This window comes from Harpia harpyja, chromosome 5 (genome assembly GCF_026419915.1).
Source record: "Harpia harpyja isolate bHarHar1 chromosome 5, bHarHar1 primary haplotype, whole genome shotgun sequence".
Classification (NCBI taxonomy): Eukaryota; Metazoa; Chordata; class Aves; order Accipitriformes; family Accipitridae; genus Harpia; species Harpia harpyja.
Window position 1 is genome coordinate 63,877,333 of NC_068944.1, and position 69,090 is coordinate 63,946,422.

General features: G+C 40.2%; 1 protein-coding gene across 2 annotated transcripts; it reads right to left on the reverse strand.

The window, feature by feature from the left end:
• Positions 1-201: 201 nt before the first annotated feature.
• On the reverse strand, positions 202-27,305 carry RAD21 (RAD21 cohesin complex component). Of its 2 annotated transcripts, XM_052787389.1 has the most exons (15): positions 27,102-27,296; positions 20,008-20,124; positions 19,117-19,290; positions 17,154-17,283; positions 14,791-14,890; positions 13,681-13,787; positions 12,586-12,789; positions 11,861-11,986; positions 11,540-11,662; positions 10,059-10,282; positions 9,572-9,734; positions 9,034-9,185; positions 7,311-7,460; positions 4,652-4,735; positions 202-2,026 (listed from the first exon to the last, which is right to left on the reverse strand). In XM_052787389.1, exons 3-15 carry the CDS (start codon positions 19,258-19,260, stop codon positions 1,835-1,837), a joined length of 1,899 nt encoding a protein of 632 aa, XP_052643349.1. In that variant the 5' UTR covers positions 19,261-19,290; positions 20,008-20,124; positions 27,102-27,296; the 3' UTR covers positions 202-1,834. The 2 variants fall into 2 exon arrangements, with proteins under 2 accessions (XP_052643349.1, XP_052643348.1); XM_052787388.1 differs by lacking the exon at positions 20,008-20,124 and having other exon boundaries at positions 27,102-27,305.
• Between the last annotated feature and the right edge of the window lie 41,785 nt (positions 27,306-69,090).

Consider the following 69,090-nt stretch of genomic DNA (forward strand, 5'->3'; position numbering starts at 1 on the left):
TGAACAAAACCACAGTATGGCCAGTAAAATAACTCTTCTTTCCTAATAGCAAGAAATCTGTTTACATATTCAAGCTTTAAATCTCTCAAAGAGCTAAATCGTTACACTTCCACTCCTAATACCAAAACAAGCAACCTGTAAATGCTGGGTCCCTACACTACATAAATGAAAGGTGTTCAAACAAGATACAGAGCTAATACGTAACAGCTTATAACACAACTTTTATTAGAAAAGTTATACATAACAGCATCAACTATTTTCAAGAATATTAACCTTGAAAAGCAACAAAAACAGACTAAAAATGTGTAACAAGAAACTAATGACCTTTTCTATAATTAAACATTCAAGTTATCTACAATGTCTCTTTTTACAAAGGGGAAAAATTATGGTTTTACAGGCACATCATGTTGAAAATAAAGCTGCAGTAACTTTATACAATTAACTTTTTCAAGGATTATTAAAACATGGTCATCATGTAGTCTCAGATTTTTTCAAACATTCACATAATTTTACAGTTGAGTACACACTGAAATTTCAGAGTCCCAAAATTATTTTGTAAAAGTGCCAACATTAAAACCAGAACCTTCAGTGTGAATAATTTTGCCCTAAAAAAAGTTAAGACAGGTTTCCATAATCAACATATTCACATAATTTCTGGTGCTACCTGGTCTAACAGTAAAGCTTCATTCTTTATAAGTAAAATCAAATGGGACTTCTTTTGCAAAACTGATAGAATGTTTTGAACACAGGAGTGTGCATTACTGGAAAAAATTGATACTAAAACCATAAATATATCCAAAGAGCCATTAATAGACTACACAATTAAGTGGAACCGTGCCCGTTTGTACTGTATATTCAAGTTTGTTGCCCTTTCGGTACAGGTGGTATCTGAATTTAGCATCTTTACAAAGGCAATCTGTTCAACTTCTCTTATCCTTATCTTCATATGCCTGCTTAATAAAAATCAGATAATTTACAATCTAGAAGTCTGTTTTAAAAAGTCTGGAGTTTATATACAGCTCTAACAAACCTAAAGCATTTGATATCTTAAAGGTTTAAATGAAATGACTAGAGTTTTTATTTGACGCTTATTAACAGTAATTAGCCATTATCAGTAGTGGACCATAACGAGGTGATAAGTGAAAAGGAATGTTTCGTCTAAAATGCTTAACACATGTTCTGTCCTTTCATGTATGCAATAGTATCACGTAGAGGAAGTGCTTTCCACAGACACCCGTTTCCCCTTAGCATCAAGGGCTACAAAAATCTGACTGCAAAAACGCAGTGACAAAGCAAGCTGACATATCAGGCACTACCTTTCATATTGGCAGCTTTATGAGACCCACGGTATGCACAAAGATCTAGGGAAAGGGAAAAAAACCACCACTATGAGAAGCAGACTGAACATTTTAGACGAGTTTGGCAAAGTTTTTAATCAGACAATAGGTTGGCCATTCAGGTTTACTTGTATAGGTTAAAAATATCACTATTGAATCAACTAGTCAAATTATCGTAAGACATTTCCATTGATACTCGACATTACATGCACCAATATTGCACACATCTGCTCTGAGTTGTTAAAACAATCTTCATCTGGGTCCTTGAGCTGTCTGGTTTCTGCAGTTGGAACTCAAGCCACCCAACCCAGCAGTTTCACTAAAAATTTAAGTGGTAAATTTAAAATACAAAACCCAAAATAACCCGAAAAGAAAACCAAGGACTTTATACAGACAATAAAATCTAAATTTTCTGCAATGGTCTTGTGGGCCCTACAGATGGGGCAATACATGTACGCACTAGTGAAATGAACACTAGCTCTGCTGTACCTAACCATTCAAATAATATGAAATCTTGGACCAGGTGTTGCAATGATGTCACTGTAAGGCTCCTCCTGTGTCAGCTCTATAGCTTGCTGTTTTTTAAGTACCAGGAAACTGTAGAATTTTGCAGCTGCTTGTTTTCTATTCGTATTTCTGCACAGCTCAAGCAAACTGATAGATTCCGCTCCAGTCTTAGCAAGAGCTCTCTGAAAAACACAAACATTGATACCATAAATTAAATAGAGAACTACATACAAACAAGAATGTCCGTTGGCAAGATTCTGTTTGTTGTCACTCCCAGGACACTGTGAGGGATTGGGAAGGACTCAATATCGGATGGGGGCATTACAGCATGTACATGAAAATTTCTATACAGATCTTATCTAAATGAAACCAAGTCGGATTCCCAGAGATGTGTGAGAAAAAATTCAATCTTGAATCCGTGCAACTTATACCAGAAACACTCCAGTATAGCACGTTTTCTTTCTGCACCAATAGCTAGCCAGTCTTTTTTGACTACAGGACAAATATTTTTTAAATAGGAATAAAAAAATTCTGTTTTGTTTCTCAAAAAAAAACTAAAAAAAAAATTATCTATTGTTTAAAACAAAATTTTAAGAGCTAAGGTTCTTTAAAAGATGCATAATTTTCCCAAGGTGGAAGCCTGTTTATTTCCAGAACTCCTCTGTTTGTCTGAAACTTTTTCAAAGTCTTAGCCAGAATATAAAAAAATGCAGGAAAATACATCTGTTTGCTGGCTAGAACAACAACTGACGTCTTCAGTTTAAAACAGAACCGTCTGCTCTGGAATATCTACTAGATGAAAAAATATTAGGCTGGCCAAACCAAATTACTTTATATTAAACACATCTTAACTTCGAATCTCATTACAGACTTAATGTTTCAGCCATCCAGTGTCATGCTCTTTTGGGCACATGGAAGAAAGAATCGGGAAAAAAAAGCTAGACACGGTCCAAAGAGAATTATGAAGCTCTTTTCAGAAATTGCGATGAAACATTCGGAGGAGAAAACATTACACAACATTACCAACTAAACAGCTGTATACTTTAAAAATTTCTTATAAGCAACAATTGTACTGGTTTGGGCTGGGACAGAGTTAATTTTCTTCACAGTAGCTCATATGGTGCTATGTTTTGCATGGGAGCAAATGTTCTTGTTTTTGAGCAAGTAGGCTGGGGGTGCACAAGAAGCTGAGAGGGGACACAGCTGGGACAGCTGACCCCAACTGACCAAAAGGATATTCGAGACCATAGGACGTCATGCTCAACAAATAAAGCTGGGGGAAGAAGGAGGAAGGGGGAGATGTTCAGAGTGATGGCGTTTGTCTTCCCAAGTAACCGTTACGCGTGATGGAGCCCTGCTTTCCTGGAGATGGCTGAACACCTGCCTGCCCATGGGAAGTGGTGAATAAATTCCTTGTTTTGCTTTGCTTGTGTGCATGGCTTTTGTCTTACCTATTAAACTGTCTTTATCTCAACCCATGAGTTCTCACTTTTACCCTTGTGATTCTCTTCTCCATCCCACTTGGGGGCAGGGAGCAAGCAAGCGGCTGTGTGGGGCTGAGCCGATTACCAAGGTTAAACCACAACCACCATTTAAAACAATCTTACTTAAACTAGTAGAATTCTTGCAGGTGTGCAAGAGAACTAAATTAAAATCACATTAGTTTACAGTGTAATCTGAACTAAATTTAAGTGTCATAAAGACTACTTAGGAGTTTAAAATTGTTTCATTGTTTAGAGATATAAGCAAGTAATTCTTATGATATAACTCTAGTAACATTTTCCAGAAATGTATAGCTTTTGCTTGATTAAATCATACTTTTGATAAACTTAACAGAATATGAAATACTACTAAATATCAGTTTACTGAAAATTCAGCAGTATTCCCCCCTGCCCTCCAAAATCCACTATACTGGAAATTCGGAGATACAATAATGACAGTGAACTTTTATCAGCAGAGATGGAGCCTATCAATTTCACAAAAAAGTGAGGATGACTTTGGAAAACAAAAACAGCTTAGGGAGACAGAACCGAAACACTTCAGTGACAGTAGAATCTCAGGAGTTGCCAAAATGTTTAAGGGAACAAAGGGGTAGGAACCGCAACCTAGACAGAAAGACAAAGGTAGTCCAAGAATATACGAAGTAGAGACCTAAATGCAAACAGACAGCAGTTTGTACTTAAGTTCAAGTGTATACTAGGGATGTTCAACTATCTTATCAGAAAAAAGCTCTTTAGTTCTAGCAAGCAAGAATCCATCCTACAAAGATTATCTGTCTGTGCAGACTGAAGCCACATGCTGAAAAGTAATGCTGTACCTCAGCCAAGGTCAGATTCCCACAGTTCTTAATAGATTCAGCTTATCATAGCATGGAAGTTTTCAAACTAGCCTAGCTGGGAGTAAAAATCGTATAAAATGGTTTTATCCCTAGACTTTGATGGGGTTTGCCTAGGGTCACAGAGCACAAAGTCAGAGGTGCTACAGTTTCATTGAAAACACAATCAAACCCAATTATTTTAAAATTCGAATTTCTGGGATTCTTACTTGCACACCAAGTGTGGACATAAAGGTTGAAAAACACTTCAGCAAAAAAAATTTATTTCAGATGCTCTTTGGAAAATAGTGACAATTATATTATCATTTAATCAATTACAAGCTTCCCCCCCCCGCCCAAGACAGAACTGATATTTTAAGTCTGTAACATCTACTGCAAAGAAAGCTCTTTCTTAACCTTTTAACTCAGGTCAAAAAGTGTCAGTGGGCACACTCAAAAGCTACTTTAAGAGAACGCAAATTATCATGTGTACCTGAAGTCCATGAAGCATTTGTTGAGTCCTCTTGTTCCATCTCCTTTCTTCTTGATCCTGATCACCACCTGTGCCATCTTCTTCCTGCAAGCAGCCAAAATTCACGTGTTTAGAAAACAATTATCTTTACATAAAAGTTCTAGATATCACTGCAGCTTTTTCTTTTCATCAAGCCAGAAGGTTTAGAAAACTTGAGTCACAAGATACATCTAGGGGAGGCAGGAAGCGGGATGGAATAAGACACACACATAAGTGATGTACCATAGTAAGGTTGCCTGCCACTATGATTATACCTCGAATTATTATTCTGACAATTAGTAAAACAAAGAAGTTCAGTCATGACAGCTGAATGAGAAGAGACACTTCAGTCTAATCTAGGATTGCTAGTACTGAACACTGTATCAACAATGCTTTTATTTTGCAAACATTAATAGACACAGACATTCTCATTTCACTGGGGAAGCAGAACCATTGAAAAGGAAAACAGGTTGCTGCTAAAAATTGTGAAGGCCAGCTGTAACGACTCAGCTCCCCATGTCCTATGAAGCACTCACCTACAGAGAACAGTACTTGTTTATGGAAGATGTGTTAGATATGGCTTTTAAAATAAGAACTTTATTTCAAATCAGCAATTAAAAAAAAATCACCACAAAAGCAACACATGCAAGCAGTATCTGCTTTGTTTCCAGTCTTAACCCAAGAACCTTAAACTGTGCAAAAAACTGTTTGGCCAATTTTTTTATTTCTCAAAATTAAGTCAGCATGTATTTCTTCCTTTTCATTGTACAACTTTTAAAGTAACATTTCTCTGCATTCGACAACATCCTGAAGTGGTCAGGCAGTTGGACTAGACGATCATTGTAGGTCCCTTCCAACTGAAAATATTCTATTCTATTCTAACAGCTTTTTACATTGCTAGGACAATCACCTTGACTAAAGTAATTGACTAAAACAATTCACATTTCTTTGTACATGTGACTTGTTACAGAAGGAAACTTCACATGTCCAGATACATTCTTTATCAACAAAACAGTTTTTAAAAAACTAATTTAATATTTGTATTGGCTTTGTGTGGCAAGGTTTTGGTAGCGGGGGGGGTTACAGCAGTGGCTTCTGTAAGAAGCTGCTGGAAGCTTCCCCCTGTGTTCGAGAGAGCCAATACCAGCCGGCTCTAAGACGGACCCGCCGCCGGCCAAGGCCGAGCCCATCAGCGATAGTGGTAATGCCTCTGTGATAACATTTTTAAGAAGGGAAAAAAAAGTTGGGACAGACGAAGAAACAGCAGCCGGAGAGAGGAGTGAGAACATGTAAAAGAAACAACCCTGCAGACACCAAGGTCAGTGAAGAAGGAGGGGGAGGAGATGCTCCAGGCACTGGAGCAGAGATTCCCCTGCAGCCCATGGTGAAGACCATGGTGAGGCAGGCTGTCCCCCTGCAGTCCATGGAGGTCCACAGTGGAGCAGATCTCCACCTGCAGCCCGTGGAGGACCCCACACCGGAGCAGGCGGGTGCCTGAAGGAGGCTGTGACCCCGTGGGAAGCCTGCGCTGGAGCAGGCTCCTGGCAGGACCTGCGGATCTGTGGAGAGGAGCGCACAGAGCAGGTTTTCTGGCAGGACTTGTGACCCCGTGGGGGACCCACGCTGGAGCAGTGTGCTCCTGAAGGACTGCACGCCATGGAAAGGACCCATGCTGGAGAAGTTTGTGAAGAACTGCAGCCCGTGGGAAGGACCCACATTGGAGAAGTTCGTGGAGGACCGTCTCCTGTGGGAGGGACCCCACGCTGGAGCAGGGGAAGAGTGTGATGAGTCCTCCCCCTGAGGAGGATGAAGTGGCAGAAAATAATGTGTGATGAACTGACCGTAAACCCCATTCCCCATCCCCCTGTGCCGCTGGGGGGGGTTGGTAGAGAATCCGGGAGTGAAGTTGTGCCCAAGAAGAAGGGAGGGGTGGAGGGAAGGTGTTCTGAGATTTGGTTTTATTTCTCATTACCCTACTCTGGTTGATTTGTAATAAATCAAGTTAATTTTCCCCAAGCTGAGTCTGTTTTGCCCATGACAGTAATTGGTGAGTGATCTCTCCTGTCCTTATCTCAACCCACAAGCTCTTTGTTATATTTTCTCTCCCTTGTCCAGCTGAGGAGGGGGAGTGATAGAACAGCTTTGGTGGGCACCTAGCATCCAGCCAGGGTCAACCCACCACAATATTATACATTTGGGGTGTAAAATAAAAAGAATCAATGAAGTTTGTTTTGATAGCCACAGAATATTAAATATTGTAGCTAAGAAACAACTGCAGTTATCACTTTTTAGGACATGGACCGTCTCTCACAAAAATCCACTTTTATCAAGTGGCACGAACTATTTAAAATGCAACCATAAAATTAAGTTCAAAACTGCTTGTATAAGGCAACATAAAGTGGTTTAAGCCAACCATGTGTGAGAACAGGAGAACCCTCTAATTCAAAGAAGAATGTATATGCAGTTTATAAAATGGAATAGTATAAAATAAAATGTTCATGGAATAAATTTTAAAATCTACATTTCCAAAGGTGGTAACTTCCCAAGTAAGGACTGAACATTTACTTCTTACGCCATGTAATGAATCCAAAGTCAAACAGTGCTGGGAAACACACAAACCCTTTCCACACAGAGTTCTTACCTCCTCTTCTTCCTCCTCCTCTTTCTCTTTTTCCTTCTCCTTCTCTTTTTCTGGCAGAAGTTCTAGCTCTGGTATTAGCTGGCAGATGTTTTGGGGCTCCTCTGGAGGCATTTCTACAGGTGGTATTTCCAGCTGTTGTGATGGTGGATGCTTTAAGAGTATGCAATACAGTTAAACCGATGGCATAGTTTTATCAGTGTTTTTACAATAGAATGCTGATGCTACAAACCAGTTTCACAAAATCCAAGTCTCTACATCTTAGCCATTTGTCAGAATTTTTCATTTTTGAAAAATGCAAAGCAATCTGTTTCGTTTTGCTGTCCATACATGTATTTTTAATCCTTTAGATTCTACCCAAACCAGAAATTATGACACCACTATAAGGAAAAAGGCTTTCCAATAACTTTACTTAGTCCACCATCCAAACTACTGATCTTGTTTCTCAGATCAGCACATGCAACTTTAAAATCCCACATAACCAGATGCAGTGCTACATGAACACACTAACACGCTGGAACAAGACATCTTCAAAATATCAAAACATCGCTCTTTGCAATACAAGCATGAAGGCATTAAAACGTAGGTACTTCGTAAAGTTTCCAAATATGTATGAGTGACTTTAGTGCTAAAGTATAATTCTCAAAAGATATTTGTATCAAGAGGAAGAATCCAGAAAAGCAGTTTAACAGGATTTACGTAGTTGGTTTTAATAAAATTAATATACCGTATTCTCCCCCTGAATCTATACACAGTTAAGTTTTTGCTAGTAAAGTTACCGTGACACCTGAAACTGTTTCTACACATATCCTAAAATAGCTCAAAATAACTTCTGTTTTAGAGTCACACAGCAGGTATCGCTACAGGTATGCTGCTAGAGGCCTGATCTGGTTGGCATGATAAAAGAATTCCCAACACATACCAACAGCATTGACTTCAACACAAGGTACAAACAGTCAATGCCAATTTCACCCAATGACATGGCCAAGAGGAGCAGCAGCTGCCACCCTTTTTAATAAGATAATGTAACATCTAACAACTCTCATTCTACGGTGAAAAACCTGTTAGCCATGAAACGTGCAGAGTGGGGTTAAAAAATGCACAAGTATGAGAAAGACAGCATAAACCAGGACTGTTCTCCTCAAGTAACCATTCAGAAAAAGAATACACCTTTCATTTTTCCCATTTCCTCTCCCCTTCACAAATATGGTTTCCTTTCACACTGCATCACAGCTTTTACAGAAGAGGTAGGTATGAGCTAGTTTCCAAGTCTACTCATAACTCAACTAGGAAATCTTTCCTGAAGATCAAAGTTTTTCTTTGAACCCTTAACCCTGGAACATTAGGATTGTCTTAAAAATAAAGTTTGTGCAGCTAGCACAATCCTTTCTTCATCAGTGAAAGCTGTTCATATACGCTTGCCAAGCAGAAGAACTTGATAGCTTTGTAAGCAATACACTTTACTCCTTGAAGACTTTTTCTGTAGGACACAGTGCCATTTCTTTATCCTACCTGCATTTTAAATGTTTCAGTAAGCTTTCATAACTCTGTGGATGAAAAACACCATAAAGACTACCCAGGGACAAAGATTCTGATACTAGTCCACCATATCTTACACCACCACAGAAAGCTAGTGCCTCAAATCTGTGTCACTTCCTGCTCAAAGACACTACTCACCTCTCATTCTAAAAAAAAAAAAAAATAATAAAAAAAAAATCTTACTCACAGGTAACACTGGCTCTGGTTCTACTTGCTGCAGTTTGCGTTTAACACCTGTCTGAGGTGGTGGGGGTGGCATAACAGATTCATCCAGGTTGGTTCTGCTGCCTTCCATCATCGATTCTTGTAAACGACTTGGTTCTTCCAGAATAGGTTCATCTATATTCCACAACAAACCCAGTTTTAGATACTTTGGTACAGTTTCAAATTACATTACTAAGTCCAATCTGCTATTAATTTAGAATTGAGCACTCTTAAACAGCCTGCATAGCTTTTGCAGTGACTTAAATAGAATTGGTACAAATGTGCATACAACCCAATCCAATATCTATTTAATCCACTGGATCAAACAGAATGTCTTAAGTGTCTTCTACTTCAAAAAAAAAAAAAAAAAAAAGCTATTTTAAGCCACAGACTGTATATCAAGCTAAACAACCATTACAAAGCTCTTTGCTTTATCCATAATCTTTGGTGTCTTAATATAAAGCAGAAAAGAGAAAAATAAGCTCCGAGGGAAAGCAGAGCATCTTTGACAAGACACAAACCAATGACATCTCGTTGCTGCTGTTGCTGTTGTTGCTGCTCCTCTCTGGGAACCTCTGGGTTTTCAAAGTCTTTAAGGAACTCGTCAAGGTTGTCAGCTTCTCCACCTTTCCTCCTCTTTCTTAGGTCTTCTGGTACCAGGGGTGTAAGACAACGAGTAAAGAGCTACAGGGGAAAGGTTACATTATTCACTACTGTAGTTCTCAGTGTCCTTAATTTAGTTTCAGATCACTTAATTATGGGCCATCTTCCTTTTCTGTTTTTTAAGCTCCTCTCCAGCAGTAGTAACATTAAAAAAAATTCATTTATTTCTGTAACTGATATACATTTTAAGCATTGGTGTTATCTTAGTTGTTTTAATGAGTTGGTTTTTTTTAAATTATGAATACTGTTATCACTACATCACTACTCATATGCTGATGTTTACTATATATGAGGCACAATCCTGAATATAGTCCATTTAGAAATGAACCTGCACAAAAACATTACCTTCAGTAGCCTGTTATTCCACAAAGGCTGTGCAGGCAGAGAGAAAAGCTTTTCAACTCCGCCAGTTTCTTTCCACATCATCAGTTTCTTAGTAGGAGGTGCCAAGTCCAAAGTAGTAACAATATCAGAGTAGTCACTTAATTGGGCTCGAATAGTCTTGCTATCCAGTTCTTTCACACTGTCCACAATCAACTTTCTCTTCCTCTTTGCTTTGGTTTCCTTGACTGTTGAGATTTTTAGCAAGTAATGAAGGTTAGTTCATACAGATACCACACTGTAGAAGAATCGTGCAGGTTCTCTATAGGTCTTATTTACCCATGTATAAAGCTGCCTCAAGAATCTAAGGCAATGTTAGCTTTCAGAGGAGGAATGAAAAGCTATAAGCACTATGAAAGGTCAAACACTAGCAATGCTGTCCCATAACCTACAAATTCTTCTGTGTATACTTGTAGTTCTACTGAATCTACTTAAGCCTCAATGCCCTCAGCTGCACATGCCTCCCTCCCTCATGGCTTGCTTGTCAGGCTGGTGTTCTTCAGGAGCAAACCCCTGAGATGTAAGGTCCCTCTGACCAAAGAGTCAAAATACCACACCAACTTTTTCCCCTACACACTAGCTGAGCTTTGGCAGTGTTAATGTGGGTGGTTATCTTACCTGTACCTCTCATCCTGCTCTAGAATGACTTTACTGTAAACTGCTTACAGCCTGGCACTCTGCAGCAGACCCTGAAGCTCTGGCAAACGCTGTCTTTGCTGGTCCCAGCTGATCAGCTAGGACCTCTGTTGCTAGCTTGCCACCAGAGGGCAGTGCTAGGGCTTTTTAATTGGCCAAGCAGTAAATCAGGGCCTGGAGTTCAGTCTGAAAACACAGGACAAACTACATTTTTTCCAGATCTTTTTTTTTTTTTTTAATAAAGCAGGGATCTGTTTATAATGAGCCAAATACAGTACCAGTTAAAATAAGGAAGTGTCTTGCATTAGAGAAAAAGACAAGGAATTTCACTATTTAGTAGAACTTCAAATACAAAGATGCATCTCCTGAATTCAGCAATTCATTAAAGCTATGAATCACTAGAAGAGCACTCATTCTCAGTGTAAACAGTCACTCCTGGCCATCAAACATAGCATATCAAGAATTGTGCTGCACTACAGGTACTGTATTAGAATTAAAGACACGATGAGTTCTATTCCAACTCATTGTATTTTAACTAGCATGTTTATCAAAGCTACAGTATCATGCCACTACACATACTGACTGCAGAAACTACAAACTAGTATCCTCCAAGACCATCAATGTAAGCTACCTACCTGGAAAGTACTGGAAGGCTACCATTAGAATAAAAGGAATTCAGCACTTGGTCCCTGGTTTCTCTTCCAACTGAGGAGTAGAGTTAGCAGCAGTGCTAGACATTCATTTCCACTCCATCGAGCTAAGGTGGTCTCTGATGACCCAAGTAAAATGTTCCTAAATAGCTTGCTTACCGGTTATGTCAATAGGCTCCAGAGCAAAAGCTTCCTCTTCATTGGGAACAAGCGTTGTCTGATCAGTCATAGTTGGTAACGGTTCAACTGGATCTACCGAGTCTGGGCTGTCTGGTCCACCCACTGCCAATTAGAACAAGTATCTTGCACTATGTCAAAACATTAACAAACTGTGCTACCCTTCCCATTCCCTCCTCCACACTTTAAAGTGGTTTACCACTTTTCATACTTTTGAGCTCAACATGCTTTTAAGGAATTAGAATCCCAATTAAATTAGTTGAAAAAAAGTAATTCTACATCTAAGCCCTAGATCATACTCACTTGATACATTATCATCATCATCCATATCGTCGTGGGGAGGTTGCTCTGGCATCATTACTCCACTTTCTGAGAGTGCAGGTGGGTCATCAAAAATACCACCATCATTATTACTGAGAAGTTTGTCATCTGAAACAACCACATGAAAGAATCAGTTTTGCATCCACAAATTTCATGAAACAAATATATACAGTACTGAAGTACAGACAAATTTATGACAACACAAAGATAGTGCAAAGGTTAGAGAAACCCATACTTTCAATGCTGACACAAAATCAATTAGGAGTGCTTTATCAAGGTGCATTTCAGCTCAAATTTTGAGCTAACAGATAACCTTTACTACAATACACTTGCCACATATTTGCATCTTACTAGGTTTTTAGTACTTCACAGAGCAGCACTCAATACAATTCTCAACATATTAATTAAGCCCTTGGAAGGAGTCAGAGAACAACAGTTGCATATTGATTTTTCTCTAAAGAACGTTACATATAGAATGGAAAAACTCTGGATGATTTAATTTTACTTCATTTGAAATATTCAAACACTTAACATGCTACACATCATCTGTATTGCTGTAGCACTCACAAACCAGAATTCCACTGCTGAAGGGATAAGCTAGAGAGGGAGCCTTGGCAACAAAGGAAACAACCTTCCCCCTATCCCCCCAAGAACTAATTATTGAGGCAGAAGGTAGGACAGCAGAAAAACAAATTTCTCAAACTTACCCAATATTCCACCATCATTTCCTTCTCCAAAATTATCATCTTTGTATTGGTCTTCATATTCCAGGTGATTAGATTTCTCATTGAGGTGACTGGTGCTCTGTTCAGGTTCCAGTAGGAGATTGGAAGCACTGGTGCTGACTAGCATGTCATCCTCAAATGCACTACCTTCTCTCATCATCTCACGATCATCCATCCCAAAGTCACCTGCAAGAATACGATTTCACTGCTATAAATGCTAAAGAACCAAGATGCAAGAGACCTAGCTAATCAATCAGCAAAGGCCCAAATGTAAGACCAAACTTCATTTCAAGTTATCTGAATTGCAGAGTTAATGACAAGATGTAAGGAATTATGACCAGCTATACCATAGCAAAAATACTGTTCAAACAATTATAAAAATAACCATCTCCTCTTCAAAGCATTTTATTACACTTATTTGAATTGATTTTAGCCAAATCTGACTACATTTCAGCTGCACCGAAACCAAAGAATTCCAAGAATTCAAAGAAGTTGTACCTTATGCCTCAAGGTTGGGCTTCATGTACAGGGAGCAAACCAATACAAAGTCAACACCACCATCAATACCTAGATTATACTTTCAAAAAGGTTACTATATTATGGATTACATTCTTGTACTCTGGAAACTAGATATTAAAATACAACTGTCTTCAGGCTTTGACTTAGATCTTAGAACACTGTCCTTGAAAAGATACTGAAAGAAGCTAGTCACCACCAACTGCTTCAGCTCTAGAAATCTCGTAAGTTTCTGACTGAAAACATGCTTACAATTAAAGCCAACAGCTGCCTTCATATTCACACCATGTTTTGAAAATTATAATTGACATAGTTCTTCACTAATTAACCTGACTGAATATTCTTCAGCTTTATATAGGCAGCTACAAGCTTGCTGAATATTAGAGGACAGGCTTTTTGGAAAAACTGACATGTACAAACTAAAAATTAAATGTTGGAAACACAGCATTTTTGATCAAATTTGTTTTGTACTTAGTGGGAATTCCGTAGTAATTGCAAAACCATAACTTTACAGTTACCAAAACTAGCTTAGTAACACATAATAATACACGAGATTTTTACCAAAGTCATTATCCTGGAGGATACTGATGTTGCCTACTTCTTCTCTCATTGTAATTTCTTCCACTCTACTCTGGTTCAAACTGAACTGCTGGGCCACATCAATATCACTTAAACAAACAGAAGGCAATTATTAAAAATCTCCATTTAAAGAAAAAATTATCAACAGATAAAGCCTGCTTAGATAAATGTGAAATTAGTTCCTAAAAAGTAAACTACACACTTAAGTCAATTAATGAAAAAGCTGATGGTAAATATAGAATAGAAAACACTACTTAAAAGAGTAAGACCATTCATGGTTAAAACCTATCATCCAAATTGCGTTAGCTTCTGGGTAACATATCAGTAACCTCTCTTACTGATTGCTGCGTAGGGGTCACTACCTTTAAAGGCCAAATTAGTAAGCAATAAAAGACTTCCCCCCCCCCCCCCCCACTTCAAAAGCTATTAATATAATTTATCAAAAGGTATATCTAGTAACACTACCAAGTGTGTTAAGGCACTTTTCTTAGAAGAACACAGAATTTTTATGTAGTTTCAATTAGCATATACTATATATAAACATACAAACTTTGCATATAAACTAAATAGAACACTGAGTAAAGCAAACTGTACCCTAGAAATTCCATTATGAGTAATACAGAAAGGTAACATCAATTTTTTACAGATCAAGCACTATTCAAGTTGTATACTTGTTATTATGTTTAGAAGTAACTCATTAGTATTAAAAAGTTTTAAGAATTAAAAGCGCCACTACAGAAGGTCAACAAGGACATTTCCATAAAACTAATCTTGTCTAACCTGAGAATGTATGTGTTGTAGAGTGCCTAGCATAGAAGAAAACCAAAAGTGATAATAGACAGCTGAGTTTTTCAAAAGCTTCTGTAAGGACAGCTTTAACTTCGGTTAAAATTACATGCTACTATGAACTTAAAATCAATACAAAGATGATTGTGTACTTGCTTGGTATATTAAAAGACTCAAGAATGCAAGTTACCTATAGAATTCTTTTTTTTTTTAATTCAGCAATGAGTTTGCTGTTTAAAACCAGCTTCTCCTCAACTAAAACCAGACATCATTTGCATGGAAATAAAAAAAATAAAGCAAGCTTACTCTAGATCAGGAAGCGGTTGGTCAAAATCATGAAATTCCTCAGGTAAGGTAATAGCATTGTAAGCAGCCTCTCTGTTTTCCTCAGGCAAATCGACAACCCCTGCAAAGAAGAACACTCAGACATGAGTTCCCATTCCTTATGACAACAGCATTTTTCCCTGTGCCTTCAGCATTGTTTTCTCTGCACGAGCTTCTTGTCTTTAAATTGTTGAATTGAACTGATGCTAGACACCTATGAAGAAACCTCAGGTAATGTTAGTATTGAGATTCAGTCTAAATTCAAAATATATACCCTCAAGCCCTTGTACTGTTTTATACAACCCCGGAAGCCTCATATCACTCAATAATGGTTGTGTAGCAATGCAGAGCTGTGCAGCTAACGCAGGTGCATGTCATCACAACACTATGCAGGTACCTGCTACAAAATCATTTTATCATGATACTCCAGATGAGCTAGTTAGTCCTATGTTTTGGTTCGGGTAAAGCGCGGCAACACAGCAGCCTGGTTTGGGTAAAGCAGTAGCAACACAGTATGACTAGTTCGCTACTGGTCATTTAGTCAGTTCAATTAGCTCTGAAAATCCCAGCACAGTACTGACTGTACTCGGGCCGCACGACTTTTAGGCTTCTGCGTTTAAAAGAGCTGGATTACCTAAACCACATACATACCTTTTCTTAACCTCCCGAGGTGCTTAATTTGCTCTTCAGTGGGCACTCTCAGAGCATGACTATCAGATTAGGAATCACACAAAAACAGTGCCACTAGTTGGTGCCTCACTTTTATTCAAAGACTTAGAGGTCAGGACACTTGAAAGTGCATGGGAAATGCAGTTCAATTCCTTCTGTAACTTGCAGAAGATTTGAGGTCTATGGTCTGCCTCTGACCCACATGACACAGGCAATTCTGAGGTACAGATACTTCGGAAACACTCTGCCCACTGTGTTCCCCTCTGCAATGGATAATCAAAGAACCACTGTCTTTGAGAGACCAGGAACAAGCATGAGTCTGTAGTTTACTCATCTTGGTACTTGGCTAGGAATGAAGAAACCTACTCCATCCTTTCAGGGCTATCCAACATTTTTACCTGGTGGCTGCTTAAAATAAAACATGTAAATGATTTTCAGAGCAGCCAGGATCAAGACAATGCCTAAGCAACAAAGCTGATAAACTGAGAACAAAGACTAAGTGCCTCAACTTGTTTCAGGTCAGCATGCCACTTTTTGTTAATCTTATTTTAAGGAGATTCACCTTCTACATGTGCTCTGTTGGGAGTGGGAAAATTGGGAAAACAGACTGCCTTGTGAAATTAGACAAATTTATGTGTTCTCATCACCTGGGGAAGTTAATTGCAACAGTAAACAAAAAATTGGCAACAGACAACAAATTGCCACTGAAAGCTACATAAAGTTGAATGTCTGAATCACAATGTGAAGATCAGGAAATGAAGATAAAGGCATTATATACCTTAACTTTTCTCAAGTTTACTGTTGTGCTGGCTTTCAAGAGTTGCCTTTTAAAAAAAAAAAAAAAAAAGTCTTCCTTAACTTCAGCTTTTAAATCTATTACACTCACAAATTTAAAAAGGTAGAGTATGATTCAGCAGCTGTGAGTATCCAGCAGCATCACCACCACAGCTACACTCCAGCTGGAAAAAAGTTTCCCAGGCCAGAATTAAAGAAAACTATCAACCATGTATAAGCCAAGTAATGAATTTCTGGATGGAAGGTCATTTCAGGTATTAATATGGCTCCCCATCTTAGTGGAAAAATCTTAGAGTAAGCAACAATTGAGGGGGAAGTTATATGTCACACATACAAAAGGGAAGACATCTTTGTTCTGCACATTACAGTTCACATTATTTCCAGAAACTAAAATGTGAAAGTGGTAAAAAAAAGAAAAAAACAAAACAAAAAAAACCCCAAACCAACAGCTTGCTTCTATGTTTCTTTTGTAACTCATGGCAAGGCAACCTTTACCCTTGATGGAAACAAGCTCCCTTCTGTGCTCCTATTCAGTACATGCAACTGACCTTTCTTAGACTTGTGACAGAAGGTAAAAACCAGGCAGTATATTTCCATTTAACATCATAGACCAAAACCAGCCAAAATCATAACTGAGATTTTACTGAATCAGCACTAATAGGAAAAGTTTTCATTTAGAATTCAATTAAAAGATGTATTTCAGCATACAACTCAGTCACACAGCCAGCCTGAAGCCACACTAAAGAAAATAACTTGTCCTATAAACCTGTATAACTTCATGTAATTCTTCTACAGAGATGGGAAGGTAGAATTGTATACCTTCTTAACAAATATCATTATATAACAACGTAACTTTTCACAGAGTGCTTAAAGACAGATACCTGGACGAAAAGCCATCTTAATCTTAATGAAAGCCTCATTACAGTCTGCAAGAAGATATTTTGCTTTCCTGTGGTAGATTCTAACAACGCCTAATAAGAGATGTCCTGAGGTTCGAAGTGCCATCTTCACCTAAAAACATATTGCACAATCAGTGAATTAGATGTAGCCTTACTTCTTTTTCTTCAATGAAATTTCAGTCAGCTTTGCATGAGTTTTTCAATAACATCAAATATCCAAAACAAGTATAAAAATCAGCACAAAACTGAAGAAAGAAAGAAAGAATTAGTTCAACATATTATTTATAGATGACCTGGCAAATATCAGTAAATTAATAGCAGCTCTGTCTAGTAAAATAAAATAAAAAAAAGATAAGACAAAATCCATTTTACCACATCTTTTTCTGACATCTTTTTTACTTTAATTGAGAAAAAAGTGAAAAATACAAAAATTTGGACAGCCATAAATTACAATTTGATTAAGTAAAATTTGGTTAAAAACTGTTACTTGTTACCTCTCCATCTTCTGTCCTGCAGTTAAGGAGAAAATCAGAGAGAAATAGTGGAAGATGTGGGGTGTCCATAAACAAGCACTGCCACTTTAAAACAAGTTTAAGTTCCTTTCCTCTTTAACCTCACTGCTTTACTATGTAATAAAGTATCTGCTGTAGGAACAGAAAACTGATAAAAGAGAATTCAGGCAAGGACTCTTAAGTACTTTAGTCTGAAAGAGCATGAGACTTCTGTTGAAGGGTACATGGAATAATTGTCTCCCAGGAACATTAAGCCACAGAGGGTTTAACCTCAAGCTATAAGAATTCAACATTTTTATTGCATACTATGTCTTTTAATATTTCATCTGATAAAAGTGTTACACAAAGTTAAATATATGAAAGAGTGCCTATCAATTTCTCCTTTTTCTGAAAGAATGCTGCAGCTCACTAGTGAGTCCGTGAACATTACCTTCTTCCTAAATCCTTCCAGAGCTGACACTGAAGCAAATCACTGTTCTGGAATATTAAGTATCACTGTAATTGTACTATACATTTTTTGCCTACACTTAGCAGTTCTTCCAAAATCCAGAGTAGCATTATAGAAACGTTGTTATATTTGTATCAACCAAAAGAAAAGATAAAAATCAGTTTTCTTTCTTTTTCAAATAGCTGCTTTTCTTATAAGACATTCAGACATCTATTAAGAGAGAAAAGTCACAACCATATCAGTCCACTAGTTCTTAAATGGAAAATTTCATTTTCATGAGTAGTAGAAGGGGAAAAAAACCACATTTAAAAACCCAAGTTCCTCAAAATTTCCTCTGGTTTCACAATAGCCATCCAGAAGTGTTATGTTCTTTCAGTTTTGTTGCTATCTATTCACTTCCCAGAAAACCAGAGACTAAAAGCTTCAAAAGCAAGGCTTTTACACTACAGCGTAGCGTTTTTACTATATGGAAAACCATCCTCACATAACCAGTAACATTACAAGCTACTGCGATACCTCAGATCTTTTTGCTGTAGCTAAGCCCAAACATGCTTTGAACTTAGGTCACAAGCATAAACAAAAATATCTTAATTATTATTTCTACAGCTCCCAGTAACAGCAGCACTGAAAGAGTGTCATCATAAGGCCTTTAAAAGTTACTTCTTAGAAAGCCTAGGCCTTCCTCTTTTCCAAACATTTGCTTCTAAATGATGCATGGTACATCAAGATACAAGTCCTCCATCTACACAAAGCAAAACATTTTGTAACTAAATTGCACAATACTTCAGCATTAGAAGATTGACAAGAAAATACACTTCAGAATCAGAGAGTCAATAGAGTATTTCACATCTGAAAGGACCTTTCCACTCTTTAGAACAGCAACATTAAGAATTTTATTTGTTTCAGTGACCCAAATGCAACTACCACCTGTACACACAACTTCTTTTCACTACAAGATAATGTTACATCAGTGTAAGATAGATACCTTTGGTGAAATGATACTCTCCACGCTGCTCTCCAGATTACATTCAAAAACATGGGCTTTGGTTAGCTTCTTATCCCAGTGGGCCGCCAGCCAGATTTTGGCCAGCGGCCCACGCTTGCTCAGAACAAAGTGGGCATAGAACATGGTCCCAGATGTCTAAAACAAGGTGCAAACCTGTAAAGACAAAGGCAAATTTTTTTTTTCCTAGAACTTTTTTTATGAGGAACATCTTTGTAAACACACCTCTTATCCGCAGTAAGCAAAGCATGTGTTTGCTTTTCAATCATTAAGGTCAGACTATTTGTATAAAATATTTAAGAAGCCAACACTTACAAGTGGTGGCCATGTAATAGCATATACATTTATTGCAGAGGAAATACAAAGCAGGAAGAACAGCAACCAATGACCATTTACATAATTTAAAAATGTTTACCATCCCGCAAGGAAAAAAAATCTTGAATATATTAAAATTTATGGTAATGATACCAAACTCATATAATGCAAACAAACATGTCTCAGTTTTCAGTCCACAGTAGTTTTCTACCACTTCCATTTCTTTCTACTCTTAATTCAGTAGCTACTACTATGCTACACCAGCATATATTCTATATTGTTTCAGTAAAACATTCAGCATTATAAAATACACAGTCCTAAACTTTTTGGACTTCACCATATTTTCCTAAACAGAAAGTACAATTATGTCTTCATTTCTGAACAGACTGCTCTGCATTTCATAATCCTCTTAGTAATGCTTCATATTTTTTATTCAAGTGTTGATAAAAATGGTAAGAAAATAGACTGTGTTATTCCAAACTTCCTGAAGATTTCATTTTCCTCTTTCTCCTTCACCAGAAAAACAAAATTCCTTTTATCTACTTATCTAGTAACTACCTTCTTACGGCTGATAAGATGCCGACATATCAAACCATGAGGAAGCAGAACAGCATGATGTCTTATGATCTAAACATGTCAATTTCACGCATGAGGTAAGCATACGATTCAGTTCAACTACAAGTTGAGAAAACAAAAAGGTTGCTTTAAAGAGGTAGAAGATTCTCCACAAACAGCTTCTTCTCCAGCAATATCTTTAACTAGGGAAAAAGAAACGAAAGATAACAACAGGAGAGATGCAACAAGTGCATTTCAGTTTTTACCTCCTCCATGACTACAGAAAAACTTCCAGGGGAAGCACAGCAACCTAGCAGTAAAAGCAGGGCAGTTTAATCTGGGCAGAGCCAGTGTGAGGAGCATCAGTTTCTAGTCATAAAAAAACCCACCAGTGTTTCCCAAATGCATGCCAACACAACTTATAAGCAAATAGGGAACACAAGGAAGCACAAAGCATTGGTAAATGTGACAGCCAGAGAGAGAATCTCAGGAAGCCAATTCCTACACCATACCAATTTACTTGGAGGTGAAAGAAACAAGTTCCAAAGCAGCTAGGGTAGAGCTGTTGATATTTATAGGGCATGCTTCACAAAAAAAAAAAAAAAAAAAGAAAACAAAACAAACAAAAAGAAAAAAAAAAGAGGAGGAGCACAATTGTGACTGCTAGAAAAATAAGTATAGGGGCAAGAGAAGCACTGGCATTACTGGTTCAGTGGAAGCAAAGCCAACCTTTAGATACCTGGATAATAAATGAAAAACTGTACATCTAGGGATAGATCTCTGAAAGTAAAGGCCAATAATTTTTTTTGTTGTGCCTTTTTTTTTAGTTTGTTTTAATAAATGGGATCTGAAGGAATATAAAGGATATGGAAAATTATCTTTGTAGTGGTACCATACTCCGTACTTGTACCCACTTATAGGTATCATTCAACATGCAAGATGATGAAAGCTTTGATTTTCAGCTGCATTAAACAGAACAGCACTGTTTGGACAACAGAACTGATTATCAAGCTTATCTGTCTTAATGACAGACTGGCCACTGATTCTGTTCATCACCAAGAATGGACACAGTGGACAGGATTTAAAGGAAATAAAGGCCGTGTTCAGCTTCAGCTCAAGTTAACACAATAGATAGAAGGGATTAAAACTACACTTGGGAGTAAAGTTGATAGTTTTGAGTCATAACAAAGCTGCAGATTAACAAAAGGTTAAAATGCTATTTTTATTTGTTGAAATTGTGTGGGGGCCAAGGACAGCACTGCACAAAGATGGACATGAGCAAGCTTTTCTAGGAAGCACAACAAAACAATTTTTGAAGTCTTCATCAATAAAAGTTATCTAACAGAAGGTATTCTACTTTTTTCCCCCCCCCACCAGTGTTTTTTGAAAGATATCCCACTGTCTCAAAGGCCAGCAGACAATTCAATCCCTTGTGCATTTTCAAAGGCCTCACAGTATTTTTGTATATGCAAAGACATAACTCTACAGCACAGCATTTTGATATCTTGAGTTGCTACCACAACCATGCACTGCTCTGGTAACAGCAGGCCTGTAAATTACCCCTTGTCATGGTATAACCCCAGCCAGCAGCTAAGCACCATGCAGTCGCTCGCTCTTCTCCCCCCTCCCAGTGGGATGGGGAAGAGAATCGGGGAAAAAAAGTAACTCATGGGTTGAGAGAAGAACAGTTTAATAACTAAAGTAAACAATAAACAATTAATAATAAAAATAACAACACAAATCTAATAATAACAATTATAATAATAGTAATGAAAAGGAATATAACAAAATGAGAGAAATTGGACCCAAGAAAAGACAAGTGATGCACAATGCAATTGCTCACCAGCTGCTGACTGATGCCCGGACAGCGATCCACCCCTCCCAGCCAACTCCCCCCAGTTTATATACCGAGCATGATGTTCTATGCTATAGAATATCCCTTTGGCTGGGTCAGGTCAGGTGTCCTGACTATGCTCCCTCGCAGCTTCTTGTGCACCTGCTTGCTGGCAGAGCATGGGAAACTGAAAAATCCTTAAGTTAGGATAAGCAGTACCTAGCAACAACTAAAACATCAGTGTGTTATCAACATTATTGTCACACTAAACACAAAACACACTACACCAGTTACTAGGAAGAAAATTAACTTTATCCGAGCCAAAACCAGGACACCCGTGAATATGAGGAACAGGGGAAAGCACAAACATACAGTTAACAAAACCACTTGTATTACTCCACTAAAAACTTCCAACAACAGTTGCAAAAGAATGTACTTTGATTCATGGAGTTTGGTGCAATTATTCACCAATGTTTTACAGTCATTAAAATACGTAGCACAGGCTTCACAAAACTTAAAAAATACAGTTAACTGTAACCCTGAAAATATACTGAAGATTTCCTGTTAAATGTGAAACATACTACTTGGACAACTCAGACAGAAACAACTTACCACTTTAAATCCCAGATAGCAAGGGTAATGCAAGTGTTAAGACAACCATCTAAGATATCTAAGAGGAAGCAAGGTTCCCCAAAAAACTGAGGTGTCAGGATCACGCCAAGACTAATGATTTCACAACTTTTTTTTTTTTTAAACAGACAGATTCTGTCTTTTAAAGAACTAACAGCCCAAGTCAAAGTACTCCCCATAAGGGGGCTTAACATATATGAATGAGTTTCAAAACATATGCTTCGTTAGCAACTAAATCAACGTATAGAGGCTGAAAACTATTGCACCAAGGGAAGGCACAGAAACAGTAAGTGGTCACCTGTGTTTGTGGTGTTTCATAGGTTTGACTACCACTCACTACTGGAGTTATGGATCAAACCTAAAACTTTCTTGTAGGACTAATGAGAAGATTATACTACACGTGCAGAGTACTTAAACTTTTGGAGCGAATAAGAACCAAAAATAACTAGCTTCTGACAGAGGTCATCTGTTTCTCTTCATCCATTAATGAAGCCTTGCCACAGCAAAATACATGAAAAGAAACAGTGACAATCAGAATACAGATAGTTTTAAAGTGTGTATTAATCTGAACTGTTATTAACAAATAATACTTCTATTCCCTGAAACACTAATTTCCTGTCACAATATGAGTCTCTGCCACTTCCAAATTCCAGCAGATGCTCTGCTCTGTAAGGTAATAGCTGGGTTACAGGATCTGTAGAAATCCCACCTTTATGGTTCTGAGCTGCAGCACTCCAGCTACTGTTGTTTAGAGCATCAGCACAATTGCTTAAAGCAGGCCCCAATGCTTGCGCTCACTTTCTCCAGAGTTTTTTCCTTTCTTTTCAGATAATCTTTTTCCTTATTTCAGGCTTTTCATCTGATCTTTAATTCATAGGGCAGTATGCTGATGCAGTGGCATAAAAGGAGAAGAAATAGATTTTCTGGCATAATTCGAGACTGGGATGAATGTTAAAGGAACCAAGAGTTTCTTGGAGTGGCAGAGTGCTCATGCAGACATGTAAAACATATGTTGTTGGCTGCAAAAGCAACTCTTAAGAATCCTCAAAAGAAAAAGGATAGCTGATGGCTCTTAAAAAGCTTGTAAGGCAAAATGTAACTGTTAATTTCTGAAATTGACTGGGTACGAACCAGGACCTTAAAACTTGTTCTAAGAACTTACTCATTTTTCTGTCTTGCTTGCAGTGCTCTGACACAAAAATAATATGTACTCACACAAGACCAGGTGGGACCAAATCCTGATCTTGCCAAACTGTGCTTTTAAAAGACTTTAAACTTGGTTTTAATTAACTTCAAATTTGCTTCAATGGGCCACAATTGTCCTCAGGTTCCTCTGCCTAAATTGGTCCTCAACAATTGCATAATCTCATTTTAAAGCTTTTTCTTTCTACAGAAGTGTAAAAAAAAAAAAAAGGCTGTAATTCTATACACAAAGTAACTGAACACGTAAAGCGAAACTAATACAATACTGATAGTACACATGGTCTGATCCAGAATCTGCCTGTTTCATTCTGAGTATCTGGTAATTGATCCTCCCAAAGAAGCAACAAGAAAATTGGGTAGATGCTACCTATGAACTTGATCTTTACCATCAATTCACAAATATTAAGTCTTAAAATCCTTCATGCATATTAGAATGGCTAACTATCTAAACTCTGAAAAGCACTCGTGTAGCTTGAGCCCCATCCTTCAAGACATTCAGAAAGAAGCTTAATGAACTAACGGTTGACAATAATATTGCAGACAACAGATACAATATTCACCATATTTTAATTTGACCGTGGTTCACTCTAGCCCATTAAATCCACTTGCCTGTTACTCTATGAGGTCAAGTTATGTATACACACACCAGTTCAGAGGTTAAGTTCAGTCTTCAATTTGTTTTATTGTCACCTACTTTTTTTCCTGTTGTAAGGCTACTCCAGAAACACACTCATTCACTGATCAGCAGACAACTTCCATACTACAGTTTAAAAATCAGCCAGTTATTTTAATTCATTTGTTCTTATGCTATCCTTCAATCTCTCTTCTCTGCTGGTTCCCCCCTACACACATACTTTCTTCCTATGCTGTCCCTGTTTCTGTTTTGCTAAGCCAAGCCAGCCCTGGGTCATATGGGGAAGAGTGAGCTCACTCTGTACACCTGCAGCAGTCCGAGTTGGCCCTGCTGGACTTCAGAAGTCCAGAAGAATTACCCTGAACCTGCAATTGCACTTTGAATTCTTCAATTTTAACTCATAATCTTTCACTACAGAGTCCTTCTTACCCGTCTAAAAGTTCCCTGGTGCAGGCACTTATTAACATTGTCTCACTGGCAAGTTTCATTAGTATGCTGAACACCTGATGCCACTGGAAAAAAAAAAATTCATCACAGGACCAGTCTTCACAAACTCCACTAAAAACTCCTTATAGCTCAAAGCCTCTTTTCAGCTCTACCTTATTTCATCTCCTTCCTTCAACCACCTTTAAAATTCTCCGGTTAAGCTGCATCTTTCTGAATTTTAGTATATTTCTTTGTGGCACCTGCAGCTTTGCTGAAGTTCAGAGACAAGTCACCTCAATTTCTTATGTCCACAAAATCAATCATTGAAAAGATGAAATTGAACTAGTCCAACCTGACATACCTTTGATAAAAGCATACAGCATTTTCCATTTGTCTCTAGGTCTTGGTTTTTCCATCAACATTTTTTCTGAAATCCTGTGGCTGAGGTTGCACTACCAGGCCTATAATTGCTCAAAACACACCACTGCTTTACAGGAACTGCATTCACTGTTCTCCAGTTACAATATACTACGCACCTACATAATCAAATTGCTAGAATCAGTGCCCCACTAAAGTTACTAATTCAGAAGGCAGATCAATCAGAATTACTGTACAGAGTTTGAGATTATTGAACCCTATGAACACTGTTCCCCCCCAACTCCATTTTCATATCCAAACCTCAGCAGGTATCCTGCCCTTGCCCCTAGATTCAGTATGTCTGCTCATCCAGTAGAAAACAATCTTTTTAATTTTAGGCCCTGTCTCGATTGTCCCAACCTGTTTTGCGCAATTCCAGCTCCAAGTCAAACTAATACACTTGCAGAAACCATGTATTAACACACTCCTTAAATGTACATAAGTTGAGTAAGAGAATTCCTTATGTTACTCCATCTTTTGCAGCGGTTATTCCTCTGCACTGTTCACCCAAAGAGGCCAAATGTAAAAAACTAACTTTCTAACATTTTACCTCAAAGAAGTTAAACTCATGTATTAACTGAGACAACTATTCTCATTTCTGTGGGAAATCCCATGATATCAGCAACCCTGATAGCAAGACAAGACTAATTTAATTGTGTGGTAATTTACATTTATTGTAGGTCTGACTAACATTTTGCTCCTCCTTTTATTTCCCCCACCACGCTTCCTCTGCGGTTAAAACTTTAGATCAGTGGGCTTTGCGTTTCCAAGTTTCACAGAATGTCAAATATTTACAAGTGAGCCTCCACAAAACAAAATGCAAGCCTAGCCCTCCTAATGCTTTGATGGTTCCCCATTTTTGACATATTGCGTTTCACTGAGAAAGAGATTAATGGAAGTGTATGCTTATTGCACACGTTCATACAATGTGGGCCTAAATGATAACTTATCCAAATTCACAATATTTTCTTCCGTATGTCTAAATTTAACAAAAAGCCATTTTTACTGAAAGAGTGCCGTGCCATAAAAAACCAACACCTTGTTTTGTATTTAACAGAAGCCCTTCATTCAGGATCAGGGAGAAATCTTAAAAGCTATAGCAAGATTTATATCAAAGCATCCACAGCAGCTGCCAGAGTAAGGTCTTAATTCTTCAAGAGACAGGCATTTTTAAAAGGGCCTTTTATTTGCAGATCAACAGTCACAGTGCCCAGAAGGTAGTTCATATGTTACTAGTGAGGCTGGCGAGAATATTCAAGACTCTACTTTATCCAAGCGAGAAGTTAAATTACATGAGAAAACAAGAGACAGGCAGACGCAACTTTGCTCCTCTCCCCCTCCCCAGACTGCAGCAGCCCCGCAGCTACGCTGTCCCTTTTGCCAACCCACAGCTTAGGGATCTGCTACATTACTCCGGCCACCGGACCCCGACACATTGCTCCCTCAGCGCCCCCGTGAACCGGCTCTCCCGCGGCAGCAGGGAGGTCACTGCCCTTCCGCGCGTGTGACCGCTCCAGGCTTACAGACCGTCTCCACCACGGAGCGCACACCCGCCTCTGCCTCCCCGCCCGGGGCTCTGCCCGTGCCGCCGCCAGGCCGCAGACCGGTTCCCGCTGCGCCCGACCGCGGCGCAGGTCACCCCAGGCCCCCGGGCCCCCAACCCCGGCCCCGCCGCCCTGCCCCTCCCGGGGAGCCCCAGGCGGCGCCGCGCAGCGGGCTGCCGGGCGGGCCCGGCCCTCCCCTCCCGCTGCCGCTCGCCCGCCCCCGCCAGGAGGGCTCGGCCGAAGGTCCGGCGCGGCCGTCCCCGGCCGCAGGGGGCCGGCGGCCGAGCCCGAGTAGGCCGGCAGCGCTCCGAGAGCCAGGCTGCGGCCGGCCCCCGCCGTGCCTCCTTCGGACGGCGGCAGCGGGTCGGGGCGACCGGCGGGAGCGAGCGCGGCTGGAGCCGCTCCTTACCCTGGTCCGGGGCAGGGGGAGGCTGGTGCGGCGGCTGGCGAGGCCGGGCTCGGTAACCGCTCCGCTCCGCCGAGCCGAGCCAAGCCGCTCACTCAAACAAACAAGATGGCGGCCGCAGCCCTTCCTGCCGCCCAAACCAGCCGTTCAAATCGGCAGGATGTTTACTGTTAAAATGCCCCCTCCTCCCCGCCGGCCCCGGCGCCGCCGCCTACTGCGCCTGCGCGCCGCCCCGCCACTCCGCGCGGCGGGCCGCCAGAAGGCGGGCGCGCAGTGGGAACCGGCCAGCTGCGCATGCGCCCGTCCCCGCCGCTCCCGTCCAGCGCCCGGGAGAAGGGGCGGGGCAGCGGGGATGACGAAAGGTCGGATGAGTGACACCGGCACGCAGGGCTTCGGGGTGGGGCGGGGCGGGGCCGAGGCAGGGTGGGGGAAACTGCGCCTGCGCGGTTCCCCGAGCGCTACCGCGCCGGTCCGCCGGCCCTGGGGAGCGGCGGAAGTGGCTGTTGGGCGGGCGCGCGCGAGGTTGCCGTGGCAACGCCGTGGCAGGCCCGGCCCGGTCGCTCTCCCTCCTTCGGCGGCGGCGGTGCGGTGTCACGGACGCAGCCGCGGGGCACGGGCGCGGGGCCGCGTCCTACGGGGGCGGGGGTCAGGCAGCCTGGCGGGCCGGGCAGCCTGCCTGCGGTGTGCCCGAGCGGGCCTCCGCGCCCCGGGGTGCTGCGTGGCGGGGCCCAGTCCGGGGACGCCGTTCGGTCGGGGGTGCATAGCACAACCTTCGGGTCCAGCCTGGGCCGCACCCGGGGGGGGACCAGCCTGGCTCCGTGTGCTGCTCGGCTCTTTCGCTGCCCAGCAAAAAAAAAGCGCCGTCTTGAAGGTGACTCCTGAATTTTTAGTTAACTTGTTTTAAAACAAAACAAAAGGCTCTCGGTTAAAACAAACATCCTTTCTTGCAGCCTGCTTCCTTGAGGAGGTTAACACACCAGGTCTTCCTTCTGAGCTTCGAGACTTACTCCTGCTATCTGGGACACTGCGGGTGTTTCTTTTATGCTGTGTGGGTGTTTGTTCGCTACGTTGGGAACAGCTGCACGCACCATGCACTTTCTTTGTTTGGATTTTTCTGGTCTTCTCGCCGAGGCACTAGGAAGTCTGAGGCTATGAGGACATAAAATAACATTCTGGATCAACAACAAACAGTCTTTAGCCCAAACAGACCCAAAATACAAAAAACTCATTCAAATAACCTCTCAGAAATAATATATTTTATGTAATGGGGCATCAGTTTACAAAAATAATGTTAGAATACCAAGAAAATCTGCCTACCAAGGGTTTAAGAAGTATTACTGTTATTTGTGACACTCAGATGATATATCTTAGTGGATGATAACATCAACAAATAATATGTAAAAACATACAGGCTCAGGCTCCCAATTCTCTTTCCTCAGATTCAATTTTGCAGATTCCAGCATTCATTTTCGTTCATAATGTCTCACTAGAACCTGTACTCAGAACAAACATTGATTCTCCGTATGGCCCACATGGAGCTCTGCTAGGTATAGTAATGCTTCAAGTGGGTTTTTTCTGCAAGAAAACATCTGCTGTATCACCGCTATTTATTCCCTCCTTTATCCCCATATAAAATGAGTTAGTGAACCAGAGCGTGCCTAGGCTGTAGGCCATTGGACCAGTCATTAGAAACTTAAATTAGTTCAACAGTGCTGATCTACTGGATTGCATCAAATCCACCAAAAGCATGGAACAGCAAAGATGCATCGTTTGCTGCTATAGAAAAACAACCACTCACGGGGGAAAAAAAGCCACAGCAGTAAAGTAATAGGACAACTGTGTGAGTTGAAATCTAAACTCTATACCGTGACCCACGCTATTACTGGAAAGTCTATAGCATAGCCCTGCTTTGGCTCTTGCCCTGCTGAGTACTTATCTCAGTTGCATGCATTTTAACAAGAAATCCTTTCTATGTCTCGGCAGATGCTGAGTACTAGTGGCTTTTGGCCAAAACTGCTTTTCTAGCTAGTATTGGCCAGTGTGTGCTGGTTGCCTGTCTAGAAGCCCTGTATCAGATTGCCTTTGACAGATAGCAGAAATTAAGGATGAGAGAGAATTATGATTTTTTTTTTAATTGTCACTACCATTTCCTTAATCATTGCCCATTTTTAAAATAAAATAATAAAAAATGGGTCTCAGATTATTTTTTTTTCTCATGCTCTGTACTGTTTGAGCATGCAATTCTGCCTATAAAAGACCTCCTTTTTGGAACCAAAACTAGGATGCTTAAAGTCACGTTTTTGGTAATACCTACCATCTAATTAAAAGCATAAAGCTAGTACCTGGGTCCAGTCCTTTCCAGATGACTCTCCGTAGCTAGAGTTTGCAATTCTTCCAAAGTTTAGTTTCCAGTCTTTCCATGCTTAGTTATTATAGGGCTTTAAAAGTATATACTTCAAAGAAGCAAGTAGATGCAAATCCCAGAGAGTTTATAGTCTAAATTTGGCTCAGTTTAAATCTAAAGGATTTGAATTGTTATCACATCTGTTTCTCATGGCAGTATGTGACTACTGTGAAGATCAGTCTGTAATCTTGTCCTCTAATTTATTCTTGAATGTATTCTAAAATGATGCCAGTCTAATTTAATATGGCTTATTTTTTCCAAGGTCTTTCAGTTTGGTACTTTTCTGCTTCATCTAACAAGAATGCTTCCTTCCGTCAAAATTCAGACAGTTCATTTGCATTGTCCAAAACTAAGGTTAATCGCCCCATATAAAAATGTTTCATTTTTACTGTGGAGATGAATGCACCTCATGAGCAAGTTGATATTTGAACTTCAGCATAATTTTCAGATATTCTGCTAAAAATTAAAACAATTATAGTACAGTAAAAAAGGAAGACCAAAATACAGCGTATTGGAACTCATGTCCGTGAGTTCTATCCACTGACCTATCAGTTTTAAGTAACATAAATAAGATCTCTTCATTATTAATCATATATTAAATTATTGCATGACTCCTTCAAATGTTTATGATTAAGTCAAAATATTTTTCAATGGTAGCCTTTTGCACTTCGGTTCTCATGAAGATCAATTCTTTAAAAAAAATAATATTCTCCATTACTAATGTTTGTTTACAGTTTTCTTTTCACTCAGATTGGAAAGTGTCCTGAATGTTCTGGCCTGAGACAGACGGCATAACTCGTCTTCCTGCCCCAATTTTTTTTTTTTTTTCAAAGAACTGCCACAAGAAAAGAAGCACACTGTTTGATTTGTATGTGGCACTCAGTACTTTTTGCTGAATTTCTCCTCTGGCTCTGCTCAGACACATGCATTCCAGATGGTACTTAAAAAAGCAAGTTTGTGACTATTATCTACACTCTTGCTAGCATATAGCAGATCACATTATGCAGTGACATTTGGAAAGAAACTGAGGCAAAAAGCCTATTTTTGTTTCCAGCTTCGGTCAAGTCTATCTATCAGGAAACACAACCATGATTTTCAAGTGCAGAACAACTTAGTTCTTATATAAATAACTTTCTCTTAGGAGAAAGGACAACATGTTGTAATTCCTTTTGAATAAAGTAACCATTTTTCCCCGATAAACATTTTCTCTTGAAATTTGAGATCCAGATCCTTTCTTAAGTCACACACCCATCTTCCAGTTCCTTCCAGTCTAAGCTATTTTGCCCAATCACTTCAAAGTACTAGCAACATGGTTGCCAGATAAATTGCTTTTTTGTGCCATCAAAGAAGAAATTCAGGACAGTCACAGTAGTGCTTCTATCATGTGAAGCAGAAGAAACATAACATCATTTGTAATTTGATTAGAACCTGTGTGCTCTAAAAACTTCAACATTTCAAGGCAGATAATCCAAAGTTTGTCCAATATGTCGGACCTTCTCTGAGGAACAATTTCAGCCTCTGTTTACAGCAAGTCAGCTCTGCTGTGGCTGTATGGAAGAGCAGCAGGTGGTAGAAAGGGACCTCCTACTGCAAGTGCACACAGACAGAAGTTTTCAACTGTAAGCCACAACTGCCTTTAGGTGATCCATAGGTGTAATGGTTTCTGAAACTGGCATTCAGCTGCCACCACAAAATCAGCATGGTACTCTCTTCTGAACGTTAGAATACAAACATTTGCACTCTAGCTGGTACTTTAGACTTCGTATTTTCAGTATGGGCCACCTGGCACAGATCCCACATGAAGTACATGAAAGATACAAATAACTGAAAACATCGCATTCCTCCCACTTCAGCTTTTTGTTCACAATACATCATTTTTTCAGTAGCTCCAGGCAGTAAGGTTTTGTTATTTGCTGGGAATTCTTTAGATGGCAAGTGAAAGATGTTTTCTACCACTTTATTTCATTTGAAGAACACAAAGAGACATAACTGAGGCCAAAAAAAAAGTTTAGATTTCTGAAATTGCAATGGAAATTCAGCTCTCAACATTTGCTAATACTGGATAGGTAGAATGTTGTTAGGATCTGACACAGCAAATCATGCACCACATAATCAGTACAAATAAACTTGTTTGTATTGGGGTTTTCAAGGTCTCTGTAATTTTGTTTCTTAGAATGAAAAGTATTTTTTCCCAGCTTAGGAGAAATGGTGTAGGAATTTCAAATTATCTGTAGACTCAGCATTCTTGTACTGGCCTTTGTGACTCAATTATGTATCAGCCCACTTCTGCTGAACAAATTTTAAAAGATTTAAGTTTGTTGTTATTCAAGAAGAAAACTTTGAAAACATCCTCCCTTTCTCCTCCTAGCACATTTTGTTTCTAGTAAACTGAAATATGCGTTTAGCCATTTGTAATATTAATTTTCTGGAAAGTATGGGGTTTTTTAAACTGCAGCTTACCGGATGAAGTTTTTCTTGCATACTGGCACTTAATAGCTTTCAGATTTAACCAACAAACACCAGTAGTGCTTTCTTGGGCCTGAATGTTTCAACTTGCTGCTCAGTTGCAGTCTTTCTTCTCTCCTGTCTTCTGTTACACTCTTCCCACACATTTCTGCCTTTCTCCTCCCAACCTGCTAGCCACAATTTGTGGTCATTTTTAACTTGTAAAGTTGATCAGAAGGGTGAAACTGATGAAACTGGCTGGTAGTAGTCCAGGGAGAAGAGCACAAGGACAGCTCTGCAAGGAAGGGAGAGGCTGAAGGCAAGCATCAGAAATACAAAAGAAACATTGATTTTTAAACAGATTTTCAGTCAAATCCACCAACTTTATACATACTTTAAGTGCTGATGCTCTACAGCATTTTAATTGAGAACAATCTTACATTAATGTAAACTTTGAAGAAATGAAAGTATACATCAGATCTCTATCAGGGTGGTGATATTCATGTAATACTTGCCCTGGGAGTAGTTCAATAGTAAAATGCTGTTAGGATAATTTTGTCTGATCCATAGAACCAGAAAGGTGTATAATGCTGATGTATATGAAAACTATCTGTTATTGATAACGTCTGAAAGCATTCCCAAAATGCAATGCAGAAGGAGTTTCACCATTTCTTACCCATTATAACCCACCATAAATTTCTCTAAATAGAGAACTTTTTAAAAAGAGTACATAATTAAAATCATTTAGGAATCATGAAACCTTCTTTAACTGTGGCTCTGAGGCTAGTACATCTCTGGAAGATAAAATACAAATTAACTAGATTTTGGCACACTGTAGTAATTAGATGGATTAGAATATTTTAGAATTCATAATGAGGGTGTTAAGTATATATTGTTGGTCCAGTTGTCGTTAGGCTATTCAATTTTACCTCCCTCCTTTTTATCCAACTTCTCAGGCTCCTGTGATGTCAATTAATATCATTATTTTCCATGTATTGACATAAAAGGTATATTTACATCAAAACTACTGTTTTACTTATCTACTCATAACATAGTTGTGCTGTGTTTGTAGGCATAAGTCTTTTGAGTTAAAATTGTCAAAGGAGACAAATCTGATTCTTTGGCAAGTGTATACTTGCAGGCTTTCCTACAAGTTTTGCCATACGGCAAAACTATTAATGGGCTCCTGGTAAGCCCTAAAACCTGTGGGTATCTATTAAATAATGGCACCCGTCTTCATCACAGGATTTCTTACTGTCTCTGCCTCATAACTTCCCAGTAGCAATGCAGAGTGCTGAGCTTTCAGAGGAAAATAATGACATGTTTCAGCAGAGACAAAGAACCTTTTACGCCACTGGGCTTCTGAGGCAGGCTCTGCACACATCACCGGGAAAGTACCCACCTTCCTTCTGGATATATTACAGCTACAGGGCTAACTGTACCGAATGTACCTATCAGTGTTTTTCACAAGTTTGGAAACAGTTTTGCACAGAATGAAGCTTCTCCAACAGCCATTCTCACTGTTGGTGTCTGTCTCTGACACTACAGTGGCAATATGTAGCTGCCATTTTGCAAACCGCCGTCAGCGGCTGTGTCTGGCCCCCAAAGGTGCAGTCACCCCATGGTGACATATCAAAAGACAGAAGGTACAAGTTGTACCTTGCTCCCAAACACTGTTGTTGCAGCACAGAAGACTCTTTTGAAAGAGTATGGAAAATTATATCAGGATTATACCTTGATACAATTATAAGTGATGTCTGGAAACAAATCCTGACACTTTAAAAATTTGATTCCATACTCAGAATTACATTGACTTCCAACCTAACTGGCTTCTGTTAAGTGTCCTCCAAGCCTTCATAGAAGCTGTCCCCCAAAGCATGGTGTTTGAAAGGGGAGTGAAGAGAGCAGCATACCTCTTACCCAAGTTGAGCATGTCATTAAAAATAAATTCCACTCTCTGTATAGAAACAACGCGTCATGGTAAAGTAAAAGTCAGCTCATTGAAAGTGGATGAAGGATCCCCATTAGTGTGACATGACTATAATGAATATTCTTACTGCAAGGTAACCTTCTTGAAGGCAAGGCTGAAATCTTGGGGAAAAAATGTGGAATAGAGATTCTGAGTCAAACTATGTAACATTAATGGATGTTGAGCAAGGTTTCCCAGTGGCATAAATCAGCCTGCCGTTAAATCAAGTACTGGAAGTTAGTAGAAATACAGTATTTCATGTCAGATAAGTATCAGGTCTTAAAATCTTTTACTTTTAGGCATGAAAAGGCAGTTTTCTCACTGAATGAGCTTTTTCTTTAGCTATGCACTTTTCCTTTGTGAGTTCTTACATTTCACAATTCCTGTTTGCAGTTGCTTTACACTTCAAAATGGTCATTTAAATATTTTTCAGTACAAAGTGTCTGGGACTATCTATCTGTTGAAATTTTCTTCTGGATATTTTACTGTTATATATAGGTATGGCTATATTTATTTCTTTCATCAAATAGAACAATTAATTAAACCATTTAAGTGGGCTACATGATTTATACAGAATTATGATAGAAGTTAGAGCAACATGGTGGATCAAAATAGCTATTAAATAAAGAATGAAGCCAAATGCTGTTCAGCCATAAAAAACTATATATTATATATACAGTATAATAGCTATACTATCCAATTTCTAGTACTATTAAACATGTCAGCATAGTTTCTCTGTCTTTATAATCATAAATTATTTTTACAGGATACTGTAATTTCATTCTGTTAATAATAAAGATCTGCTTTATACAATATAACCCCCAAACAATAAATTGCTGTAGATGAATGAATCATACTTTATATGAAGGGTACATTTATAAATACTTCATGTGGAATTAATAGAAGATCAATAAATGTTATTAGTAAGTTACAGCTACATATAGAATAAGCTGAAGGTGCCTGGAAGCATATAAGTGGAAGACATATACTGAGGTCATAAGGAAGCTATAGACATATTGGCTTTTACGGCAGTCTTGAAGAGTGACCAAGATGCAGTTTGATGTATGTTTGTAGACTGATGAACCAGAAGAGTCTCCTCTGGTTGTCACTCTTCTGTGGACAAATGACATGACCTGGAACAGATCAGGGATGATGACGGCAAGCTAGAGAGAGAAGCTCAGGAAATAGAACCTCTCTTTCCATTTGCCCTCTACTCATTTAGGCTTCATTTACCTTCTCCTTTTACCCTCTGCTTAACACTGGTGAGGTCACATCTCAAACACTTTTATAAAGGCTGGGCCCTGCCCCATACAAGGAAGTTGTTGGCAGACTGCAGAGGACTACTAAACCGTTTGATGAGGGAGTTGGCGTATATGGCATATGAGGATAGGCAAAGTGAACTGGACTTCAGCCTAGAGAAGAGAAGGCTCCGGTGGGCTCTAAGAGCAGTCTTCCACTATTTAAAGGGGGCTTTAGAAAAGATGGGGCTTTAGTAAAGACGGGGCCAGAATAGTGAAAGAACAAGAAGCAGCAGTTGCAAGCTGCAGTGAGGGAAATTTTGATTTAAACATAAGAAAAAAAGCTTTACCATGATCATGGTTTAGCTCTGGAACAGGTTGCCTAAGGGTCAGTGAATCTTTACCCTCCGAGATTTTTAAAAATCAACTGGATGAGTAGGAAATAATGTTTCAACATTGTTAACAAATCCATGTGAAAGATCCCATGGATGTCAGGGCCCTGAGAGGCCAGTAAGCCTTAATTGCCCTGATGAGCCTCACTTGGGACCCTCACCCTCTTCCCAGGGGCCCTGGAGTCCCATTTCTGCTCAATCCTGCCTGAGCTATGCTATGGGTAAGTTTTTGCCCAGCCCTGTCCCTTGCTGATTTGCTAATGGGACTTCTTGGGCTGATCTTGGAGCTGACCCATCACTTTGCATTCATCTGATGGTCACTGGGCAGTCACCAGACCCTGTTCCTGTCAACCTGGCCCTGCTCACCTTGCTCGGGGGTGGCGGGAGGGTGCCTGGTCGGTGAGGGCACTGCCTCTGCCTGTGAGTGGTCACCCTCAGCTCCTGGCTCGTCTCCCCTCATGGAGCAACCACGCTCTCGCTGCCCCCTGAAAATGGGACTGGAAGGTGATTTACTTTAAAACAATGCTGAGTTCACTCATGCTCTCTCATGCTCTCACAGACAAGCACCAGGACATGTATACCCAGGTAGTCTGTCCAGCATGCAGGCATCAGGATGCTTGAATCCAGGTGGTCTGTCCAGGAGTCCTCTTGAAGGACAAGGACACCGGCTATTGAGACCTCACCTTGTCTCCTGGTCTCTTCTTAGGTTGGGAGCTATGTGCTGATTTTTGCACATGCCTTTTTGTACCCTTTAGGTCATCTCAGTGATGAGTTTCTCCATCCTATCCCACCTCTCACCTCCATGAGTTGTCAGCATTTACTCACTGTTCTTTGTCTCTGACCTGGGTGTTCTGAGAAGCTGATATCTATGTGCTCAGAGCATGATAAACTGCTAATCCCTAGGTGCCTTCAATACGAGGTCATTCCTATTGCTTTTCTCCTGCCTTTGATCCTTCCTGCTGCTGCTTCCACACCACATGATCTATCCATGAAACTAGCCCTGCCTTGAGCAGCAATGTTGGACTTGATGATCTGCAGCAGCTCCTGCAGTTTACCTTTCTTATAGTTCTGTGGCATAGTCATAATAATGTAATGCAGGCAAGGCTTGTGTCTGTGAAAAAAAGATTTTAGGATATCCATCTCCTAGAAAACATTTATGATAGCAGTACTGAGCACCAGGGATACTGGCCTCTTGGGAGTCTGTTATGTGAGTGAAGTGGTGACAGGAATTATGAGGAGTGGAAAAGACATCTGGTTTTAGCACAAAGAAAACAAAATTTGATTAAAAAGTACACAAACAAAAGAAGGAATAAGTTAAAGAGTAGGAAAACATTGCTAGCTAGAAGAAAGTATTTATATTAATAAAAAAAGGATATAAAAACGACTGTGTCTCATCTGTCTGAGAAATTGGATATAAACAGTAAAAAGCAATTGAAGTATCTACGCAGTAATTATGAGGGGGTTACACAAAAGAAAGAAATTAGAACAACCAATGCAGAATATGAAACTAGATGTTATAGGAACAACAGAGACATAGTGAATAGCAATCATCTTTGTAAAGCATAAAATGTTTAGAAATAAGTAACTAGAAATCACACCTTCAGAATAAATGTTAAAGGCAGTTTGGAGTGGAACAGATATTGCTAAATGCTAGAGCCTATAAATGGGTATCACCTATAAAAGGGGATACAAAGAGAAAAAAAAATAGTTTTACTATCCCTCTTGATGACTGGTTGTTAACAAAGAAAGTTTCCTGAAGGGATTGAATGAAGTTTGCCAGAGATCTCCCCTCAGGTTTCGATTTAGACATAGATGCAATTCACTTAAGTGTTAGTCTGCCATTCTGGTATAGATTGGAGAACAAATGGTAAAATTTAGATATTTCTGAGCCTGGTATCTGACAAGAGCATGCACCAAACAGCCACAGAACCAATCAGAAATGGTGCTATATTAGACTTGCTTTGTGATGTGATGTTATTGAAAAGGTGGTCATTGAAAAATACTTTGAAATGAGTGATCAGAAATTAGATCAGCTATAATTAAATGATAGTGTAAACAAAAGCAGCTTCTAAGGGCCTCAACTGCAAAAGGTCAGTTGATGTGATGTCATCCACGTAATGTGCCCATGAAAACAGAAAATGCAATCATCAACTGTATCAAAGTACCTCCAGTGGAGGTACTGACAGAATGTAAATGAAGTCTCATTAATGTCTGAAATTCTGCAGCTATGTCTATATTAGTAAATAAATGGCTCATAAGCTTAAATTGCATTCCCCCTTCCTAACAGCCACACCTAAAAGAGAAGTCCAGGATTCATCTCAAAGCATCTACTGGGAATGGCCATAACTTGCTCTGTCCCCCGAACCGTGCATTGTCCAGAGGGACATTAGATGGTGTGGGCTAAAGTTGTGCCAGCGAACAGGCTAGTGTTTTGATAGTATGGATGATCCTGTTCTTGTGCCCTCATGCCCTGGTAATACCTAATTTTTTATTGGTATAAATATCATCTGTACAGCTTTCCATTCCTAGAAACACAGAATTGACTTGCAGTACGGGGAGGTGGGAGTACTGAGAGGATCGGGAGAACAGGGAGCCAGTTTATGTCACGAGAATAAAAGGGATTGTTGTATTTAAGTTAACGAAACAAAAGCACAGAGGGATATGATGCAAGAGAGGTAAATGCCAGAGAAGGTGAAGATTCAGTTCAGCCAACTGGCAGTAATGACTCAGGGACAAACATATATAACCTTTTCACAGGAAAACTGAGGCTAGAAATTAAAATTTCCAAACATCAGAAAACAATGACTCTAGGATAGGAAATGCAAAAGTCAAAAGAACTCACCAGCTGGTTTTCATATAAAGCTTGGTTAGTTTGTGAAGGGGGTAATATAACATGATTAGCAGATTGTTTCCGATTCGACATTGCTAAAACCTGTGATTTTATTTCCTAAATCTTTACAGATAATCTCTATTCAGGAAGAGCATTTCTATTTCAAATGAAGATAGCTAAAACCTGTTTAAGCTATTTTGTTATCGTTTCAGTGCAAAAAAAGCATTAGTAATTTTTCTGAGTTGTAACCTTTTCTAAACTCATATACTGTGGTGGGCATAATTATATTTGTTCCTAAATTATACTATGATGGGCCTAGTTCTGAACTGCTTTCTCAATCACAGCTTCCCCTAAGCTGTGAGATTCTAGTCAGCAAAGCAGCAGAGCAATCAAACTGAGATCAAAAGACAGGAGGGCCTGGGCCTGAGTAGGAGTTAGGCAAGGCATACTGGAAGACAAGTGATAAAAGAGGAAAATACACACTGTTAGCCTACCGGAGACCCAGGGTGCCAGGAAACAGTAAGGTTTGTAATGCCTCCAGCCGCTATCCAGAGAGATCAATGGAAAAAGTCTTACATCTTTGGGATTTGAAATTTCCAGTGGAGTTTCTCTTGCTTAAGTTGTCCTAGTCTAAGTGGACTAGGCCTTCTAGTCTTAAAGAAGGTCAATAAATGGGTAAGACTGAGAAGGAGATGAGAACATAGCCTGCGCCTAGTTTGTAATAGGCTGCCAAGGTTAGCCGCTAGCAAAAGCTTACAGTGGTACATCCAATGCAATATTTATAAAATTAATACAAGAAAATATGAAGCATCTAATGCAAGACTGACCCATGGCAGTCATGGTCAGAGTCAGGTCAAGCGCTAAGTAAGGTACATAAAAACCTTGGTATTTATGTAGATAATATCCCCACATTTAGACAGAATTTTCTCCAGTAATATAAACCCTGTATGTCATTGCGTAAAGCCACTACTACTGTCTTATGATGACAAGGGAACATTTTCTCCCATATGCAGGTTGTCTCCAAATTGTCTGCCCCATAATTCGTCACTACAGGGCTTCCAGCACTTTCTGTTGACATCTATTACTGGTCAGTGTTTCATTCTGTGATACTATGGCAACACATTTTAATATAAAATATGTCTAATAGAAATAGCAGCAACATGAAAGCAGTAGCAGAAATTAAGATATAGTGCACAATAATAAAGGATGCAGTAAAATAAATTGGCATTGCCGTACCGGTCTCCCTTCTTTGTAGGTCTGCAGACTCATCTGTTACATTGTGGAACATTTTTCAAGCTTGCCTTCTATTGACATGGTGCAAAAGATAAAGGAATTCTTGACTCTGGTGAAAGTGCAGGTATTTTAGAATCAGCTTTAATTTGCCGGAAGAGCTTTCATGCTCACTGTAATAGTTATGTCAAAAAAGCCGCAAGTAGTGATTTCAAATTAAATACTGCAAGCCCAAATTTCATCTTACAGTTAGGAAAGAAAAAGGGAATTTTCACTTTTTACTGTTGTTCTTCCCTTTGCCTAAAGTGCCCTTCTTGTTGCCATCAGAAATATCTTTGTGTACCTGATGTTCAGATAAAGAGGGGTTAATCAGATCTAAATATATACATGTATATATGTATATGTGTATACATATCACAATACTGTTTAATAAGCAGGAAGCCACATGAGCCATAGAACTACTTAAATCTTATTTCCTATCAGTTTGCATGTTTGTTACTATATATTCACTCTGCCCTCCCCTGGGAGAGCACTAGTCTCCCTCACAGCCCCTAGCACTTTGCCTTTTCTTAAAATATTCCCCCCTCATTTCCATTAAGCCTTTTTTTCCCCCACTTTGTCCTCAGTTTCCTCCCATGGGCAAGGCAAGAGAAAGCGTGTACTGTGGCTGATCCTGGGCTGCCGGGATGCTAATTCCCTGGATGTACTGGGATGCTAATTCCCTGGATGTACCACTGCTGGGGGGCTGCCTGGCAGGCCAAACACAACAGGTAACTTGAGCTCACTTGTCTACTCCACTGGGTATGCAATATTTAATTCTTCCTTCTTTCTGTACTTGCTTCTTTTCTGAAAGCTTTTAGGAACTTCAGACTGCAGAGACTTCAGTCCCTTGTCATTTTTTATTTTAAACTGGCCATCTGGTTCAAAAGTTATTAGGGAAGGATTGACAGAGACCTTAATTGAATAAGCCTCATTTCCTTTCAAATTCAGGCTAACAGCTTGCTCTGCTGTAGGCAGCATTTCACAGAGAAAGCCAAACATAGATCAGTAGGACCATGGGTTTATTATGCTAGACTCCAAATTCCTGCTTCAAGCCATTGGAAAACTAAAGCTGCTAAACCCATCCAAATTGTTTAATATGGAATAAATAACTATTTTTCCTATCTTGTGGCTCCCTCTATTCCAAGAAAGAGATGAATTGCCTTTGGTTGAAATTTGGAAACAATACTAGTATATAATCAGCTACCTACTTACCTACCTATGTTCTAGTTTAACAAATCCTGCTTATCTCTAACTGATATATAACAATCTCAACATCAAGAGCTGTTTTTTCAGTTAGTAACTGTATCTATTAGTGTGAACATTTACCAGGCTAACTGGGGCACAACAATCCCAGTTTTTTTCTTGCCTTTATCAGTATAGTGTTTTGAGGATGAAAGCCATATATGTATATACACCCCCTCACATCCTATTCTGAGGTCTTTATGTATCCTCAGAATAAGGTTTTGCATAAACCTTATACAATCTTTCAGCACAGCAGAGACATTCACCTAGTCAGCACATTATTTTTTATAAAAAGGAAGCTTTTCTTATATAGGAACAAACCAGTACTATTTGCCTGTAGTGTGATAATATTCCTTTCAGGATAAAATTGATGTCACTGAAACCCACCTGAGTTCTGATTCAAAATCTAAATATTCCCAGAGGTGTCATAACTAATATGCAGAAATCCCTTAGCTCTGAGCTTTCCAGTAAACTTCCTGTATATAATATCCTCGACTCCCAGCAGTTAAACACCACATGCTGTTATAAATTTGGTTTTAATGGTCCTTCAAAGTAAGGTAAGTTTACCTTCATATTGTTACCTTAGTACAGAAAAAAATCAGACTGTAGGAAAGCACTTGAAAATCACTGGTGGTGTGAAAATGTCTACAGTGACCCAGGGAGAGCCCCAAAGTCAATTTATATGAAATGTAAACATTGTAAGAATATTATTTAGAAGCATAAAAATCTCTGTTCCGTGTATAGGGAGAAAAGTAGCTTTTAGTCTGATCATTTTTATGAATTACACTGCATCATGATTTCTCTTTATGTATTATTTGCTTATGTTTTCCTCAGATGTCAGTAGAATCCTGTTTTTACTTCAGTGATGAAAGGGAATGAATGAACAGGAGGTGCCTTGCAGTGAGCCCCTCCTGCATGACTGTATGGACAGTTTGGTAAGGAGATGCAGTCGAAGGAGAAGGGGAAGGAGGAGGAGAAGGAGAAGGTGGGGGTTATCTCATTTTAACTAATGAGGTTTGTAGAGTTAAGCTGAAGGACTGGACCAATCTGGCCTTGGGTCTTTGCATGGTGGAGGCCAGCCTAGTTTAGCAGCAGCATTGATTTTACTGTGCCATGATCCAACAGGACTGAGATAACAGCAGTTAAACTAACAATAGCAGAAATAACCAAGGAGCTGCACTTGAGAGTAGGACTTGGACTAGGAGAAATTGGTGAAAGAAAGGTATTTCTGCATTCAGCTGAGTCTTCTTACCCCTGAGAGTGGTGTTACAGGTGAGCAGAGTTTGTGGGGTGGACAAGAATGCTAAACCATAACAACTTGAAGATATGGCGTTAGGTAGACTCCTGGTGTGCTAGTCTGGATACTTCATTTGGATACTTGACTTTGATACTTTCCAGGACAAACTTTGGGCCAGAAACACTTCAGTAGCTTTTGTCTGAAACACAGGCTCTGTGCATATCTCCATGAACCACACTACTGCAAGCAGAAATACTGGGGAATATGGTGCACAGACATCTGAATGGCAAAAAACAAAGCTAAAATGGCTCTGCACTGAAATTAATAAACATACCAGGAGACCACTTGGCTCCAATACTTCATGCTGGCTGATGTTTTTAAGCTGCCACTTAAAAATAAGCAGAAGTGTAGTCATTAAGGACAAATTCTCTCCTTGGACATATACAGATGACTTAGCAGAATCTGTGCGAACAGCTGAAATCCTATTGTACTAAAATTTTTAAAACAGTTTATCACATCCATAAAGTCAACATCTGGTTTGCTCTGCTATAAAAAAACTCTCTTAAGAGCTACTATTTCAGACAACGATGGATTTGCCTTACTAGTGGGTATTGTTTATCTTACAGCAAAGTATGACATTGCAGTTAGTGTTGTACAGTACATGTGGAAATCCACGGTTTAGTGGGGTTGTTCTGGTTTTGGCTGGGATAGAGTTAATTTTCTTTCTAGTAGCTGGTATAGTGCTATGTCTTGGGTTCAGTATGAGAAGAATGTTGATAACACACTGATGTTTTCAGTTGCTGCTAAGTAATGTTTAGTCTAAAGTCAAGGATTTTTCAGCTTCTCATGCCCAGCCAGCAAGAAGGCTGGAGGGGCACAAGAAGTTGGGAGGGGACACAGCCAAGACAGCTGACCCAAACTGGCCAAAGGGGTATTCCATACCATGTGATGTCATGTCTAGTATATAAACTGGGAGGAGTGGGGCTGGGGGAATCACTGCTCAGGAACTAACTGGGCATGGGTCGGCGAGTGGTGAGCAATTGCATTGTGCATCACTTGTTTTGTATATTCCAATGCTTTTATTAGTATTACCATTTTATCATTGTTACTATTATCATTATTAGTTTCTTCCTTTCAGTTCTATTAAACTGTTCTTATCTCAACCCATGAGTTTTACCTTTTTTTCCCTGATTCTCTCCCCCATCCCACTGTGTGGGTGGTAAGTGAGTGAGCAGGTGTGTGGTGCTTAGTTGCTGCCTGGGGTTAAACCACGACAGGGGTTTAAGCTGGGATTCATCTCACATATTGTTAACCACTTGTCGAGGTTGCCTGAAATGGAAAAGAAAGACTCATGCTTGGCTCCTGCTGTAGTCTCTCAGCAGATCTTAGGTAGCCTGAATAGACTTTGAGAGTGCCTTTCTCATGTTCTTCTGTGCAGCCCCATGGTATGTCTCACTTTCAGGATGTGCCTGTCATTCTCCAGTCTCTATAGAAGGTCCCTCAGTCAAATGACTCCTCCCATAGGTACCTTGGAAGTGTACCTAAACAAAGGTGGAGTGAATCTGAGCCTTACAGCAGCTCCAGTGCAACAGCACATTTGTGGTGAGCTTTATCTCACAGATCTTCAGTCATGTAAAGGTTGAGGTTGTCTAAGCTAGCTGTCTTCACATTTAGTAGGCTGACACAGGTACATCCAGAGGGCAGTTCCCCTTATTGGTGCCAGACACACATCTTGAGAGGTGTGTCTTTGCCTGGTGAAGATACTTGTCTCCCTCCACTGCCTGGAGAGGTTCCCTGGACAACTGTTTTGAACTAGATGGCCAACTTTTAGATAACAAATGTGAAGATAAATGCACCATGGATGACCACATAAAGGTCCCTTTGGAATGTTTAGGGAGACTTTACCACTGATAGCACTGGGTGCAGACTTACATTTTAGGAAGAGATGTGCATGACAGGTGGTCAAAATATTGTAGCTGAGGAAGATAGTCTGTGGTGGTGCATTTCTTGCCCCTCCCCAGGCTGATTTACGAACTCAGGAAGGCTCACTAGTCCTTAGCATAAGTGTGACGAGTCGAGCAGTTAAGCGACCCTTGACTGTGCCAGGAACTCTTACGGAGCTAAGACAGGGAGATACGCTGTGCGTCTCAAGGACTTCTGCTGCCCAGCGGAGGCGGGGGACGGGAGTAGAGATAGCCAGTTCTCATAACCACCTGTAGCCAGCTCTTTCTCATAACAACCTTGAGACATTACAGTCCTCCCCTGACAGTCTTGGAGCATCCCGTATCTATGTTTTGAGTTTTTCTCAAACAGTCTTGGAATTTTCCAGTGCAGCTGGGATTCTAGAAATTTGTTGATGACAAAAGTCAATCATCTCCCAAACCTAGAAACAGTGGTACTGGGTGAGGCCCTTTGAGCTCTCCTGGACCGCAGGGGGCTGCGACCAGCACCTCCCTCTGAGTGGGAAGCCTCTCAGAGCTCACAGACTTTCCTGTTTGCGAAAATAGGAGGTCTGTCACCAAAAGCTGACATGACCTGGGCTGATTCTCTCTGTTCCTTGAGGCTCGACCCTTCGCCCATTGAGAAAGATGCCAAAGCATTCGAAGTGAATATTTTCACTGACCTCGAGGGGAATTTTTAACATGTATACCTCTTTTTCTCTCTCTTTCACTCTCTTTTATTCTCTTTTACTCTCTTATGTATATCTCTTAGTGTCTTTATGCACGTGCGTGTACTAACCTGAGTAGCCTATAATAAGCATATTATAGCAAGTATATTATAAGTTATTACTTTCAAATTTATACTTAAATTACTGTCGTAAATTTCATTCAACTGTGAATGAATCTTAGGCTGCTATTATAATCCCTTTAGATATAAACCATTGACGAAGTGTCGGACTAGGAGTCGATCCAGCTGCACCTAGTCTCCAACAGGAGTATAGAAAGCAAGGGGCTATTCTCTGAACCTTGTGACTCAAGGGGAGGGTCTCCCTTACCCTTTCCCACATTCCTGATCTTTGCACAAATCACAAGAAATTAATTCTTTGTAACATTCCCTTTTACCCTATTATGTTTTCGGTCCCTACATACATAAGTTTAGTTTGATTCTAACTTAATTTTCCTGTATGCATTTCATCCATGCACTAACTAATAGAGTGAACCTTGCCATCAAATTCTGGGAAGTCACACTTTCGTATAAATTTCTATTAAATCATTTTGCTATTGCTAATACAATTGGAGGTGATTCTTTAAGTGATCTGAACCCCTCTTCTCTCTCTCTCAAGTCCCCCCATGACATAGTCCAATGTAGAAAGGGACTTTTCTTATAGCAGCTTTATTTCTTCAGCTAGATCTTGGTTTGAACATCTACCAGAAAAGACATGTAAGTGCAGAAGAGAACTTCTATATTTTGGGTCCTCTAACATATTTTTTAAGTATACCTTTATGAAAAAGTATACCTTTATGAAAATGTGTATCTCTACAGTTTGTTTCCTGTGGCATTTTTTTGTATCTTAAGGTTTTTTTCCCTCTTGTCTTCCTAGAATAGTGTAACACACCTTTTGGGATCATCACTGAAAATAAACTAATATCTGACTCCAGCTCAGATGATTTCTAAAACTGTACTGTGGTAGTATGTCACATCAAAGAAGAATTTTGCCCCCAACATGATATTATATTGCTAAGATACCATTTCACATATAGAAGAAACAGAGCACTGAGAAGACATGAGACAGAAGGGATTTAATGGAGGAAAATGCAGTAGAGGCCTGTTACAGAAAATTGCAGGTTTTTAAAGGTGACCAACAGAGAATTTTTTAAATGCTGTTTGTAACCTGTTTGTGTTTCCTTACGATGTGCAAAGAAAGCTTGAAATGTGTTATTTTTCTCAAAGCCAGTAACAATTTCAAAAAGGAAGTGTCTTTTCAAAGAGTAAATTTCATGCCTGCTATGGAAAACATAACAGCTGTGAGAAACCCAGCTCTGACACCCTCTTCATGCCAGCAGTTTGTACTTCCAGCTGACTCATCAGTTTAACCACAACCATTCAAGTACCAGCGTATGTTTGTTCAGAGAGAGAGAGAGAAAGGCCCTTATAGTTGTGTGTGTGTATAAAATAGGCTATTATTTTGCAGCATGAACAAGAATGAAGAGAAATAATGTTTTCACTAAACATCTAGCTGTTTTTTGTAGAACTTAGTTTTGGGAAACAAGTTAATATCTAAGGCTATACTTGCATATCCTTTTAGAAACCAGGAGAAAACTGTGAAGTTTGGGGCTGGAGGGAGACATGAAGGCAGTTCTAAAGGCCTGTTTTGGGGAAAGAGAAGTGGTGATGGGAGAGAGGAGAGGGCAGAGCAACATTTAGTACCCTTCTGGGCTGTGCTGCTGAAGACTGCACGTGTGCAATGCTCACATCACCTGCTCACTGGCCGTGCTTCCTGGGAATGGTGGACCACTGCTGTAGGCTTGTTGACACTTTGCTAGTGATTGAGTTGAAGTCCTGTCAGAGAGGTTCAATGCATTTTCTTCAGCAGTGCTGCTCCCAGTCACGAGTCAAATCACCTGAAGTATAAAATTACATCCAAATTAACCTCTCCATTTCTTTTCAAAGTCTTCACTGAGGAGGCTTTTCTTCACACGGCTAAAACATTGGAGGATTATTATTGTTTGGAGTTTATTTTATTGTTGAGATTACTGTGTAATCTTCTGATCCAACAAGTGACAAATACCACAAAAGCTGAAAACTCATGGTCTCTTCTGCTCCCTAGGGCACCTATCCAAAGTGATTTTGCCTCTGGAGAGGACAAAGACAAGAAATGTGTAACAGATACACTGATTTATTTTCTTGTGTACTAAAGCTAAGGTCTGGCAATTCAAACACAGAGGCTGGAGGCTTGGTTCTCTATTATATCAGTTTTACACTGAAATAAAACTCATACAGTGGAGTAAAGAAGCAGGTCCAGTATACATTACATGTGCCAGGCTGGTGCCAGGGGTCTCGGGAATGTTGTTGAAAGAAGTTCTAGGGAATCCCTGTAGAGTTGAAATAAAATGGCAACTATTTAATATTGAAGGTGATGATAATGTTTGAGATTAATGTCAGAGCTTATGCTTTAAATCCTTGCACAGCAGGACAGGGTTGTTTTTAAAACTTCTTTGGTCAGTGGGTGGCTGTACAGCATCACAGTGAGATTGTCTTCACCCACAGAGTATCTTCACATGCCGACTTGCCCTGCTGCTGAAAGCTCTGCAAACCTCACCCATCTCTTGCCATAACATCCTCTGTGTGCACCCGTGATGCACACTTTGCACTCCTCTACCTCTACCCTGTCTCTTCTCAGGAATGAATGACCTTGGTCCCAGCTCTGCGATGCCAATACCCAAGCACAGCCATTCTCTGTGAGGAACCTCAGCTTCATGAACCTCCAAATCCCAAACTTGGCTAGTACATAGTGTTTCTGCTTGTGCTATCCTGTACCAGCTAGGGATGGGGAGGTGCGTGGGGGAGAAGCCACCCCGCTAGCCAGCTGGGTCCACTGAGCTGTCATAACTCTGAAGAAGAGTTTTGTGTGAAGCCGTTGGAAGCATCCTCGCAGAAGGCGTTTGTCTGGCATTTGCTGTCCTCCCACTAGAGGCCTCTGTTAGCGCAACAAAACTGACAGGAGCGTTTCAGTTGTGAAGGGTGACAAAACAGTGTACAGTGGGACGAGTGATCCTGAATTTATCCACTAAGCAACAGCATCAGGATCATTAGATGCCGGTACCCGTATGGTATCCACGCTCCTGGTCTTTTGCCCAGCTCCGCACTGCTCTGCCTAGTCCTTCCTCCTGTCCTCAAGGCCTGCTAGGGGCATTGCACTGTCTGTCTGTCTGTCTGGGGCTCCCGGGCTACCTGCTCCTTCCCCTCGCTCCTCAGTGAGAATTGCACTAGGGTAATGTCTCCAGTACTCAGATGAAGGGGGACAGGGGGAGGACGGGGAGCTCCAATGCCACCTTACAGGCTGAAATCTCCCTGGGACAGCTCCTAACCCGAGCCAGGTCAGGTCAGTTTGAAGAAAGGCTTAGTAATAGGAAAGAAATTATAAGCATGAAGTACAAATTTGTAGGTCCCACAAAATTATGTTGCTAAAAATAAGTATATCCTATTTTTTTAAGGTGTATAATTAGAATCCTAGTGGGTTTAAAATAAATGAAATATAAATCCCCATATCCTGAGTTCCATTTGTTCTCCCTGGGTTTATTTCTTCTCATTTATAAAATGATCATGTACGTAGTTTTGTCACTTAGCTGCTAGTTAAAGGTGCCAGCATAAGAAAATTGAAGAGCGAAATCCTATGGTGATTCATAGAACAAATAAAATGAAAGTTTCAAAATTTCAAGTTACCATGCACCATCAGTACAGGTGCCCTAGTAATATTTTGAGTAATGAAATGTTTCAGTCTTGTAGCCATGTGTTTCTTAGCTCCTGAAGAGCCACCACCACACACTGTTGGCTGCATGGTCCAACATTGTGCTGGCTTTTCCATGCAAGAATAAACTCACAAGGACTTGCAATTGGACCACAGCTGGTTTTCTACCGAACAGCCAATCATTATTAATGAATTCCAGTCATTAAAATCCAACCTGGATTTGTTTTGGATTTCTGGTGCTTGGGATATTTTTCAGCTGAGGTGACTGGTTTTTGAATCATGGGAAAAACTGCAGGTTTGTGAGTTGTTGTATGCAATGCATCTTCTACTCTCTACATTTCTGATGCATCTGAGGATGACATGTCTTTTCATCAGTCATGTATTCTTTTGATTTTCAAGCATCTTGTGCCAAATCTCATCTACCAGATTTTATCATCCTCTTATACTTCTTTTAACTCTTCTCAGAGTGAAGATTTCAAAAGCAAGTTAGAAGTTCTGTCAACATCTACATGAGAGACAAGAGCAGAGAAATTATATCTTTCTGTATTTCTCCTTAGTACAGACTAGTGCAAATAAGCTAAAACAAACATTTTCTGGAAAGATATTCTGTGTCTCTTTCTGACTAGAAGTTTTACCAGAGTTCTTGCCTCTTATTAGATATAAGTGGATCTGAGTTGTGAGAAATTCACATGCTATTAATCATCAGATGTATTAACATATAGATTTGCATAGATTCTCTGAAGTTTTTGCCAACCCAGCTTCCTAACGAGGCTAGGCAGTCTCTGTACTTAAACCATAAAGAATATGTAATCTTTGAAAAAAACCCAGAAAACCTGAAAGCATCCTCCTACCATGCCATTCTTAAATAGAAAGCTGACTACTGTGTTGCTGATTTTGTGTTGCATAAAAAATGATTTTCAAAGCAGACAAAATTCAGTCTTCTGGTTTGCGTAATTTAAAGGGTGATAGTTTTTTAAAAATGTATTGCTTGTTTAATATCTTTACCGAGATCAGCCCGCAAGAGGTCCTGCAGAAGAGATAAGTCATTGCCCTACTAAATGAATTTAATTATGCTAAGGCATACAATGGCAGGTGGCCTTTTTTAAAAAACATTTTTTATTCTCATTTATTATTTGGTACTCTTCTACACAAGGAAGAGGGAACAATATATTTAGAAAGCTCTTTTTATAATTTCTTTATCTTGTCCTGTTGCAGGGAAGTTAGGTGTATCTGCAAGGATGTATTTCTTGGTGATTATAGGGAGAGTGCCCTAGCATTTCCAATGTTGGATACATAAAGTCACTTTTATATTTCAGATTAAGACATGAGCCAGCCTGACAACCTTAGTCAGTGGTTTACTGTAGGTCAACAACTTATTCTATACTCAACTAATGCAATGCTGTTAGCATGGCTAACACTCCACCGCATACAATGAGGATGTGACAAACAGCAGCTGCATACTGTGCTGGCACTGACGTGATGGATATTTTAGTGCCTGAGGCAAACTTATTGAATTTGTAAGGGGACTGTAGCCTTCACAGCAGTACGAGTATAGCACCCAAGTACGAATACAGCACACTATATCATTGTCACACCTTGCCTTGGAATGAGGGCATAAACAGTTGGTACCAAGCTGCAAGTAGAGCCTGTCTCATCAGCAGCCCTTCTGAGCAACGTAAATTGTTTGGTAAGCCACAAGTAGCTTGGAAACTGGGAGTTGGCATGCTTTGCCATGATTATTTAATGACTGGAAAAGTATGAAAGATCTGTGCTGACTTCCTAAACTAATCATCTAGGCACAAGTTCTCCTCCCAGACCATGCCAGGTAAGTTGATCTTCTAGTAACAGCAGCCTGCCTTGATACTTCAGCCTCAAGGCTGGTGTGGTCTCAGTAGTCCCTGTAGTCTCCTCAGAAAAAGAAAGACTGAAAATAAGGTCCCCACAGAGTTTTATTCTGTAATTCACAGAGCCTGTAAATCTATTAATCAGCCTTAATGATTCTCCAAAATATTTTCACCTCAACGCTAATGGCTAGATTGCCCAATAAGTGAGACAGATTTTATGATATTTTGTCTAGTTCTATTGTACTTTTAGTGGCTGGAAAGCTTCCATGTAAGTTAATCTCTTGTCTCTCCTTCAGGAAACAAGGTCAACTATAGCATCAGTTTAATATATGGCATGACATCTACTGAGACTTCTGGATCTTGCAGTTGTGGGGGACAGTTTCAAAGCGTGCAATCCTTTGCTAATGTTAAATAGCAAAATCCCCTTAAAGACAATTAAAACTGCTTTGATTTTTCTACCTCCTCTGTTTGTCTTCTAATTAAATCCAACCTCCTTTTGTTTTCTGTGCCTTGGAGGGTAATATTTCTTTGGTGTTACCTCTCTATTCCCTGTTTGACACAGTCCTACTTCCCCTTGTTCTCCTATTCCTCAGCCGTTTCTCTGCTGCCCTGCCTCCGTTCTCCAGCTTCTTTCAGTCAGCCTGGAAACACGGTTGCACTTTCCGCCCTGATCTTTTCCCACACCCAATTAGACTTCCAAACTTGCACTCCTGGCTGGCATTTATCAGACTTTCTTTATTATCTAGTTTTAGTATCCACTGAGACCCCCTTCACCAATGTTCTTTCCTAGCCAAAGCAGAGGGCTTCTTTCAATTCAGATCCCCCTTAATGCAGTCTTCAGGACCACTGGCACTTCTCCACGTCTTCTTCCTTTCCACCTTATCCTTTGGTGAGCCTGTGATCTCTGCTTTCTACTTTTACCTCAAACACTGTTCTCTTCAGCACCTCTTCTGGTAGATACTCCCACTCACTCTCCACTATCTGTTGGCACCCTTCAGATTTTCACCCTCAGTCCTCCTCCTTTTATCTTTATAGTCTCTATTTTGACTAACTCATCCTCTCCAACAGTTTCTGCTACTTACAACTTTTTTTCCTCCTTTTGTGAATTTTTGCCTCTGACATACCTTCTTTGGTGTTACCTTGCTTTTTCAACCTCTCTTCAGATAAGACTTTTTTAGCTGTCCCAAGGATGCTCTTTTCTCCCTTTTTTGTTTGTTCAGAATTGTACTGTCCTCCTTGTCTTGCAGCCTTACTCTTAGCTTTGATTTCTCATTCTCCCTTTGCCTTTCCATCTACACATTTATTAAATCAAATAATTTTATTCCATGTGACATTAGCAAGCATTATCTATGACAGTTTATCTTCATTGCTAAAATACTTGTCCATTTCTGCCCTCATTTCCAAACATCCTTTTGCTGTTATCTAAAACAAATCTGCTAAACTCATCTTTACCTTCTCGTTTCTGACCATATCTTCCTCCAGTCTGAATCATTTCACCTGCTTCGTGAGTCTTAATCTGTAATCCTTTTGAATGCCTTGCATAATCTGTCTCTCCAAGAACCTCTCTGAATTTACCTACAACCCCCCCTGCTTTTTTTGACTCCCAGGGTCTTAATTTCATTGTCCTTTTTTTCCAGGCTCCTTGCCGTTTGGGGAGGAGTAAATATTCTGGGTCCTGTTTCTTCATCCTATCTCTGACATTAGCAGGCAGATTAATGCCTTTAATGCTGCTGGGATGCTCACACCTAACACGAGCACATACATACTAGTGGGACTACAGATATATGCAATGGGGTGAGGCTTCTGAACTGAATTTATTCTGTCCCTTTGATTCAACATTGATTGTCCTGGTTTCAGCTGGGATAGAGTTAACTGTCTTCCTAGTAGCTGGTACAGTGCTATGTTTTGAGTTCAGAGCGAAGAATGTTGATAACACTGATGTTTTCAGTTGTTGCTCAGTAGTGTATAGACTAAAGTCAAGGATTTTTCAGCTTCTCATGCCCAACCAGCGAGAAAGCTGGAGGGGCACAAGAAGTTGGCACAGGACACAGCCAGGGCAGCTGACCCAAAGTGGCCAACGGTGTATTCCATACCATGGGACGTCCCATCCAGTATAGGAATGGGGAAGTGGGGGGGCAGGGATTCGCCGCTTGGGGACTGGCTGGGTGTCGGTCGGCGGGTGGTGAGCAATTGCACTGCGCATCATTTGTACATTCCAATCCTTTCATTATTGCCGTTGTCATTTTATTAGTGTTATCATTATTAGTTTCTTCTTTTCTGTTCTATTAAACCGTTCTTATCTCAACCCACGGGTTTTGCTTCTTTTCCCGATTTTCTCCCCCATCCCACTGGGTGGGGGGGAGTGAGTGAGCGGCTGCGTGGTGTTTAGTTGCTGGCTGGGGTTAAACCACGACATTGATTTATTTACATTGCTTTCCAAAAATCTCATATCAGTGCTAGTGATCTGCAATTAGTATCCTTTTGTCTCGCTAGCCCAGGGAGATGGGGAGGAAAAAGATAATTGGGAGACAGTTTTTCTGTGTTTCCTATATGAATCGTGTTGGATGAAGGAACAGTCTCATTCCTTTGTGAGAAAAAGTAAGCACTCTCCTGCAGAAACCAGCTGGGAACATTAAAATAGTGCAACAGGAACATGTAACCAGCATTTTAGCCCTGAAATAAGCAGTGTGACAAGTAATGTCTTTGTCTTTTTATGTACTCTTTTATAGGATTGTCCTTCATTTTATCTTACAGCAATAATGTTCATGGCATTCCAGCAAAAATGGCTTTTGCAGTTCTTAAAATGCTGAGGTGTTTACTCTCAAATTCTATGTTGCAGCAGTTTTTTTTCTCTTGGACACCAACTGTTAAAGAGACCGTCATCAAAATTCAGTGGTACTGACTTAAGTCTGTCTCCTTCTAGTTGCTCAAGTTGGTGTAATGTCCTGCTGCAGACAAAGCCTCAACTGCATTTTTAAGGACCTTGTGAACTAGCACCTTTGGTAGGTATCACCCTGGCAGCCTTGGAGAATGAAGCTCAGGTTATTACTGCGGAATATGCACAGTGCAGATTTCCTGATATTATTGTCTTACCTTACTCTGACCTGCAAATGCTGCCATCAGCGGCTAATGCAATAGTTACTGGATTTGCTGCTGAGTTTGCCAACCAGGCTGTCAACTGTATATCACAAGTCTGTATCACAAAACTGTGATTAGTTGTGTGATAGAGAGTTGTGATATACAGTTTTGTGATACAGACACCAGTATGCTTTAAACTAGATGACACTAAAACCATTGGACTCACTTCTTGTAGGACATCAAATAACCATAAAATGGTAATTTCCATTAACGATTAGTCTGTTCTGGAACTGAATTGGGGAACTTAGGTGGAAGAACACTGTTATGTTAGATCTCTAAGTGTATGAACTCTCCATCCTCGACTGCATTAATTTTGCTGTACCTTTAAATGTTTCCAAGATCATATTTGATTTGCTTATGGGACTGTGTTTTACACAGCAAGGTGATGTAGCATAAGTGGATTATTCATACATTTTCATAACTTGTAAATAAATGACTGTATAAAATGACAGTGAAAGAAAAAAAGAATTCAATAATGTAATATTAGCAGGATGCCTCCCACCTACCAGTCTGCAATAATTTAAATCCTTTTCTTTCGCCTGTGGGGGGAAAGTACCTTCTATTTTGCCGGATTTACACTGAAAATTTAAATGGCTGTTTCCTGTTCTGTGTCTGTAAAATGCCTAGTACCACCCAGCAGGATTAAAGCCCAGGAAAAATCTGTAGAGTAAAAATAACCAGTGATTGAAATTTACTGGAGAACAGGCGATGTAAATTGTTAACATTCAAGTGTGAAAAGTTCACCCAGTTTTTAAATTTATCATATGCACAAATGTTAATTACATTTTTAAATGCCTGAAGTCTGCAAATTTTAAGAGCACAAAAGAAACTATAGTAACCTGTTAGACACTTGTCCTTTTCTTGGACTTTTCTTTGGCACCCTCGATAAGTGAGTGCTAATAGAAAGGCTGACAACATAAGTGCATTTCTGATGCAAAACACCACGGACAGGATGAACGGTCAAACCTTTAAGAAAAGAATGGGGCCTTTTTGTTGTGGAAATGAAGCTGCGATAATGTTCCCAGACTATAAACTGGCAGTCTGGAATGGCAAAAACCATAGGAGCTTTTTCAAATTCTTTATCAATGTCAGCAGATTCTTTTTTTTCTTCCTGTTGGGGTTTTAGCTAAGAAAAATGTGAAAATTTATGTGAACATTTGTTACTGTATATAGCTCTTAGCAACAGGGCTGGAGAACATAAAGGCAAACATTTTATTGTCCATTCACGAGCTGATTACCACTATTAATGAGAGAAAAATGCTGTGGACTGAGGTGTTCTGTTTCCAGAAAGTAAACTGCATTCAAAAATGAGTTAGTCTCTGCAAAAAGTCATCCGTGGACAGGAATACTTAGTAATCTTTACATGACTACCCACTTATATCTGCTTTACTCACTGGCTGAAAGAGGCAGAACAGCCTGTAGCACCATCCACCTAAGGATCTTGGTAATTTAATGCCACCATTATTGTTAATACATGTATTATATTTCTATCAGTACATAGATGTCATGAGTGACCTCAGTGAGCCCAGGATACCTGGGGTATGTTGCTGGCCTCTCCTTCCCTGCCCCTGTAAAAGCCTTCCTCTCTCTTGCCGCCTCGCCCCAGCGCATCATCCCTTCCTCCCCCATCCCCTACAAAGACAGTATGGCATCTTCTTTGCATTGCCTCCTTGTCTCCAACCATGGGGGAGAAGGAGGTAAATTTTCCAGATAGGGGAACCAGTCAGGGGGAGATACAGACTACTACCACCAATATTTATGGGAACACATTTTATGAACTAAGCTATTATTAATAATAGAAGCAAGCTGTTACTGTTAATAGCAGGTAACTATTGGTACTGTCCTTTCAATTATCCCCCTCAGTCCTTCATTTTACCCAGCTAGAGCAGCAGTGGGGAGGCCAGCCCTGTGTGTTTACTGAGAAGTGGAGGGCGATATCAATGTACCCGTGGTTTTTTAGAAGGTGTTCAGAAGTCCATTCCTTCCCCTGGCATATATAAACCCTGTAGCCTGTGGTCTGTGTCTGTATATAGCAGTGGCCACCTCCTTGGCTATGGTCTGAGTTATAAAACCCAGTGTTGATGCTCTTGCATGCTGATGGCCTTGGACATAGTCTGCAGACTCTCGCTGTTCTGAGTTTATCAGCTGTCGGATTCAAGAGGACCGCAAATCTCCAGGGCTTATCAGCTTTTGGGAGACTTTCACACACTACCTTTCCACGTGTACTTTTCCTCTTGCTGTTTTCTGGTAACTATTTCTGTATGCACACAGGTATGTATCTACAGAACCCATTCACACCAATTCACCAAGAAGAGGGATTTGTGACAAGGATCAATAAAGAGTAAGCAGCCCTTCCTGTGTCCCCTGCAGCATGAGGTGGATGCTCTGTTTGTACTATCCTTGTAGAAAATTCCTGTATGCGGATAAGTCTATGCTGCATATTGCATCACGGCTTGGAGCTAGCTCAAGCATCAAAAGCGTCTTCACCACATCAGCATGGACCTTTGTCCATCTTGGAGAAGCCTGATGACTTTGGCTGTATGAATGTCCTCTTTAATGAGACATATCATTTAAAGATAGCACAGATGTCTATCCTGTACTGCTACGTTCACTGTACACGTACAGCCAGATAGACCATTTGCCCTGAAGACCACAGAATTATAGCCAGTACATAATAAAGACAAATGGCAAAATGGATATAGAGAAGAACTGAAATACACTGAAGGTCTCCTAACCCAACTTGCAACATGACCCTGCAGATGATGCTGCAGTGAATCAAACCTCCCTGTTTTCTTCACATTCTGATTATTGCATTTTCTTTTCCTTAAAAAAATAAAACAGACCCACAAGATATAATCAACAAGTCAATGACAGACCTGGGCAAAAAGCCCAGAAATGCCTTGTGCCTAGATGCCTGACCTATGCATTAAAAATTCTTTATTCTTTTTAATTTCTTTTTGCTGAAATGAAAACTACTCTTAAATTCAACATAACAGAAGCTCCACTGCTAAAAACTTCAGACTCAATTCGGCTGAGGCAAAGCACAGTCTTTACACACAAGGTCTGAATTTGGTCTTTCCCCTTCCCTTTGATGAATTCTTTTTTCCAGAAAGGCCAGCATACATCTACCTCATGAAATAGGAAACGTGAGCTACAGATTTTTCAGCACTAATTATCCAACCAGTCTTACCAGGTCTACTGAGGCACCACCTATCCCTGCAAGTGTTTGAATCATAGAATCATAGAATCATAGAATCATTTCGGTTGGAAAAGACCTTCAAGATCATCAAGTCCAACCCTTAACCATGCCCCCTAAACCATGCCCTGGAGTACCCTGTCCACTCGCTTTTTGAATACCTCCAGGGATGGTGACTCAACCACTTCCCTGGGCAGCCCATTCCAATGTTTGACAACCCTCTCAGTAAAAAAATTTTTCCTAATATCTAACCTAAATCTCCCTTGCCTCAACTTGAGGCCATTTCCTCTTGTCCTATCTCCAGCCACCTGACAGAAGAGACCAACACCCACCTCACTACAACCCCCCTTCAGGTAGTTGTAGAGAGTGATAAGGTCTCCCCTCAGCCTCCTCTTTTCTAGACTGAAGACAAGATCAAACCCTTTAGCGGTCAATAGGATGGAAATGTAACTAATTTTCACTTGTCTAATATTGCCAGTTGAAGGATGAACTAGCTCTTCAGGCATTTTTGTACTGGAGATGGCCAAGAATTGATAAAAAATGTATTTTACTAGTAATTTTACAGAAGCTTTGCAGGTATGGTAAGGCAAAAGATTGAAAATACCCATGAGACAGAAAAGCAGCTCTCCCATTCTCTAGCAATGCACAACCATTTTCTGAATCTGTTGTGCAGAGACTAAAATGAACAGCATAACAAACCCCTCTGTTTTCCCATCTCTGCCTATGAATAGTCATATTTTTCACTCACATCTGTATTTGTAACATTTTTGACCTAATCATCAGGCAATATATATGCAAGGAAGATAAAACACAATTTCTGCTCACTGACCTTTCAGTCCCTTAACATATAAATTGTTTAACAAAACCTGCTGAATATTTTCTTATCTTCTGTCATCAGAAATTTCATGCTCCCGATAGGACTCAGTAGGATGTTTAATATAGACACTGCGTGGTGTGCTGATTGATGAGACACGCTGCAACCCCAACAGCTTTCTGTGATTTAAAACAAAACAAACCACAAAAAACCCCAACAACCACACACATTTTCAGAGCCACGTTTTCCTCTGGTGAGGGCCCTTGGGGCTGGTTTCAGCAGAGAGAGGAGGGCTGGGTAAGGTCCCTCCCCAGTCACCAAGCAGCACACACGTCCCCATCCCTGTGCCTCACGGCCAGAGCTCCAACCCGTTAATACTACTGCTTAATCCTTCACATGTATTATGCAGAGGTGAGATGAGAGCCGAGGGACCATACTCTGTAAACGCTGGTCTCCAGGGCCATATTCTGGTGTGGTATAAAAACTATCCAAGGCAAGCTGTAAATGAGGGAGGCTGAGTGCTGGAAGCAAACTGGTTGCAGTAGTGCTGTGTTTTGCATCAGCAGTCTTGAGTAAAATTAATCCATGTGGACCTCTGTTATAATGCGGCAGTATGGCTTCTCCTACCCATATTTTTTATTTAAAAGTAGTTCAGGTATCTGCACATCCCTGCAGCGAGCAGTGCTGATGTGCGCTGTGAAACCACACTAGACCTAGCCTACACAGGCTGTTTCAGTTAATGTAAGGGAGTGGCTGGATTTAGCAGCAGATGAAGTCTGACTTGAGCTGTGACATCCCCACTGATTGTGTAGTTAGTTTAAGCTATAACTTAAATTTTGTCCATCTCCTACTAGCAAAAATCATTATCAGGTGATGTTTTTACTTCAAGGTAGCTGAGCCGTTAAGAAAAGCTCACTCCTAGCCAGCAGATGCAGTGAGAAAAATGTTGAGAATACAAGAAGTCACTAATGCTAAATCCAATCATTCTGGTAATCGTCTTACTCGTTTAAGCTAATTGACGAGCTTATCTTAGTACTTGTAAACTAGGCAGAGCCAGCTAAGGTGAAAAACTACTGTCCAGGTGCAGAAGAGAGGTTTGATTGGAGTGGAAGCAGGTGATGGAGCTCCTGTGCTAGCACTGCTTCCCAGGTTTCAGCCCCTCGGACCAAGCAAACACCCCGGAACCTCCCCGTCACAGACAGTTCAAGCTGAGATGCTGAGGAGTTCAGCACGGGGTGTGCGCTGCAGCAAGGGCTTTTCAGGCAGCAAGCTCTAGCAGAGCAGGTGGTGAGGGCCCCGTGAGTAGCTCTGAACATGCCACAGGGGACTTGCCAAGGCTGCTCTTCCAGCACGCTGTTTCTTTTCCATCTGTGGTGGCCAGAGGCAGCTCACCTTAGAAGATCCGTGGTGTGAGAAGGTTCCCTCTACGCTGCTGGCGTTCGTAAATGGAACTCTCCACCAGGCGATATGGTGTGTGCTTATTTCATTTATTCTATATTTGCTTGGTGCTTTTTTTTTTTTTTAAGAATCTACTCCATGTAAAACATAGGAAGGAGCTAACACCGACCCTTTGAAAGCCAAGTTTCTTCAGTAATGCTTACATTATGTCAGCGAATGCTAAATCTCCAGTGTATCTCTCTGCTCTTAACTTTCCTTTTAACAACATTCTGAGAAATTGAAATGTCTGTAGCATTGTCATATTTAAAAAAGAATTTAAATTTAATTGGAAGCAATTATTCAAAGAAAAGTTCTAATAAAAAAGTTATACACTCCAGTTAAATGTTAATAATATTCAATATATTAAAATACTGACAATGCTTTATACTCTGTCATAAAAAAGGACAGTCAAGTAGCATCCCTTTTTAGAGTCAATTTCATAAATCTTCATCAGAAAAAAGTACATTCCTAGTCCAATTAAATGTGTGTAATTAAATATTTACATGCAATTTATGACTTTGGGTTATAGAATTGTTAAGAGTTAAATCAAAAACTGGGATTGTATTTCCAGTACATATATTTTATTAATTGTGCCTACAAATACTATGTACTTTCAGAAAGCTACTTTCAAAAGTTAGGATGGGAACATGAAGAACACAGAATTTAGGAAAAAGCAAGATCAGGACTATTTAGTCCTTAAAAGTTAGAGCTATAACTTGCTTGCCTTGATAATGATACATACGATACAGTCTCACAAATTAATGTTCTTAGCGTTGCCAGCAGGTCAGGGAGGTGATCCTTCCTCTCTGCTCAACCCCGGTGAGGCCACACCTGGAGTGTGCTGGGCTCCCCAGTACAAGTGAGACATGGACATATTGGAGAGAGTCCAATGTAGGACTAAGAAGGTAATTGAGAGTCTGGAACATCTCTCCTATGAGGAAAGGCTGAGAGAGCTGGGACTGTTCAGTCTGGAGAAGAGAAGGCTCAGGGAGATCTTATCAATGTATATAAATACCTGAACGGAGGGTGCAGAGAGGGCAGAGCCAGGTTCTTGTCAGCGGTGTCCACTGACAAGACCAGAGGCAATGGGCACAAACTGAAACACGGGAGGTTCCCTCTGAACGTGAAGAAACACTTCTTCCCTGCGAGGGTAACTGAGCAGTGGCAGAGGTTGCCCGGGGAGGTTGTGGAGTCTCCCACCTTGGAGATTTTAAAAAACCACCTGGACACTGTTCTGGTCAAGCGGCTCTAGGTGTCCCTGCTTGAGCAGAGGGGTTGGACCAGATGACCTCCAGAGGTCCCTTCCAATCTCAAGCATGCTGTGATTCTGTGAAAAGGACAGGAGGTGAATCAGTCACTCCTGTGTTCCCAAAGAACTAAAATAAATGAGTTTTCTCTGTTCTTCTGTGCTAATCTCTGGTGATGCTTCTTACTGGTGAAAGCGGTGGTCAGTTCAGGCAACTATCATGTGTTCATGTAGTTACAGTCTTTCAGGCTATAGTTGTTGTTGCCCATGTCATCCACATCAAACCCACTTGTAGGGAGACACTTCAAGATAACAAGGATGGCACAGTTAGAGCTCATCAGTCCGGCACATCTCTTCCCAAGTGACAATTTATAAGGAGTAACCTTAATCTTCGTATTTCCTAACTTGAAATACTCAGTCTTACAGACAATGTAGTCTTCTAACACTTTTAAAATCTCTTAAAAAATAATTATTTTACCACATCTAATTCCATTTAGTAGATCCACAAAGGACAGTCAGTAACACTGCTCTAAAGACATTTAGTTATACAGCCCAGAATTCCATGAGATGAAGCCAAGAAATAGTTGGTAACACTGACACAGACACCTTGAAGGTTTGAAGGACACCTTGGGAGTTGCTGAGATCAGTGTGTTAATTGTAGGACAGTAATGTAGATCATGAACTGTGGGTTCAGTTCTTGGTTCTTGAAGCAAATCTTAGCCTGATTTTTACGGATAGGCATGTAGTGCACTTGGGGTGTTAAGTTAGCAATTTAGCAATGTGGACTAATTTCTGTTGGAATCTATGGTACTGAGTCAACTCTTTCCAATAGAGGAATAACGGAGCTGGCTTCTGCAGTTCTGCACTGGCCCTCTGTGGACCACCCAGGAGTGGTGTGGGCTGGCAAAAACCAGCAGGTCAGGACAGAAGGAGGGAGTCGGGGTTAGGAAGCTCAAGGAAGTGCACTTCGCACTGGAGCAGCAGAGAATCAGGAGGAAATTCCTTAGAGCTAAGAAGGTTTCCCCTCTGCCCTCAAATTAACAGTTTATTTTCCCTGGTCAAGGGGTGATTTCTGCAGTGAAAATTCACTTAGAGCTATGCATCTTTTCCTGATGGTATGCTTGCTATACCTGGCATTTATAAGTTGTTTCAGGGGGGACGAAGCATGCTCAGTGCAGATGGGATGCCCAGTGATATTTTCAGCAAACATCCATGAAGTTCCACCAATCAGCGTGGGTACAAATGTTTTATATATATATATAATAAATATTTATATATATTGTATTTATATATAAATATAAAAATGGATATACAGAAAATGTATATAGAAAATATATATAATATAAATAAATATAAAATATATATATATTTTAGAATCTCATCATTTGCCCAGACTAGGTTTTTTTTCATGGCCACAGGACAAATTTTGCTAAGTTGCATTTCCCTACCACTATCTGTAAATGTAAAGAGCACGCTAAAAAAAGCATCTAAAATATTAGTTCAAGCTCTTGCAAAGTTACTGACTTTTTTTCCCCGTAGTTCTCAGAAACAGCTGAACTGGCTCTACCAAAACCTAAAAATTAAAATAAAAACATAACCAGCTAGAGTAAGGAAGGAAAATGTAGTTTAAATGGTTGTGTTTGGCAAAATATAAGCCACTGAAAACAAGAACTTCATGGGAAAACATTAGACAGCTAGAATTACCAGTATCACCTATCTTGATCCACTGATCATTTAATAAGGTTAAAATGGAAATTGGTGTCGACTGTAATGAAATCACATTATGGTTTCATTTTGCATTTATAGGAAACATTAGGGAATGCCGGAATTTAGTCATACTTGATGTCTCTTAACTCTTGTACCTCATCTCTGAATTTTCTGAGACACTCATAGTAGTCGACAACTTTTAGCCTTGCAACAGAACTCCTGCCTACACCTAAATCAACCTGAATTTACTAAGAAATTAAAAGCATGCAATAATCCCTAGGAAATGTCCAGCATTTTCTGTGACATGTAATTCTCTTCTAACAGCTTTGCATAATATGCAAGATGTGGTAGTTATTGCTAATAAGAAAACGTTAAAGAAAATAGAGAATGATGGAAAAAGTACCTGTTTAGGGACAAAACTTTCATAAAGGTTGAAGAATTCATTTTAAAAGGATTTACAACTTGACGGGTGGACTGGAGGTGCTTTTTACAAAAATGGTGTATTTTAAACTTAAACTCTCTAAATTGTGGCTATGCAAACATTTAAATTATAATCGCCATTATATAAGTAGAGAAGCAGACTTCAGGATCTACATGCTTATGTCTGTCTGTAGATATTGTATATTTGGAAGGTATATAGTTAAATCTTACACTCCAGGACATACAAAATGAGCATAAAGGGTGCAATCCTGCAAGATGCTGGGTACTGGGTCTCTATTCATTGCCACACTAAAACAACTGCCTGCAGTCATACCCCGATGGGTCTCACGTGATGTGTTTGTAGTTAGAAAGTGTGCTTAAGCGACTTACTGGGCTTCATTCAGAGATCAACACTGTACAATATTAAGTCTGTATTAATTTGCGTACTTGCATTTGAAGGTATATTTCAGCTTTCAGATTGTTCACTTTTTGATCCTAATTATTTTTGCTTCCTTTTCAGATTATTTAGGTAGCTAATAAATATACATCCAGTGGTTGCTTCTCCAGTGAAGCATTATTTTGGCTGCCCTGTAGCTAGCAAGAAGGCTATATCGCTTGAAAAACTGTATGAGAAGTGCCTATTTTTGTGATGAGTTTTATGGCAACTACTTTTACGTTTCCACCCAAATGTATCTATCTGTCCTTAAAGAGTCATGATGTAATTTAGTTTGATGGTTATCTTCTGCTAATAAAAATCTTTTCCTCCATGTTTTTAGCTGGAGGTGCACTCCTCGAGTCGTCAGCTTGCCAGGACTCGACTGGATTTAAACACAGAAATGCAGAGACTGAGAAATGAAAATGAACTGTCAGCAGCTTTTGAATCCAAAGCGCTGAACGTTGCCGTGAGCCCAGAATAATAAGCTGTGTTTCAAGACATAGACCCTGCGGATGAAATATACGTTCCATAAACGGTTCTGACAACAACATTATGGATAAGCTGCATGAGCTTCTTGATCCAATTTGGTAGCAGAACACATGGCATTGTTTGGAAATTAGAGAAATATTTTAGCAAGGGTGTAAGGGAAAGTGATGTTTATATTAGAGTTTGCAGTTTCACTTGTCTTTTGGGGAGAAGAGTTGGCTTTGTAAAAAAAGTGTCTAAGAAGTATGTATGTATAGGAAAGGGTCTTTGTCTCATTCTCAAGTTATTCTTCATACATTTAATTTTGTACAATTTTTAGTTCTTTAAATGTCTATGCTGATTTCACTAGGATACGTGTCACTTCAGGTATTCATTTGTTTAAACATTCTTTCCTGAAAATGAGAATTTTTAACTGTGCCTCGGATTTAATGCTTTGCAAGTTGCTTTTTTTTTAAAAAAAACAATGTTAGTACCATCCAGCAGTTTAACTTTCATTCCTAGATTCAAATAGCTAAGGGATCTGAGGATGATTCATAAATGCAGAATTGTCTAGGCAATAAAAATCAGTGCATATAAAATGTATGTAACTGTAAAATTTAACATTTAGCCGTAAAAACTAATGTCTACAGGCACAGGAGAAGCTGACTTATTAACCCTTTTATTGCATGCAGGGCTTTTTAAGAGGTTTGTGGAATAGGCAAATTTTATATTCATTTTGGTAAATGTGCTGAGGAAAGACCATATTGTATTCTCCAGGAATAAAATCTATTAGAAACTCTGTATTGAGTTCTCAGTTGTTTCTCAGAGCGGGCAGCAAGGACAGGCAGGCAGTTTGGCGCTTCGAGTTCATACATGCTCCCACGCTTCTGGGATTCTCTTGCAGGTCTCTGGGCTTTTGTAGAGGTACAAGAAAGCTGCACCTTATGATCCAGTGCTTGGATTGCATGTCAGAAGAGAACTAAGTGAAAACAAGAAAACCAAGTAAAAACAAAGCTCCAAGGCAGGTCAAGACAAGTTTGGGCAGAGTAAGGCATGCAAGCCTCTGTTCTGAGACCCTGCAAACTCGGTGCATGCCCAGCAATGGCAATGCTGGGCTGCTGGAGACCGTTACTTCATATCAGCCAGAGCTGTGTGCTGGCTAGTTTTGCCCTGCCTTACCTGCCTTCCCCTCTGCGGGGGTGGCTGAAGGAAGCAGAGAAGCCAAAACAATTTGTATTCTGTGACCGTTACACTTCTGTGTTGCCTCTCTAAATGAATGTGAGTTTTATCTCAGCCTGGCAATGGTAGGCTCAACTGCAGTTCTGATGGGTGAAGCTAACAAGCAATTTGCTTAAATGGGTATGTATTCAAGGCCCAATTTGTTTCTGACTGATGGCAATAGTAGTCTACCATTGGCTTCAAAGAAAGCTAGATGAGTATTACTCAGTGACAGTAATATTGCATCTCCTCCTATATGCTGCAATTAAAGTACTAGAAGTATCGCACAGATCTCTGTAATTGCTTTACAGTGTAAGGCAGCTTTTGTCTTTGCAAAAGATTTTGCCTTAAAATAAACTGGAAGGCATATCAGTGTATCTTCCATAATAAAAAACTGGCTGTCGAGCCTTACTTCGTATGAAAATCAACATGAAAAAGGAGAGCAGGGAAAACGTGTTTGTTTATATAGGGGAAACTTAAAAAAATGTAATCCAAATGGTTGAAAACTTAGAATGACAGGCTTTTTAGAAATGCAGATATCATGATAATAAAAATGATGAAGATTGGATGGCAAAATGAATATGATAAAGGAAACCTGATATTATAGTCTGGATGGTTGAGCTCTGGTGTCTTCAGTGAGGATGGGATGATGTAAGATCCACTCTTAAGTTAAGAATTTTAATATGGGAAAGGATGCTAGACTTCTGAATTTTCATTAGGGAATTTGAAATGGGGTATTCATCCTGGTCTCAGATTTTAGTGGATTTTAAGAGGTGATGATATCAACGCTACAGACTATGGTCTCACTGCAGTGTGGCTGGTTACATTCAGCATAATGGCATTTGGGTGAGATGGTATTGCCCTGTGCTATGCAAATACAACATTTTCTGTACATAGGAAAAATACCTGCTACTTAGATCAGGCATCTTTAGAACTACTGTATATGTCCTTTGCTAAATACTGTAGTGTTTAAATACCTTTAATACTTCAACGTCTTCAATACCACATTCATGTTAATAAAGGATGCTATGTAAAGAAGATTTACATATGTAAAATATGTAAAAGTATATGTAATATATGTTAAAAACATATGAAAAATCATATGTTCTAAGCATGGGGGGATGCTAATCATCAGTTTTGTGCACATTGTAAAGAATTGCATTTAACCATCAGTGATTTTTGTTGACATCTACTTTAAAGAAACTCATGCATTTCTTGAAAGCAATCTAATTAACCTGTAAAATAAATACAGAATCATCTTTTATTTTCATTGCTGGTCTTGCCCTCTGCATAAGTGGTAATGCCATGGTTTTCAGGATGATCAGTCTTACACACACGATATCAAAGTGGTCTAAAAGTAAATAACAGGAAGTGCTTGAGCTTTCAGAGTTCAGTAACCAGATATTTATAACACTACTTTTTCTACCCTCGTGGATTATCTACTTGGCAGTTAACCTTACTACTACTCCTCTTCTCTTTAAAGTGTGTCCCGTTTGTTCGAAAAGGAACAGGGGAAAACCAGCACGATGTGGCTCCCACACTGGCTGTTGGCCAGCTGCTTGCCTGGCTCTGCCAGAGAGCATCTCCCGAGCTGCTGAGCTGCGGGTGGCTCAGTCACCCTGTCCCACTGAAGGAACCCCCTCCTGCTCTTCTTCTCTCTCTCTTTACAAGGTTCCCTCAGCCCATCTGGGTTTTTTCAGTCCTGGCAGCTCTGCCTTTGAGGGATGGGACTGCCAACATGCACCAAGTGACCATCTAGTGTCTGAACGTTATTAATCCTAATGGCAGGAGTTCTCTGAAGGCAAGGGTTTGAACCACCCAGTCCATGCTGGCTGGCCCTGGGAGAAAGCCGGTTTCAATCTGAACAACCTCGTGTTGAGAGACATGAGCACTGTTTAGGTGTCCCAAGTCTGTCTGGGCTCTGCTGGCAGTCCCCCTGTCGCAGCCGTGTCAGCAGGGGCACCTGGCCGGGACCTCTCAGACAGGGCTTGCTTTCAGCCCAGCTCAAACCTGTCCCGAATGACACAAATTAAACGAACTGAAGTATTCTCTGAAAGCACAGTTTTGCCCAGATCAGGGCTTTTGCTGGCACTCCTAGGTGTGATTTTTCCACGCTCGTAGCCAGCACAGCTATGCTTGTAAAGCTTCCTCGTAAAGACCTGGCCAGAATCCTTCAAATCCTCGATCGCAGCCTTGGCAAAACAACCCTTTTAACTTTGTTGGAGCCAGGACAGCTCTACTCTTCCCAATTAAAAGTCCAGACTTTGTTCTCTCAGTACCAAAAAGTTGCTCATGTGGGATTGGCTTATCTCTCCAGTCACTGCTTCATATCCTGCTTGAAATATTACCCTGGCACATCTGTCTGCCTTACTGGATGCTGACATCCGTCCTGTGCTTTTGAAAAGGCAAATCAAATTCTGTGCACACGCCTCTTCTGGCATGTTAAAAGCTTTGGTTGCCTGTGTCCACGGGGCATACTTCTATGTGTTTGTAGTGCTGGGCTTGCTGGCAATATACCCCACATCTCCAAGCCCTCTATGCAGCAGCAGTGCTGAAGTACTGAAGGCCTTGCCTTGACATTTCCTCGGCTGATGTTATGTTAGCATAAGACTTTTATTTGCCCAGGGTGATGCTTAATTTTGTCCATGTGTAGAGGTGATAAAGTACTTCAATACACTAGAGGACATTTTCCTAACACCATGTGGTGTGTTTATGATGTGTTGACATTTTTTAGAGAGAAAGAGTGGCTGAAAGAACATCAGAGCATTGCAGCAGTATGCATGGGTGTTGGATTGGTGGCAGAGAAGAAACAGAGAGATATGAAAGACAATGGATATTGAGGTTGGTACCTTATTTTCATGCTTCACGTTGGCATTTCTGGAAGAGAACTAGTGTGATATGGTGAGATCAAGTCCCTCTGCAGAGATGAGATATACAGCAATAGCTCCAAAACTTCTTCAGCTACTAGTGTCCTGGTTTCAGCTGGGATAGAGTTAACTGTCTTCCTAGTAGCTGGTACAGTGCTGTGTTTTGAGTTCAGTATGCGAAGAATGTTGATAACACTGATGTTTTCAGTTGTTGCTCAGTAGTGTATAGACTAAAGTCAAGGATTTTTCAGCTTCTCATGCCCAGCCAGCGAGAAAGCTGGAGGGGCACAAGAAGTTGGCACAGGACACAGCCAGGGCAGCCGACCCAAAGTGGCCAACGGTGTATTCCATACCATGGGACGTCCCATCTAGTATAGGAACTGGGGAGGGGGGGCGGGGAATCGCCGCTCGGGGACTAGCTGGGTGTAGGTCGGCGGGTGGTGAGCAATTGCACTGCGCATCATTTGTACATTCCAATCCTTTCATTATTGCTGTTGTCATTTTATTAATGTTATCATTATCATTATTAGTTTCTCCTTTTCTGTTCTATTAAACCGTTCTTATCTCAACCCACGGGTTTTGCTTCTTTTCCCGATTTTCTCCCCCGTCCCACTGGGTGGGGGGGGAGTGAGTGAGCGGCCGCGTGGTGTTTAGTTGCTGGCTGGGGTTAAACCACAACAACTAGGAAGACAGTTAACTCTATCCCAGCTGAAACCAGGACACTTCTCCATGAAAAAATTAGATAGAGATGACTGAAGGCAGTTTGCCCCAGTCACCACTAGTGCCACAGGACCTCCTCCCAGTGGTGCTGCTCTTAGTAGTCCCTCATTCGTTTGGACAGGACATCTTCCCACACATTAGGATGTCAAACTCGGCCATCAGGGGAGGTGTCCAGATAATTCACCAGCACTTTCAGCACTGGCAGAAGCTGGTGATCACCAAAAAACCAGGGTGGTTGGTTTCTTAAATTTATTTGAATGCAGGTTTCAAAAACGGCATGTAGATGATGTGGCTCAGTGCAGTCTGCTGAAATCCTCTAACACTCACAGCACTGCTTTTACACAAAGTAAGCACCAAACAGTGCAAACACTGACATGAGTGGAAGATATCCATGAAAGCAATCTGGGCCCAGGATGAAAGAAAGCAAGGGCAATAATGTCAGTTCTGTTTTAAGGAACAGCTGCTAAAACATGTTGTTCATGGACAGTGAACATGGGCTTTTTTCCACTGATATTTTACAGTGTTTTCAGTGCTAATTTTGCTCAGTTCTTTAAACTCCTGATGTGAGGAAACAGGTAATTCACAAGAGGTGTATTGAACCTCGTTAATCTGATGAAATATGTTGGGAGGATTGATTTATTCACTATATTAAATAACCACTTACATGCAAACCTCTCTGCTTTCCAACTGGGAACATGAGGACATGTGTTGGTTGCTTGCTGATTTTTTAATACTTACATGAAACCTTTTGGCAAAGTCACAGCAGCCTCTCTGTTTTTCGTTTCTGTTTTTCACAGTTAAGCAGACAGCAATGCACGCTTAACAAAAACACAGAGCTTTATTAGGCTTAGAGGCATGTGCAAGAGACAGCTTTAGAAAAATAGTTTCAAGACATGCTAATCATCTGCAAGAATTAAATATGGCACAGTAACAAACGAACGGACCAGGTCTTCAGGAGATGTGCGGGCTGTAAAATAGTCTGCAATGCAACTCCACATAAAAGATGCCAAAGAAGTCTCCAAGGGAGTAGTTACATCTATTTGTCA

Bases quoted from the DNA above. Each gene is read 5' to 3' on its own strand.
- RAD21 (XM_052787388.1), bottom strand. From the start codon at position 19,260: ATGTTCTATGCCCACTTTGTTCTGAGCAAGCGTGGGCCGCTGGCCAAA. The intron at 13,788-14,790 runs GTAAGCTTGCTT...TGTTTGTTTAAG, and splicing joins CAACCGCTTCCTGATCTAGA to TGATATTGATGTGGCCCAGC. The intron at 12,790-13,680 runs GTAAAAATCTCG...GTATTCTTGCAG, and splicing joins CCTCCAGGATAATGACTTTG to GTGACTTTGGGATGGATGAT.